Here is a 72,089-nt window from a genome sequence, read left to right as displayed (position 1 = left end):
AGGAGGATGCCGGGGACCTCGCCGCTTACAGTGAGCTGGAGAAAGCCCCAGGTAAGTGTAATCTTTTAATTTCAGCCACTGCTCAGGGTCCCTTTAAGGAATCAAGTGCTTACTGAATATGATGTTTACAAAATAATGTTTTCTATGTGAAATCACTAGTGTTGGGCGAACAGTGTTCGCCACTGTTCGGGGTTCTGCAGAACATCACCCTGTTCGGGTGATGTTCGCGTTCGGCCGAACACCTGATGGTGTTCGGCCTTTTAAGTTCGGGTTCGCCCCGAACTTCTAATGGCCGCCGAACAGGGCCGAACAGGGCCCCTGTTCGGCCGAACAGGGCCCTGTTCGGCCGAATACTGCCCCCCTATGGGGTCGCAGGCATAAGGGGGGAGCATGCCCCGATCGCGGGGGGGGTCGGAAATTCCCCCCACCCCCTCCGCTAGCGCTCCCCCCTCTGCCCGCTTCCCCATTCAAAAGTTTAAGCAAAGTACCTGTAGTGGATGGCCTGGCAGTGGGCGGCACTGTGGAGTGAGGAGGAGGAGTCCGGAGAGTGACAAGTTGAGGGAGGCCGGGCAGCGGGCGTGAGGTCAGAGAAAGGGCGGAAGTACCACAAGGGTACTTCCGCTGAACCGCCCGCTGCCCGGCCTCCCTCAACTCGTCACTCTCCGGACTCCTCCTCCTCACTCCACAGTGCCGCCCACTGCCAGGCCATCCACTACAGGTACTTTGCTTAAACTTTTGAATGGGGAAGCGGGCAGAGGGGGGAGCGCTAGCGGAGGGGGTGGGGGGAATTTCCGACCCCCCCCGCGATCGGGGCATGCTCCCCCCTTATGCCTGCGACCCCATATGGCCCCCAAAAGCTGGATGTTCGGAAAGTTCGGGGTTCGGCCCGAACATGCCGAACATCTCGGCCATGTTCGGCGAACTTTCCCGAACCCGAACATCCAGGTGTTCGCCCATCACTAGAAATCACCTTTATAAATATTTTCTGAGTTTTCAATTCAATGCAATTCAATTCACTTTATTGTCATTGTGTAACACAACGAAATTACTTTTCATGACAACCCCAAGGTGCATATAGGGAACATAGAGATAGTAACAAGGAAGAGTACAGTTTTACAATTTTTTAAGTTTATTCATAAATGTAATTAATTCAACTATTGTGTGTTCCAGTCTTCTATTTATATGCAGAATGGCTACCAGGGTTTTATTCTTATATATTTTGGTCAGTTATGACTTAAGAATCGGAGCCCTAAATTTTTTTTAAAGAAAATGTACCGCTTTTGACTCATAATTCCAGACAGAAATGGACCGCCTGGGAGGTTAACAGAGATAGGATACATATTGCACCTACTCTAATTGTTTAAGGGAACCTGAACCAAGAAGGACAGTATATGAAGGTCCCCATATGTATTTCCTTTTAAAAAAAATAGCAGTTGCTTGGCAGCCCTACTGACATTTTTGGCTGCAGTAGCGTCTGAATCACACCAGAAACAAGCATGCAGCTAATCTCGTCAGATCAGACAATTTCAGAAACACCTGATCTGCTGCATGCTTGTTCAGGGTCTATGGCTAAAAGTATTAGGCTACTTGCACACCAAGACGTTGCGTTAGGTGCTACGTTAAGGTCGCATAACGTGCACCTAACGCAAGGCCTAGTGCTCTTCGATGTGGACATCAGAGTGAGCCGCGTTGTGCAGCTCACTCTGGCGTCCGTGATGCCGTGATGCGTACTCTTAGACGCATGCGGCATCACGTGGTCCCGCCGGCCAATCGCCGCACAGAGCGGCTGCACCAGGAAGTAAACACTGCGCAGTGAATATTAATTAGCCATGTGCCTGCCCGCTCTCCGCTGCTCCCCAACAGGACTGAGCATCTGCAAACAGTCTAACGCGGCTTAAGCCGCTGTAACGCCGTAGCATGCTGCACTTTCCGGAGAACGTGCAGCGTTACATGTAACGCAACGTGGGCTGTATGAACAGCCCACTTGTGTTACATTGCTGTGCATTGGGGGAGCGTTACAGGCTGCACTAACGTGCGCCTGTAACGTCCCTGTGTGCAAGCAGCCTTAGAGGTAGAGGATCAGCAGGGCTGCCAGGCAACTGGTATTGCTCAAAAGGAAATTAATATGGCAGCCTCCATATCCCTCTCCCTTCAGGTCTACTACCTTCCACCACTCACATGAAGTCCATACTTAAATCATTTGTACACAGTAGTTATTGATAATTTTCTTTGGGGGGTACTTTTGTAGTAATATTGCGGCAGTGAGTTATTCTTTCAAATGTTGTTTTTCAAATTCACAGAATTTCCAGCAATCTTTGCTATGGTCTAATGATCATACATAGGTGAGTGATACAAATGCTTGTCACCAAGTAACAGACATCATCCAGGCTGGATAATGTACGCTCTCTAATGTCCTTTTATAATCTCTGGCCCTGTGTGCATCCCAGTATATTTTCAACATAAAGCCAAATAAAAAAATAAATAAATATTAATACTTAAACTTCATGTACGGTATAAGAATTATAAAATGAAATATATACAGTAGACATCCTCGTTATTCTTTTTATTTCCTATTTTCTTGAGCAACTATATAAATGCTTTACTGTGGCTGAAAAATGGGCCTTGGAGATCCATTAACACATGAAAAAAATAATTAATTTTGTAACATCAAGGACAGCATTAAAATCTGTTGTGAATGAATTCCCTATTGGCAAAGTGAAGGAAATAATGATGAATCCTAACCACAGAATAATGCGCACCTAGTAAGTAGCATCCGAAAAAAGTATGGATTGGATACCTAATTATAAGAAATAAAATGTTAAAAATGTAAACTGACCATTCAGATTTTAATGCTAAAACTGCCATTCATATTGATTCCATGCGCACATTGCCACTGCTAAAACCAATAATTAATAATTTACCAATAAGTAGCACCATTCACAGTAGCCATTCAAATACAACAACAGCAAGAAAACATTTGTAAAGCGCTTTTCTCCCAAAGGAGCCAAAGTGCATAAGCTTGTCTGTCTCAGATCAGTATACATGGAGGGCAAAGACACCAACTAAGAGCTGTAATTTGCTATAGAGTACATGCCCCAAATATTCATGCTCTCCAGGGCCATACTATGGCCGCTTTACAACAATCTGGGGCAGACCAAACCTGACCTCAGATTGAGGTGAAACAGCTGTCATACAGCCTGGTCAGTGGTCATGTTTTCCACCTCCACACCTGTATCTGAGAACCCAATCCTTGTAACCACCACGGCCATGGTGAATAAAGTCACGGCTGTGTCTAATGCACTTGGATTTATTTATTGCTTGAAGATTCCTGTTTGTTCTTGGATGGTGAACACTGGACTGGATTCCTAGGATACTACAGGACAAGTGCGGTACAGATTGCACATTGCTTTGTTTTCTTTCTTTAGTTACTAGTGAGTGTCTCAACACCACTTTAGCTGCATGGAATCAGAAGAACTTATCAGAAATTAGTAAAAGACACCTGGAAAGTAGTGCTACTTTTTGAATTTAGTCTGACTCTTGAATTCAACCTTTAAATTGCTACTATCACACACAAGAGCATATGTATAAAATGTGCCTTTTTTTCAAGAGTGAAGTTCACTAAAATTACTTTTTTTTCTATATTGCTGTCACTTACAGTAGGCAGTAAATATGTGACAGATCTGAAAGGTTTTGGACTAGTCCCCTCATGGGGGTTGTAAGGTTTTTTTTTTTGTTTTGTTTTGTTTTGTTTTCAAAAGCACTTACTGTATGGCAATTGCTCAGTCCAATTGCCAAAACAGTGTCCAAATTAGTGGTCAGGCAGGCTAGCTGGCATCTTTATACAGATTGTTTCCATAGAGTGCTTTTATAAAGAATAAAATAAATACTAAGAATCCCCCCTCGAGGAGATGGATTAGTCCAAAACTTGTCATATCTGTCAGATTTGTACTGTCATCCATAAGGGACAGCAACAAAGGAGAAAGTAATTGATAGTGATTTTTACTCTGGGACAAATGCACATTTTATACACACGCACACATGCATTTCAATTTTGTCTGTCTGCCCTTCACCTAATCACCTTCTTGAGGCTCACCGAGACATAGCTAATTCCATCTGATACTGTGTCACCAGCTGATTTCATGTAATGGACTCTGGCAGCAAACATGTGGGCAGGATGGGAATTCACCTTTTTGAATGCTCTTCCTTTATCCAGTTCAGCCTATCTGGATGAGTAAGTTTGTCCAGATAGGCTCTGCTGCTGCGTGGTGCGCGCGATCGGGTGTGCACTCCCGCCGCCTGCCACTAGCCCCCCGATCAGTGAATGGGAATATAATTGTCATTCACCAATCTAACTCCCCGCAGAAAATCAGACGGTTTCTAATTAGAGACCACCTTTCTTTCTGCCCAAAAAAGTTTCCCCAGCCTCCTTGTAGTTCCTGGATGCGGCATCATTCGCATCCAGGACTTTTTTGACTGTGGCCATCTTGTGGCCAAATAGTAAACTGCACCCACATACATTTTTTATTAACCTCCTTAGCGGTAGCGGATAGAGGCGCTCCTGCAACAGACTGACCGACAAATGTGTTCTCCTTGTTATACTGCCTGATGAAGCGGGATGTTTGCCCGTGAAACGCGTTGCATCACTATTGGAGAATTGTTTTAATAAATTGAATTATAAATTTTACGGCTATATTAGCCTGGTCATTTACATATCTGGGGGAGGTGAATCCACCCATTTCCCTCCTCTTAGACGGTTTTTAATCTATTTTATACTTGTTTGGCTCCTCTATTACTCCCGTTACTCCACTCCTTAGCGGTATGGATGCATTGTTACGTCCATTACCGCCGGAGGTCGCCGCTCAGGCCCCGCTGGGCCGATTTGAATAATTGTTTTTTTAAACAAGCAGCAAGCACTTTGCTTGCTGTGTGTCTCACCCGATCGCCGCCACCCGCCGCCGATCCGCCACTACCCGCCGCGATGCAGGGCCCCCCCAGGCAAGACCCCGTGCGCTGCCTGGCCAATCAGTGCCAGGCAGCGCTAAGGGGTGGATTGGGTCTCCCTGTGACGTCACGACGTCGATGACGTCACGACGTGCATCGCCATGGCGACGGGGGAAGCCCTAAAGGAAATCCCATTCAAGAACGGGATTTCCTTATGGCTTACAGCGCCGGCGGCGATCGGAGGGATGCGAAAGGGAGGGGGGCATTATGTAGCTAGCGCTAGGCTAGCTACATGATTGAAGAAAAAAAAATTTTTAAAATAGCGCTGCGCTGCCCCCTGGCGATCTTTAATAGAACGCCAGGGAGGTTAACCCATTCAGGTTCCGTGGTTTTCACGAGAGAAATGTTCACCTCCCATTCATTAGCCTATAACTTTATCACTACTTATCACAATGTACTGATCTATATCTTGTTTTTTCAGCCACCAATTAGGCTTTCTTTGGGGGGTACATTTTGCTAAGAGCCACTTTACTGTAAACGCATTTTAACAGGAAGAATAAGAAAAAAATGGAAAAATTCATTATTTCTCAGTTTTCAGCCATTATAGTTTTAAAATAATACATGCCTCCATAATTAAAACTCACGTATTGTATATGCCCATATGTCCCGGTTATTACACCATTAAAATTATGTCCCTATCACAATGTATGGCGACAATATTTTATTTGGAAATAAAGGTGCATTTTTTCCATTTTGCATCTATCACTATTAACAAGTTTAAAATAAAAAAAAATATAGAAATATTTCATCTTTACATTGATATTTAAAAAGTTTAGACCCTTAGGTAAATATTTACATTTTTTTTTTTTATTGTAATGTTTTTTTTTATTTATAGTAAACATTTTATTTGGGTAGTTTTGGGAGGGTGGGGGGTAAACAATAGATTTATAATGTAAATGTGTGTTGATTTTAATTTATTTTCATTTTCAGGTGTAGTATTACTTTTTGGCCACAAGATGGCGGCCATGAGTTTGTTTACATGACGTCACTCTAAGCGTAACACACGCTTAGAGTGGCGCATCAGGAAGGGAACGGCCGGAAAAGGCGCAGCTTCCGAGAGAAGCTGTCGCTTTTTCAGCGGGGGAGAGGAATCAGTGATCGGGCTTCATAGCCCGCTATATTGATTCCCTGACTACCGAATCCGCGGCCGGGAGTGCGCGTGCATGCGCGCGATCGGCCGCGGGGGCGCGCGGTAGCGCACATGGTTTCTGGACGTAGTTTCTACGTCCAGAAACCAAAATAGGTTAAACAATTACATTATTTTACATTTAAAATTAGCTGTTTCCCTTCAAAACCAAAATTTACCCAAATACACTTATTAATAAAAAAAATAACAAAAAGAATGACAATAAAAAAAAAAAAACAACATAAATAGTTACCTAAGGGTCTGAACATTTTAAATATGCATGTCAAGAGAGTATATTATTATATTATTTTAAATTATAAGCTTGTAAATAGTGATGGACACAAATTGAAAAAATGCACCTTTATTTCGAAATAAAACTTCGTCGCCATAAATTGTGATAGGGACATAATTTAAATGGTGTAATAACCTGGACAAATGGGCAAATAAAATACATGAGTTTTAATTATGGTAGCTTATATTAATTTCAAACTATAATGGCCAAAAACTGAGAAATAATGCATTTTTTTCATTTCTTTCTTAATCTTCCTGTTAAAATGGATCTAGAATAAAAATAATTCTTAGCAAAATGTACTACCCAAAGAAAGCCTAATTAGTGGCGGAAAAAACAAGATATTGATCAATTGATTGTGATAAGTAGCAATAAAGTTATTGGTGAATGAATGGGTGGTGACCGTTGCTCGGATGCATGAGATTTTCGACACTGTGGAGCTGAACCGGTTAAAGGGAACCTGTGGTGAGAGGGATATGGAGGCTGTCAAGTGTATTTCCTTTACAATAATGCAAATTCCCTAACTGCCCTGGTTATACCTCTACCTCTAATGCTTGAAGTCATAGACCCTGAACAAGCATGCAGACCAGATGTCTCTGACAATCTGACAAGATTACTGCATGCTTGCTTCCTCTAGCTAATTAACACTATCAAGCAAAAGATACATTTCTAAGTGCCTGATTGATGATTGCCTTCAAAATATATAGTTTAACATTATTAAACAGCATTGTATGCTTATGACAAGTGGTGTCAATCACCTTCCCTCCAGCAATGTTGTGTGTGAGGGTTGTGAGTGACCTGTGTGACCTGTTCTTCCACTAATCTTTGTCCTGCAGTGCCTGTAGGTGGTGTCTTGGTCCAAGCTGACATGTCTCACCCTTCTTCTTGAAGTTCCCTATATTAAAGTGTACATGAGACAAAAGGGTGGAAAAGCTTTATACATACTTGGTGCTTCCTCCAGCCCCCTCCACGCAGATCACTCCCTCGCCAACATCCTCTGCCTCCTGAATGCCCCGTTATCTTTGGCCAGTCGGGGCCAGATGGCGCTGGTGCAGTCCCTCCACAAGCACTCCTCCGTTGTACTGCCACAGCTGGGAGCATTCTGTGCAGGTGCAGAACACTCCCGGCGATGAGAGCGGGGCGGGGCACACATGAGATGCTGGGCCACACATGCGTAGTACGTCTGAATGGTCGAAGATAACGAGGCATGTACTGGTGCATCCAGGAGGTGGAGGATGGTGGCGAGGGAGCAGTTTGTGTAGAGGGAGCTGGAGGAAGCCCCAGTTATGTATAACATTTTTCAACCATTTCGTCTCAGGATTACTTTAAGATGTGAGGCCTGGATTCTCAATCATCTTCTCCTGGGCAGCCTTGGGGCCCTTCCTCTCCATTCTCCAACCCTGTACCACCAAGATATTGTGTACACCATAGCCAGGCCCCCCAAGTGTCCCAGATCCTATGGGACTTTCCCAATTTGGGGGGTCTCTCCCACTATTCCATGCCACCCCCCTTGTGTCCCGACTGGCAGGGCCGGGCAGAGGCATAGGCTGGAGAGGCTCCAGCCTCAGGGCGCAGTGTTCATTCATCTGTCATTCCTAATTGTGTTTGAAGCAGAAAGAAATAAGAAAAAGAGATACATGGAAGTGACTACAAGCCAGAAAACTAGAGATTAAGGTGTTGGGGGACCTGGGGTGCCTCTTAGTCTAACAGCAATCAGTGTGTGACGGCTGGAGTGGGAGGGATGGAGGGGCGCACTTTGGTGTCTCAGCCTTGGGTGCTGGAGGTCCTTGTCCCGGCTCTGCCGACTGGCTAGTCATAGAGAGGAGGCAAAAAAAAATGATTGAGGCGCCAGCCGCGCCAATGTGTGATGCGGGCCCACATCATTCCTCTCTGCCTTCCTCTGAATAGGCCCCCCCTACTGTGTGTGTGTGCCTGCTAGGAGAGTAAGTCTGTGCAGTGGAGCAGGCAGTCGTCTTACCGACCATCCACCCGTACCAGCAGCCGGTTCTTCTCTGCTTCCTGTGATGTCATAGGAAACAGTAGGCAGAGAAGAGCTAGCTGCCGGTATGCAAAGATGGACAGTAAAATGACCACGCGCTCCGCTGCGCAAACTTACTCTGCAAGCAGGGGCACACACACAGTAGGGAGCCTATTCAGAGGGAGGGGGGAAGAATGATGCGGCCCCACATCCCGCATTTGCGCGACTGGTGCCTCAGTCATTTTTTTTGCCTCCTGTCTGCTCAGGGCATATTTCTACCCACTCAAAGTGGCACCCTGCTCCCCACCCACTAGCAACCCCCTCCTACCCACTGGCACCCACTTACCCAAGCTAGGCAACCCCCTCCTACCCACTAGCACCTTCCTCCCCACCCACTGGCAACCCCCTTCTACCCACTGGCACCCACCTCCCCACCCAAAGGCACCTTCCTCCCCACCCACTGGCACCCACTTCCCCACCTAAAGGCACCCTCCTCCTACCCCGTGGCACGCTCCTCCCCACCCAGTGGCACCCTCCTTCCTACCCACTGACACCCCCCTCATAACCACTAGCACCTTCCTCCCCACCCACTGGCAACCCCCCTCCTACCCACTAGCAACCCCTTTTACCCACAGACACCCTCATCCCCACCCAGTGACACCCTCCCCTACCCAGTGACACCCTCCTCCCTGTCCACTAGCACTCTCCTCCTTCCCATTGACACCTTCCTTCTTCCCACTAATACCTTCCCAGTACCCGGTGACACCCTCCTTTCCACCCAGTGTCACCCTCTCCCACCCACTGGCACCCTCCTCCCTCCCATTGTCACCCTGCAGCAGAAGAAGGGGTGTGGCTTAAGGCCACACGGGGCGTGGCTCAAGTGTCCCTCTTTCACATCTTCAAATGTTGGGAGGTATGCCCGCTACTATCCTCTTTGCTGTTCCCCATATACATGCTGCCACAAGGAAAAATTGTACAAAAACATTACATGACCTGACATATCATTGCTACGCTGATGACACTCAGCTATATTTATCATTCAAACCTGGCTTCACAGACCCTACCACACAAATAAATGCACACTTAGCTGAGCTTCAGGAGTGGATGAATAGTAACTGGCTAAAACTTAGTGCTGACAAAACTAAGGTTCTTGTTATCGTAGGTCAGCGCTCAACAGCAAAGCAGCTCAACCAACACCGCTAAGGATAGTGAGCTCGCACTTGAACAACTCATACTTTGTGTGTAGCCTGGGTGTACTGATTGATGGGAAATTAAGCTTATGGCTGTTGTGAAACATTCCTTCTTTCACCTAAGGAGCACTACAAAAATATTACACATAATGCATTGTGTTGAGTTGCATTGCATTGTGTTGTGTTTGCCAAAGTGGGACCAACGTGAGGCAGCTCAACGCAACTTGACACAACCGATTAAAGCGGAACATAACCCAGCATTTCAACTTTGCTCTAAAACATTATTTACAGCATATTATATGCAACCAGCATTTTTTTTTACTAGATCAGCATTCGAAGGGTTACACACAGAGCTTTAAAGTTCTGTGGAGAGAAATGCTGCCGAAGTTTAGATAGATACATTTAAGTAAACACAATGTAACAAGTGAGGAATGTGACTCACTCTCTCTCTGTGTCCGGGAGCTCCTGCACAGTCAGAGTGTGTGTGTGTCACATTCCACACTTGTTACATTGTGTTTACTTAAATGTATCTTTCTAACCTTCGGATGCATCTGCATTTCTCTCCACGGAACTTTAAAGCTCTGTGTGTAACCCTTCCAATGCTGGTCTAGTAAAGAAAAATGCTGGTTGCATATAATATGCTGTAAATAATGTTTTAGAGCAAAGTTGAAATGCTGGGTTATATTCCGCTTTAAGTATAAAATGGCCCTGAAGTTAGCATCACCAGCCCTTACCACTGCTGATTGTTGTCATTTAATCAGAACATATGAGTTTAAAGAGGTTAAACTTGACAAACACATGGATTTTTTTCACTAAGAATCTGACTGTTTTGTTTTATGGTATTATATATTTTACAGTTCCTAGGAATTGTGAAGTTTCTGTATCAACAATTCCTGTTCGGCTATGATTAAAGTGGTATGAAACCCAGCATTTCTTCTTTGCTCTAGAAGATTATTTACAGCATATTATATATATTGTTTTTTACTAGAACAGCATTAAACTAGTTAAACACAGGTGGTTGCAGTTTGTATTGATTTAGTTGTTGGCGCCGCCCACTTTTTCTAACCTTGACATATAGTCACTCAATTACCAAGTTTATGAGCTTTTGGATCCTTGGTATCAAAAATTTGTATATTCCCATTGAAATTAAACATTCTGAATTTTAACCCCAGTCACCCAGTGACCAACTGTACCAGGTGTGAGGCATCTGCTATTACCAGTGTAAAAATGGCAGGAATTTAAGTATTCACCTCAACAGGTGGATTTTTATTGGCTGTTGTAGGCTCCACCTATTTTCCTCTTTATTAATCCCAGTCCTCCAGTGACCAACTGGGCAAAGTTTGAGAACCCTGCCATTAACAGTGTAAGAATGGCTGCAGTTTATATTTTCCCAGTGAAATGTGTTTTTGGCTCTGCCCATATTTTGTAACCTGGACACACAGACACTCAATAATCAAGATTGTGAGCTGTCAGGTTCCTGGCATCAAAAATGTGTGAATGGAAGCAGTTTATCCAGCACTTAAATCTGATGGGCTGTTTGTGGCCCGGCCCCTTTAGTGAATTTGGACCCCAGTCACCCAATGACCGACAGTGTAAGAATAGCAGCAGTTTAAATATTCCCCTTGAAAATCAATAGGTGAATTTTGATTGGCTGTTTTAGGCTCCACCCACTTTCCTGAATCTTAATTTCAGTCACCCAGTGACCAAGTGTGCCAAGTTTGAAAACCCTGCCCTTAACAGTCTAAGAATGGCTGCAGTTTTCATTTTCCCATTTCAAGTGAATGGCTGAAATTTGATTGGCTGTTTTATGCTCTGCCCACTTTTCCTGGATTTGTAACCTCGGTCACCGAGTGACCAACTGTGCCATGTGTGGGGACTGGCCTGATTTGTGTGAGGATGGCAGCCTTTTACATTTTTTACCATTGACATGAATGTGGGAAATCTGATTTTCTGTTTGTAGCTCCGCCCAGGTGTGCAGGGGGGACGCGAGACCTCCAGAACATATCATCCCAGGTAGTAAAGGGTCTTTACACCAAGTTTCGTTCAAATAAGGCGTTTTCAAGTGATTGTGGCATATGCATACGGCACGGAGGTGTAGTGGTTAGCGCTCTCGCCTTGCAGCGCTGGGTCACTGGTTTGAATCCCAGCTAGGGCACTATCTGCAAGGAGTTTGTATGTTATCCCTGTGTCTGCGTGGGGTTCCTCTGGGCACTCTGGTTTCCTCCCACATCCCAAAAACATACAGATAAGTTAATTGGAGCCCCCTCTGAAATTGGCCCTAGACTACAGTACTTACACTACATAACACGTACACAGACATATGACAATGGTAGGGATTAGATTGTGAGCTCCTTTGAGGGACATATAGTGACAAGACAATATATATATATATATATATATATACTGTACAACACTGCATAAGATGGCAGTGCTATATAAATAATAATAATACACATACATACATAGGATTTTATATATACAGTATAGAAGATGTTATATCTTAACCTTCGAGCTAGAATATACACTGAAAATAACATACGGTTTCTTTTTTTATGCTTGGGAGAGGTACAAGGCAAGAATGCCCCATGCGTCTTGGCCTCTTCTTTTAGCTATAGATAGAGTTGGGCCGAACGGTTCGCCTGCGAACGGTTCCATGCGAACTTCCGTGGTTCGCGTTCGCGTCCCGCAGGCGAACCTTTGCGGAAGTTCGGTTCGCCCCATAATGCACCATGAGGGTCAACTTTGACCCTCTACATCACAGTCAGCAGGCCCAGTGTAGCCAATTAGGCTACACTAGCCCCTGGAGCCCCACCCCCCTTATATAAGGCAGGCAGCGGCGGCCATTACGGTCACTCGTGTGCCTGCATTAGTGAGAGTAGGGCGAGCTGCTGCAGACGGTCTCTCATAGGGAAAGATTAGTTAGGCTTAGCTTGTTCGTGCGTTACACGGTGAGTTTGGTGTGTCAGTGTGAAGCAGTACCTTAATTACACTACCTGATTGATGTATACACATGCAAGATGTTTTAAAGCACTTTAGGCCTGTCATTTAGCATTCAATGTGATTTCTGCCCTTAAAACGCTGCTTTGCGTCAAATCCAGATTTTTCCCGGGGACTTTTGGCGTGTATCTCACTCCGCCATGCCCCCCTCCAGGTGTTAGACCCCTTGAAACATCTTTTCCATCACTTTTGTGGCCAGCATAATTTTTTTTTTTCAAAGTTCGCATCCCCATTGAAGTCTATTGCGGTTCGCGAACTTTAACGCGAACCGAACGTTCCGCAAAAGTTCGCGAACCCGGTTCGCGAACCTAAAATCGGAGGTTCGGCCCAACTCTAGCTATAGAGCCATTAATAGCCATGATTCTTTCTGATAATCTAGAAGGTTTTTAAAATGGTGATATGCAGAAAAAGATGTTACTATATGCTGAGGCTACCAAAGCAAACCTGAAACTTAAAACGATAATCAACTTATGAGATGATGAATTGTATGTGTAGTACAGCTAAGATATAGAACATTAGTAGCAAAGAAAAGAGTCTCATACGGTTTCCAGTATAGGAAAAGTAAAAAAACCCAAAAACTTCAGTTGTTATCTATGGAAAAGAGCTTCTTAAAGTGAACCTCCAGACTAAAAATCTACTCATCAGCACTGAAAAGGTTTGGCGTTTCTTTAAAAGTTTCACAGCATCAGAACTTTGTTTTTCTTATCTAAGCCTCATTTTTGGCTGCACAGAAGCTAAGCTCCGCCCCATCAAAAAACACTGCCTGATGATTCTTCCCCTGATACTGTGCAAAGCATGATGGGATTACTGATTTTGTTGTTCTCATTGCCTTGCAACTGGGAGGGGTGATCAGGACACAGGACAGTTGGAACTGTGTCTCATGCTCCATGTCACCTCCTTTCAATTAAAAAGATGGCTGCCCTCATGAAATCATAGATCCCAATACATGGTAAAAAGAGTGGCACTCTTGGCTGGAGGAATGGGTGCCCAAGCCTCAATGGATCCTCGCATCCAGGAATCCTATCCAGAAGTCAAGACGATGATGGAGGCTGGCACATCCAGATAAAAGCTCTTTATTATGAAAACATTAAAAGCAGTGGTAATACAGCGACAGCCCGCTGTTTCAGGTGTCAGCCCTTTCTCAAGCCGGATGGTGTGTCTGTTGGGCGTGATGCCGACACAGAGCCTCCGGTGAATGCCATAGCGGCTGCATTTGCATGTTAGAGACATGTTTCCACTCAGGTCCGCAGAACAATACAGGTAACTGATTGGCTGTTGGGGATTTGAATCCATTGGATGTTGCTGAGGGCGGGCAGTATATATACATGCATGTTTGACTCAGGACTTGTGGTTGAAACAGCTTGAGAAAGGGCTGACACCTGAAACAGCGGGCTGTCTCTGTATTACCACTGTTTTTAATGTTTTCATAATAAAGAGCTTTTATCTGGATGTGCCAGCCTCCATCATCGTCTTGACTCATGAAATCATAAACATTTGCCTGTTCTTTTAAAACAGTGGGGGGTAAGACATTATATTACCTATCTATTTTAATTAACATAACAAATGTAACTTAATGACAGTATGTTTGTTTAGGCTGAAGTTCCTTTTTAACCTCAACCTTCTGGGTCGAATACAGTCCTGTTTTCTAAGACACTTAAAGAACCACTATCGTGAAAAGAAGTAGGCACTTAAAATCTGACAGAACCGACAGGTTTTGGGCCAGTCCATCTCCTCGTGGGGGATTCTCAGGATTTTCTTTGTTTTCAAAAGCATTACCTGAGCAGCAATTTAACTGCCAAAATACTAAGATACCAGCCAGATACTCACTTGCACACTATTTTGTCAGTTAGACTTTGCAACTGCTGTTCAGGAAATGCTGTTGAAAACGAAGAAAACCCTAAGAATCCCCTAGGAGGAGATGGACTGCCCCAAAACCTGTCGGGTCTGTCAAATTTTAACTGCCTACTTTTTTCACGATAGTTGTCCTTTAAAGAGAACCTGAGATGGGTCAGGAAAGAAAAAATATACATACCTGGGGCTTCCTCCAGCCCCCTCCAGACTTTTGCTCAGTCGCCGTCCTCCTCCACCACCTCCTGGTTTTTCTGTAATCGGCCCTGGAAAGTCCTCCACTGTGGGAGTGCACACTCATGGCCCGGCTGCATGTGCACACCCACAGTGCCTCCATTGCCCAAATCATTCTGCGCCTGTGCAGTACTACTGCGCAGGCTAAGAACGCTCCCGGCAACAGGTGTGCGATGGGGGAATGCGTGCAGCCAGACTACACCTGTGCCGACTGGCCCGACTGGAGGATTTTCCAGGGCAAGTTGCGGACAAAACAGTCGGAGGAGGACAGCGAGAGAGCGATCAGCCTGGAGGGGGCTAGAGGAAGCCCCAAGTAGCTAGAGGAAGCCCCTCCCCCCCCCCCCGATCCCCCGATCCAGCCAGTTTAGACATTACCCAGCCTGGATCCAGCGATCGGCGCAGCCTCCCCGGACAGCTCCGGTGTTCACTATGGGCAGGATCGCACATGACATCAAGAAGTCGCTGACGGCATGATGTTACGCGCAAACCCGATCCTCCCCATAGAGAGACCGGAGCTGTGCAGGGAGGCTGCGGTGATCGCTGGATCCAGGCTAGGTAATGTATAAACAGGGGATTGGGGGGTGCCGGACAGTTGTTCTAGCTAGCCTAGTGCTAGCTAAAGGTTTTGCAGCCATTGCAGCAAATTAATTAATCCTGGGGCACTCCTAAGGACAGAGAGCGGTATGCCCGACACACTGTTAGGCATACCGCTAAGGAGGTTAAACAGCCAAGAAATAGTAAGAGTCAGCTTGAGATAAGGTTTTACTGTGGGAAAGTTCAAAGGGTCATTGTCTCTGCTTTGTCTTATAGCTTAAAAAACAAAGTGTGGTTTTAAAACTACAACTGTAATAGTATGAGACAATGTAAAAAAAAAAAAAGGTATAAAACTTAAAGTGAACCTCCGGACTAAAAATCTACTCAGCAGAACTGAAAAGGCTTGGTGTTTCTTTAAAGTGAACCTTAAGCCAGAAAAAAAAAGAGTTTTACTCACCTGGGGCTTCTACCAGCCCCCTGCAGCAGTCCTGTGCCCTCGCAGCCACTCACTAATCCTCTGGTCCCCCGCTGCCAGCTAGTTTCGTTTTTGCCGACAGGCCCGTCAGGACTGGCCACGCGTAGCTTTTTCTGCATTCCCGACTGCAATTAGCACTATTGCGGGCCGCAACGCGTACAAAAATACGCGTTGCCGCATATCTATGCGTCCGTAATGCGGCAACGCGTATTTTTGCATCTTCTGCTAATTGCAGTCGGGAATGCGGAAAAAGATACACGTGGCCAGTCCTGACAGGACTGTCGGCAAAAATGAAACTAGCTGGCAGCGGGGGACCAGAGGATTAGTGAGTGGCTGCGAGGGCATAGGACTGCTGCAGAGGGCTGGTAGAAGCCCCAGGTGAGTAAAACTCATTTTTTTTTCTGGCTTAAGTGTCCCTTTAACAGTTTCAGAGCATCAGAACTTTTTTTTCTTACCAAAGCATAATTTTTAGCTGCATTTTTAGCTAAGCTCTACCCATCAAAGAAAACTGCCGGGCTTTTTTCCCCTGATGCTGTGCAAAGCATGATGGGATGTCCTTTGTTATTCACGTTGCCTAGCAACTGGGAGGGGTGATCAGCACACAGGGCAGTTGGAACTGTGTCTCATGCTCCCTGTCACCTCCTTTTAACCAAAAAGATGGCTGCCCTCATGAAATCAAACATTTGTCTGTTCTTTTAAAACAGGGTGGGTAAGAGATTATATTACCTATCTATTTTAATTAACATAACTAATGTAACTTAATGACAGTATTCTTGTTTAGGAAGTTCCTCTTTAAGATAAAAATATGGGACTCTTTCAGTGGCGTAACAATAGGGGCTGAATGCCATGCATTAATCAGCAGTAGGTGCAGTGGCAGCAGGAACATAAGCATACCTCCATGCTTCCACCGCAGAGGTCCGTTGTCTAAGTGCCACACGCTGCTTCCTGTTTATCATCGGATTGGATGTTGGACCTCCGCGGTGGAAGCATGGAGGTATGTCTGTGTTCCTGCTCCCGCCGCTACTCCTACCGCTGGAGCGGGAGCGCTGAGGGGAGAGCCCGATGTGAGGAAGTGGGGGGGGGGGGAGTGGCCCCCCTCCCTGCCAATGTGGGGGCGAATGCTCTCCCCTCGTGCTGTGACCCCTCCTGCCCCCCAAAACAGCCCTGAGCATCCACATTTCTGCAGGGGGGCTCAGTGATGTCTAGTTATGTCCCTGAACTCTTTTCTTTAATACTAATGTTCTACTTATTAAGCGTACTATACTGTACATACAATTCATTACATCATAAGTTTTTTGTGTTTTTTGTGTGTGTGTGTTTTGTTTTTGTTTTTGCAAATAAATTGTTCTTGATTAACGTCATTATTACTTTTCAAGTCTTATTTAGTGACTTTAGTACTTTTCTTTGCTAGAGATTGATGCTTTAAAGCATTTAAATGAATAAGGTAAAAATAGTAAAATACATATTTTCTAAGAAAAGCTTTAACCTCTAATGTTTCATTCTCCATGAGTGCTATGATTAAGGAGCAATCAAGGTCTGAAACATGTTTGTATGTGGAACAGAGGCGCCAGCAGGATAAAAGTCGATAAAAGCCTTAAAAATGCTTGGAGGAAGTGGTGGGCTTGCCTCCTAAAAGCAGACACGAGATCCTGTCTTCATACAGATAAGATCAATGCATTTATTATACGGTACCCCAAATGAGGTCTGAAACATGTCAGCTTTGTGTTTGTCCTGCTGATTTGGGATAAGTCTCTAATAAACCTCTGAGACATTAAAGAGAAACTCCAACCTAGAATTGAACTTTAAACCAATCAGTAGCTGATACCTCCTTTTACATGAGAAATATAATGCTTTTCACAAACAGACCATCAGGGGGCGCTATATGACTGATTTTGTGCTGAAACCCCTCCCACAAGAAGCTCTGAGTACCGCGGTACTTTTGGCAGTTTGTTACAATGTAACAAGGTTCACAGACAGGAAATAGCTGTTTACAGCTGTCTCTAACAGCCAAAACAGCTAGGAGCAGCTACATAACCTGCCCACAGTAAAAATGTCACCATGTGATAAATGTCAGAATGTAAATCTGGGAGAGGAAAGATTTTACAATGAGCAAACACTGACTAAATCATTTATACATAATTATGGTAAAAAAATAAAGCACTTTTTTTACTACATTATTTTCACTGGAGTTCCTCTTTAAGCTGACCTTTTTCTTTTCATATGTTCTTTCTACTGGCCTGGGTTGCCTAAGTCCAGCTCTGTCTACAGTTTGGGGGCAACAGTATATCCATTCTTTCACTGACTTTGTTTCATTCTCCATGTAGCTTGTTATACGTGTAAGGTTAGAGTTTTTGGAAAGTTTGTATGCCAAATAACATTCTGTTGCCATAGCGGCTAAGAACTGAATTTTGAGCTTACTGTCGGTTCTTAGCAATAAAAAAAAAAAAAAAAAAAAAAAAAAAAAAATATATATATATATATGTATATATATATATATATATATATATATATATATATATATATATATATATATATATATATATATATATATATATATATATATATATATTTTAAAAACATTGCATTATAAAAATTTGGCACAGGACTGATCTGTTCTCGGCAATTTTATAATGAAAGCAGAATTTTCACTTTGTCATGTTAAAGTGATGGCAGAATATATGTGCAATAATCCTTGGAAAATATCCATGCACTTTAACTACTTGTTTTTTAATGATTTATTAGTATTACATTGTAACAAATAGGAGAGAGGCGATGGCTGCATGACATGAGGTTATTTCTTTATTTTAACATAGTTAATAACATATGCAGCATATTATATCCTAGGTTACTAGGTTACATGTTTCTCTTTCAATAGCTTCTGTCAAAGCAAACGTTGTCATTAACAGGAACTCCAAAGATCTGAATTTCACAGAAATAGAGTGCAGTATGTTTTTTACGCATGATAATGTTCACGTATCGCCCCTTCATCCCAGCACAGTGGAAGGTCTGTGTACTCCCTTGTGGTGAGGATGTAATTGTGGCACATCTAAAGAAAAGCAAAAACATGAAAAATAAGAGCATTGCATAGAACATAATTCACAGTACAGAGCAGTATCCAACATGGGGGACAGGAGGTGATAGCTCAATTTCTATAGGGTTCACTGAAATCTGAGCAGCTGTCCTGTCCAGCGCCGGTACTCCAGGATCCTCCATTCTCCTGCTCCAGTACACAACTGGGGCAGTTTTCAACCCAGACACCTCTTTTTTTTCTTCAACAACAACAAAAACGTAGCTATTTTTGAACGCAAAAGCTAGCAGCAGAAGTGGCACGGGGTAGCAGCACCTTAGACTGTGGACCCTGGTGGTGGGAGCACAGACATCAGGAGGGAAATGCAGCAGCAGGAGGAGTAATAGCATGTGGCAGCAGGCAGCAGAGTAGGCCATGGCACCTGGCGGTGGTACAACGGCTGTAAATAAACACAACAATAATACACCAGGAGGTTCCAGACAGCAGTTGTGAAGCCCACATTGTGTCACAACTGTTACAACACAGTTTTCAACCCAGACACCTCATTTTTTTTTCAATAACCTAGCAATTTTTTGATGCAATAGCTAACCTAAGCAGTGGCACGTGGCAGCAGCGCCTTAGACTATCGACCCTGGCGGTGGGAGCACAGACAGCAAGAGGGAAATGCAGCAGCCAGAGAAGTAGTAGTGTGTGACAGCAGGCAGCAAAGTAGGCCATGGCATCTGGCCTACTCTGGACAGGGACCGGGGGGGTGGAGGCTGGGGAAAGGCTTCCTTCAGTCTCTGAACTAGGTCCTCTTGCAAATCCCTTGTTTGACAATCAGTGTCTCTGCCCTGCATGAATTGCCCCAGCTTCCCTTCAGTCATGGGTCGAGGATCATAGGGAACCAGATGTCCTCCCTCACACGCTTCTGGATCACCCAAGGGTGATGTGGGCTGCCTTTGGGAAGAGGTCCACAATGTCAGCAACATCTGTGTCGTCCCCCTCCCCAAGATGACATGCCTGTCCTCATTTGCCTGCTGAGTCTGCATGTTGTCCCCCGGCCTTCTCCAACTGTGCAGTGGTGCTATGCGGTTCCACCTCTGTGGCAAGGTCAGGGACTGCCAACTTCTTCTCCACCTCCTGCAAGTCCTGTGAAGCTGCCTGCTGATCCAGCTGGTTCAGGGCTGCTTTTTCTTGTTCCAGCAGATCGAACACCATCCTGTCCAGCAAGCAAACCATGGACATCCACTCTCAGAGGGATGCCCGCTCCCAGCTTACCATGTGGGTTCCCTGCAGCAAGGGAGACAACATCAGGCACACATGCTGCATCTGCCCTCAATCCTCAGATGCAATGTGGAGAGTTGTGGTCATAGTCTGTTCATGATGTAGCGGGTGAAAGCCCTTCAACATTACCAGAGTGGAGTTTCAGTGAATTGGCACATTAATCACAAGCCAGTGTGGTGGCTGGCCCTCATTCTGCTGCAGTGACACCATGGTCACTTAGGCAGAGGCGGAGCGGCAAAAAGGGCAAACAATTTTCCTCACCAGATCGTACATCTCCTGGTAAGTGTGCAAGAACCTCTGCACCACCAAGTTCAGTACGTGGGCTAGACCGGGTATTTAGGGCAAGACTCCCCGGCGGAGGGCGACCTGCAAGTTGGCCCCATTCTCGGACACCACATTCCTGACTTTGAGGCCTCTGGGGGTCAGCCACTTCTGCTCCTGCTTCCTGAGGGCAGCTAAGGTGAACATTGCTGGGTGGGCCCGTGAAGAGAACGGGATCAGAAAAGCTTGCTGTATCTCCCCTGAGCCCACGGAGTGGCACCACCAACTGGGCTGCTGCTGTGCAAGTTTATGCTGCTACTGAGGTCTCACTCCCTTCCACCAAGGTGACCTAGTGGGCAGTAAAGGACAGGTAGGGATCTGTCTCAGAGCGGCTGCTCCAAGAATCCATGGTCACATTGACCCTCTCGCTCATGGAGTGATTGAGTGAACGGGTTACATTTGCCACCACAAACTGGTGCAGTGCTGGGATCGCTGTGCGTGAGAAGTAGTGGCGGCTGGGGATACGCCACTCTGGGATCCCATACTGCAGAAGTGCACGCATGTCACTCCCTTCCTGCACAAGGGAGTATGGCAGGATCTGCGAGCACATGGCCCGGGCAAGCAACCTGTTCAGCTTCCGAATGCGCCTGTGGCCACTGTCGATGAGCAGGGTCTTCTGCTGTCCTGCCTTAATTTCGGGGGGAGCTCTGGAGGGCGCACTGACCTAACCTGCCTTAATTTCGGGGGGAGCTCTGGAGGGCGCACTGGAGGGAGCAGTGTGTTTACGTGCTCCTGCTGCTGGATGAGCAGGAAGGTGGGATGCTGCTGTTAAAGTCTGCATGGTGGTTCTCCTGCATTGACCACCAGCTCCCTTCATCCTCTCCAAATCTTTGAACTCCCTATGGTCCTGGGATCTCAAATGGGTCCGGAGGCCTGAAGTACCCATCTTGGATGGATTGCAACCTCTGCTGAGAGGGTCTTTGCAGGAGTTCCAAACTGCAAAAGTCGCATCCAAGATCGACACATGGAAATAATTCCAGATTTGGGACGTGATCACACCCTTACGGCTTGAAGGGGGTGAGGCAGGTCTCCCTCTGGTTGGGGGGTTCCCTGGTGGTGGAGGTGGTGGTTGCTTAAGCAGTGTGCTGGTCACAGTGAAGGTCTGTGTGGGACTGGTGGTCTGGTGCTCCACCATCAGCTCCACAACTGCCTCTGCCTGCCTTTCCTGAGTTGCCAAAAATAGGTGCAAATTGTGGCTCCTGTGCTCCACACTTCTCAGCGCCCTTCCCACAGCTGAGTGCCCACTGGCTAGCGGCGGATTAGCCACAGACCCAGCAGCGGCAATGACACTGTCTCCCCTGCCTCTTCCCCTGGCAGACATTCTACACACATTTTAAATTACCTTTATTAACAATACATTTGTTGGAAAAGGGGAAATGTGTGGTGTTTTAACTGTAAATATGTGGTGACAGACGGTGTATTTAAATGGAATTTTTTTTTTTATAATAATCCAAACATTTGTTTAGCGCTTTTCTCCCATCGGACTCAAAGTGCTCAAGAGCTGCAGCCACTGGGGCATGCTCAAGAGGCCACCCTGCAGTGTTAGGGAATTATTGCCTTGAATTACTTACTGAACAGGTACTGACCCTAGCCAGGCTTTGAACCCTGGTCTTCCGCAGACAAACAACAAAAAACACAAAAAGCGCAGATGGTGCTAATGCAATGTAACTAACTAGTAGTCCCTACGAATACACTAAACTAATGCTCAGTTAGGACTAATGCTAGTACTAAACGTCTGCAACAAGTAGCACTAGCTAGCTTGCTCACTGTCTGATGTGAAAAAATATAGATTTCAACACTAGATACATAAAGGATGTACTCCTAGGTTCTTTTTTCTAAATTAGCCACACACAAAAAATTCTGGTACATTACTAAGTATAATACTGTATACTACTCACTTTAATTATTGCACAGAATAGAATGTACAGATAGATCACTTCATTTCACTACAAGTACATGGTCAGTGAGTGAACAAGAACAAGTCACTAAACAAACTAACTCTGGATAGAATAGAGAGAGACTAGAGAGCAGAGAGTGAGACTCAGACTGTCAAACTACAGACAGCAGATTCAGACCCTGAATAGGGACACAGTGCTGGCCTGCTGCTTCTGACTAGTAGTCTAACACTGAATGAAACTACACTGCAGTAGAGCTTACCTAATCCCTAACCCCTACCTACGGGCCTGGCCTGCACTACACACGCACAGTAACCTGACCTAACTGAAGTCCTATCCTAAGCTATGCAGAGTATACACAGTAGACTATACTACACTGACTGCATAACTAACACAATCAAATCACTAGCTAACACTACAATAAATGTATGGGAGATGGGGTGAAAAGTAAAAACGCTGTGTTTTACAACAGTAAAATGCACTTGCTAAAACAAATAGGACTGGAGTTGCTTTCAGTACCCACAGAGTCACAAGCAAGGACAGAGCTCCTAAAATGGCTGCTGCTTTATATAGAGGATGGGAGGGCAGAGGCTCCCCTCCTCCAATTGGTTGCTAAGTCCTTGGCTGGGGGGCCTCTGATTTGCCCAACAATGTAATTTCCCTGATTACGGATTTCAACTTGTAATTACGGCCATAATCTTGAATAACGGGCCAGATTAAAATGCAATGATGGGTGCATTTAAAGCCGCCATCCACAGATGCCGATTTGAGCCCGTGATTGCTCAAATCGCCCCGTAATTCCGTGTTAGCCGTGATCACGAGGTGGTTATGAGCACCCCTAGCTGTCACTTTTTTAACAAGTGTTTTATTTTTGTAGCTATATCAGAGGGGTAAATAAGGGGTTAAAATATAGGGAGTTTTGTTTTTTTGTTTTTTAATTTATGTAGGTGTATTTTTCATTTTTGGCCACTAGATATCGCCACACTATCCTGTGTACTGAAAAGTACACAGGAAGTAGTGTGAAATTGTGTTTTTACTTTCACATTGTAAATTACCACAGGAATCTCATTGATGCCGGTGGTCATTCACTGTGGCACTTTGATGGGCTTTGGGAACACAGGTTCCCATTGACTGATTAGTATTCTGCTGCAGGGAAGGAGAGGGAGGCTGAAGTGCAGTTTACAGGAGCGTAGATACACTGTGCAGAAGTGTTGTTAATAAATATTTATTAGCCTGATGAAACAGACAATGTTTTCTCTCAGAAATGTGTTGGTTTTACTAATAAATAAGCCCCTTTTTATACCTTATTACCTCACCACTTTCTATTTTATTTGCGGCAAGTCGCGGTGGTAATATCTGCTAGCCGTGCGATACCACTTAGTTCCACACCATCTTACGCATCTGATGTCGCATAGACGCCGCTTCCTCCTATGTGGTCTCGCGAGGTGAGCGTGCGCCCCTAAAGGGACAAACGCTATCAGAGGCTGTGTCGTACAAGCAGCCACTTCCGAACAGGTGAGACCTGACTTTGGCAGGGTGGACGTACCTATTTACTTGTCACTCAGAGCGCTCTCTCTTTTGCATGTTTTTACCTTCTGATAGGATGACCTCATCGCAGTGCAAGGGTCTATTATGAAATCCTTTGCATGCAAATTATTTTGGAAGTGTAACGATTGGTGTAGCAAACAGAAGTCTAGTTATTGTGTGATCTGCAGTATCACCAATAAATCAGACACTATACCTGATTATATGGTGATCTGCAGAATCACCAATAATGCAAGTATAGCTAACAAGGTAATGGCAAGTGTACAGTGCTTGGTGCAACAGTAGTACTGTTTAGTTTTTGGCAGAACCTCACCAGAGGAGCTGGTGGGTACTATCAGTAAGGAACCTCACCAGTGACAAGGGCTCACTGGTGAGTAGAGTGGTCAGTAGAGATGTCGCGAACCTCCGATTTTCGGTTCGCGAACTTCCGCGGAAGGTTCGGTTCGCGGAAAAGTTTGCGAACCGCAATAGACTTCAATGGGGAGGCGAACTTTGAAAAATAGAAAAAATTATGCTGGCCACAAAAGTGATGGAAAAGATGTTTCAAGGGGTCTAACACCTGGAGGGGGGCATGGCGGAGTGGGATACACGCCAAAAGTCCCGGGGAAAAATCTTGATTGAACGCAAAGCAGCGTTTTAAGGGCAGAAATCACATTGAATGCTAAATTGCAGGCCTAACGTGCTTTAAAACATCTTGCATGTGTATACATCAATCAGGGAGTGTAATTAGAGTACTGCTTCACACTGACACACCAAACTCACTGTGTAACGCACCGCAAACAGCTGTTTGTGTAGTGACAGCCATGCTGGACTACTGCGCAACATGGCGTGATTGCTCTTCCTCACTCAGTGATGTCAGGTAATGTGTGACTTCCTTCTCAACTTTCCATGGCATTGTTAAAAAGCTTACGTTTTGTTTTTAAATTACATTTTGTACTTGCTGTGTACTTGTTCAGTACCGCTACAATGAGAATCCTGTGGAGGCGGGCAAGTCTGCCATTGTGACCCCCGGTAATGGCCGGGGAATGAGGGGTTTGAATCCGGTGTGGAGCCTGAGCAACGGCTACCACTACACATCCAAGGAGGGCAGTGGGCAGGCATGCCCGCCCGCCCACCCCGAGGTAGTGACCAAAAATAACAATACAGGAGGCGGACTTTCGAGGCCCTGCTGTGTATTTGAAATGAATGTACTTTAAATCCTTGAACGAGAACCAGTTATGGCGGGCAAAGATGACACCACATTCCTTTCACGAGAATCATATGGAGGCGGGCAAGTCTGCCATTTGTGACCCCGGGTAATGGCCGGAGAATGAGGGATGGAATCCGGTGTGGAGCCTGAGAAACAGCTACCACTACACATCCAAGGAGGGCATGCACGCCCGCCCCGAGGTAGTGACCAAAAATAACAATACAGGAGGCGGACTTTCGAGGCCCTGCTGTGTATTTGAAATGAATTAACTTTAAATCCTTTAACGGGAATCCGTTATGGAGGGCAAGTCTGCCATTGTCACCGCGGGGAATGAAGGTTGGATTCCGGCCCGAAGTGGGAGCCTGCTGAGACCCATGCTGTAGCTGCCCTGACCGTGCTTTGCAGACCAGGCATCTGTGGTCAGATGGACCCTTGAGCCAGCAGAAGACAAACCAAGTCGAAAGCATTTGCCAAGAATGTTTTACGGAGGGCAAGTTTTTTTGCCCTTTTTTTACATTGTTTGAAAATGATAGATGGATGTATTTTTAAATTGTTTGAAAGTTTATATGGTTGTATTTTTAAATTGGTTGAAAGTTTAGATGGTTGTATTTTTAAATTGTTTAAGTGTAGCCATTCTTCCTCCCCCCAGCCACGAACAATACCATGGGAACGTGGAGCAGCAGAAGCCCCCTGCGACGGCTGCCGCGGTTGTTCTCCGCGGCTTGTCTTTTGAGGGGTGCTGCTTTTCCTCAGGTGTTCTTGCCATAGCTGTTTGTGCCTTCTCTCCAGGTGCCTTCGTAAAGCACTTGTCCCTACGTGACAGTTGGCCTTTCCACGGCTCAATTTTTCCTGGCAGAGACACTAGATGGCTTTGCTCCGATCTGAGACACACACGTTAAAAAATTTCCAAAACGCTGAGCCCCCCTGGGCTGATGGCGCTACGGTGGCATCAGCAGCTGACGTTGAAGGGCATGTTGGCTGTCTGGCCATAGCGGGCGATACATGGCGCCAGACACTGCCCCCAGCTGTTTCTGAGGACGAGCTCCCTCTTGTATTGCGTTCCGGAGTTGGAGCCTGATCAACGGCTACCACCACACATCCAGGAAAGGAGGGAGGCAGGCAGGCATGCACGCCCGCCCCGAGGTAGTGACCAAAAATAACAATACAGGACTCAGGAGGACCTTTTGCGGCCCTAATTGAAATGAATTAACTTTAAATCCTTTAACGGGAATCCGTTATGGAGGGCAAGTCTGCCATTGTCACCGCGGGGAATGACGGTTGGATTGCGGCCCGAAATGGGAGCCTGCTGAGACCCATGCTGTAGCTGCCCTGACCGTGCTTTGCAGACCAGGCATCTGTGGTCAGATGGACCCTTGAGCCAGCGGAAGACAAACCAAGTCGAAAGCATTTGCCAAGAATGTTTTACGGAGGGCAAGTTTTTTTGCCCTTTTTTTAAATTGTTTGAAAATGATAGATGGTTGTATTTTTAAATTGTTTGAAAGTTTAGATGGTTGTATTTTTAAATTGTTTGCAAGTTTAGATGGTTGTATTTTTAAATTGTTTAAAAGTGTATCCATGCAAGTGCAAGTTATGCACTGACTGCCAGGTATAATGTGCAGTCACAGATGCAGTGAAAGGTATGCAGTGACTGCAAACAGCCATTTGTGTAGTGACGGCCGTGCTGGACTGGTGCGCACCATGACAAGAGTGCAGGTGATGGTGGCTTTTCAGCCCATATGCTCGCCCGGCTGATGTAGCTGAATGACAGAACAGTGACAGTCCAGCTGATCAAATTTGGTCTGACCACAATGAAGCAACGACCTTATTATCTTTTGTGTGCCACCCCCACTCGAGACACTCAAATAGCCGGCGGTCATTGCTTCATTGTGATGCGCAAGCCCCTTCACCGCAGCAAGGTAATGATCACGAAGGGGGATGGGCACATGTACACGCACCAGAAAAATTAATGTAGCGGCCGCTGCTAGCAGCGGCCTTAAAAATTCAGGAATCCGCCCAGAGTCCTGGACCCTGTTGGTGGTGGCGGAGAAGGCAGTCAAGCGGCCTGCAGGCAGAGATGCTGTGTGTGGGGACTGACTTAGTCTTCGGTCGTGCAGTAGCCCTCCGTGATCCATTCCTCATTCATTTTGATAAAGGTCAGGTACTGAACACTGTCATGACTTAGGCGACTTCTCTTCTCAGTAACTATGCCTCCAGCTGCACTGAAGGTCCTTTCTGACAGGACGCTTGCGGCAGGGCAAGAGAGAAGTTGTATGGCAAATTGGGACAGCTCTGGCCACAGGTGAAGCCTGCGCAACCAATAGTCCAAGGGTTCATCGTCGCTTTTCGCAGAGTCTACATCCACACTCAAGGCCAGGTAGTCGGCTACCGGCCGCTCCAGGCGTTGTTTGATGGTGGATCCAGAAGGATTATGGCGAGGAGTTGGACAAAAGAACGTCCGCATGTCCGACATCACCCTGAGATCGCTGGAGCGTCCTGTCCTTGCCTGCGTGGACTTGGGAGGAGGAGGGTTACTGCCAGTGGTACCTTGATTGCGTTGTGCATCCACATCACCCTTAAATGAATTGTAAAGCATCATCGACAGCTTGTTCTGAAAGTGCTGCATCCTTTCCGCCTTTTGTTGAGTTGGTAACAGGTCGGCCACTTTGTGCCTGTACCGAGGGTCTAGTAGCGTGGCCACCCAGTACAGGTCATTCGTCTTGAGTTTTTTGATACGGGGATCCCTCAACAGGCTGGACAACATGAAAGAGGACATCTGCACAAAGCTGGATGCAGACGTACTCTCCATCTCCTCTTGCTCTTCCTCAGTGACGGAGCGCAACTCCTCTTCCTCCCCCCAGCCACGAACAATACCACGGGAACGTGGAGCAGCAGAAGCCCCCTGTGATGGCTGCCGCGGTTGTTCTCCTTCCGCCGCCTCTTCCTTCTCCACAGAAACACCTTCCTCATCATCACCATCATCAGAGTCTGACTCCTCTCCTTCCCCACACGACTCCTTTTCTTCCTCCTCCTCCCCCCTCTGTGCTGCCGCCGGTGTTGTGGAAACATCGGGTTCAGGTGTAAATGGATCCCACGACTCCTGCTGCCGTAACTCTTCTTGTTCACGCTCCTCCACAGCTGTATCCACCACTCTACGCATGGCACGCTCAAGGAAGTAGGCGTAGGGGATCAAGTCGCTGATGGTGCCCTCATCGCGACTCAGCAGTTTGGTCACGTCCTCAAAGGGCTCCATGACCCTGCATGCATTTCGCATCAGTGTCCAGTTGTTGGGCCAGAACATCCCCATCCTCCCAGATTGTGTCCTTGTACTGTAATTATACAGGTACTGGGTGACGGCTGTTTCCTGGTCTAGCAGGCGAGAGAACATCAGCAGGGTGGAATTCCAGCGAGTCGGGCTATCGCAAATCAGGCATCTCACCGGCAAGTTCATTCTACGCTGAATCTCCGCAAAGCGTGCCATGGCCTTGTAAGAGCACCTGAAATGCCCACACAACTTCCTGGCCTGCTTCAGGACGTCCTCTAAGCCTGGGTACTTGGACACAAATCTTTGCACGACCAGATTAAGCACATGTGCCATGCAGGGTATGTGTGTCAGCTTTCCCAAATTCAACACAGCAATGAGATTGCTGCCGTTGTCACACACCACGTTGCCGATCTCAAGCTTGTGCGGGGTCAGCCATTGCTCCACCTGTTTGTTAAGAGCAGCCAGCAGAGCTGCTCCAGTGTGACTCTCCGCTTTCAGGCAAGACATGTCTAACACTGCATGACACCGTCGCACCTGGCATGCAGCATAGGCCCTGAAGTGCTGGGGCTGTGTAGCTGGAGAGGAGATGGCGGCACCAGCCAAGGAGGAGGAGGAGGAGGATGACGACAGCGAAGCGGTGATAGCAGGTGGAGAGGAGGTGGCTGGAGGCCTGCCTGCAAGCCGTGGAGGTGTGACAAGTCGGTCCTCTGTGCAGCCACGTACTCCCTGCTTGCTGCCATCGGTCACCAGGTTGACCCAATGGGCTGTGTATGTAATGTAGTTGCCCTGCCCGTGCTTGGCAGACCAGGCATCCGTGGTCAGGTGGACCCTTGACCCAACGCTGTGTGCCAGAGATGACACCACTTGCCTCTCAACTGCACGGAAGAGTTTGGGTATGGCCTTTTGTGAAAAATAATTGCGGCCTGGTACCTTCCACTGCGGTGTACCAATGGCCACAAACTTACGGAAAGCCTCCGAATCCACCAGGTTGTATGGTAATAGCTGGCGAGCTAATAGTTCCGCCACGCCAGCTGTCAGGCGCCGGGCTAGAGGGTGACTGGCAGACATTTGCTTCTTTCGCTCAAATACTTCCTTCACGGACAGCTGGGTACTGCTGTGGGCAGAGGAGAAGGAACCGCTGAAGGGAAGAGGCGGTGTGGAGGAGGGTGGCTGTGAAGGTGCAAGGGAGAAAGTGGATGAAGACGATGCACCTGAAGGAGGAAGAGGAGAAGAAGGGTGGCTTGTCTTTTGAGGGGTGCTGCTTTTCCTCAGGTGTTCTTGCCATAGCTGTTTGTGCCTTTTCTCCAGGTGCCTTCGTAAGGCACTTGTCCCTACGTGAGAGTTGGCCTTTCCACGGCTCAATTTTTGCTGGCAGAGACAACAGATGGCTTTGCTCCAATCTGAGACACACACGTTAAAAAATTTCCAAACCGATGAGCCCCCCTGGGGTGATGGCGCTACGGTGGCATCAGCAGCTGACGTTGAAGGGCATGTTGGCTGTCTGGCCATAGCTGGCGATACATGGCGCCGGACACTGCCCCCAGCTGTTTCTGAGGACGAGCTCCCTCTACTTCTATCATGGAGTCGTCTCCTCCTAGTCCTCTCTGACTCCTCCTCTGAACTGTCCCCCTGGTCATCTCCTCTACCGGGAACATATGTGGTATCCGTATAATCGTCATCATAATCCTCCTGGCCAGCTGCACTTTCCTCAGACACCTCCTCAACTGCACCAACTTCAGGTGTTTCATCAGCCCCCTCCACACATGTTACGTCCATACTATCGCCACCTAACTCAGACGTAGGAGGTGGTGTACCTGCGCCTTCTTCTTGTTGTTGCAGTAGTGGCTGTGAATTGGTGATTTCACCACCACCACCACCAAATAACTCCTGCGAAGTGTCAAATGCAGCGGATGTGGTGCTTGTTGTAGCGCTGGTGGCTGCGGGAGATGAGGTGTTCTGTGTTAAATACTCAATCACCTCCTAACGATTTTGGGAAGTGATGGCACGTGCCTTCTTCTGAGCACTGTATTTTGGGGCAGGTCCGCACGAAATCACACCAACACCACCTCGCACAGACCTGCCGGTGCCTGGTGGCCTTCCTCTGGGTCTGCCTCTACCTCTTCCTCTACCTGGTTTGTCCATTTTATCCATCTCGGGGGGGTGCTAGGTATATGCAGTGAGCTGGGTTCACTGAACAGTAAAGGTACTAGGATGCAGTGAGGTGGGTTCACTCAACACAACAGGTAGTAGGTATATGCAGTGAGCTGGGTTCACTCAACACAAAGCTAGGTATATGCAGTGATGAGGTGGGTTAAGTAAACACAACAGGTAGTAGGTGTATTTAGTGAGCTGGGTTCACTCAACACAACAGGTAGTAGGTATATGCAGTGAGCTGGGTTCACTCAACACTACAGGTAGTTATGTGCAGTGATGAGGTGGGTTAAGTAAACACAACAGGTAGTAGTAGGATGCAGTGAGCTGGGTTCACTCAACACTACAGATAGTTATGTGCAGTGATGAGGTGGGTTAAGTAAACACAACAGGTAGTAGTAGGATGCAGTGAGCTGGGTTCACTCAACACTACAGGTAGTTATGTGCAGTGATGAGGTGGGTTAAGTAAACACAACAGGTAGTAGTAGGATGCAGTGAGCTGGGTTCACTCAACACTACAGGTAGTTATGTGCAGTGATGAGGTGGGTTAAGTAAACACAACAGGTAGTAGGTATATGCAGTGAGCTGGGTTCACTCAACACTACAGGTAGTTATGTGCAGTGATGAGGAGGGTTAAGTAAACACAACAGGTAGTAGTAGGATGCAGTGAGCTGGATTCACTCAACACAACAGGTAGTAGGTATATGCAGTGAGCTGGGTTCACTCAACACTACAGGTAGTTATGTGCAGTGATGAGGTGGGTTAAGTAAACACAACAGGTAGTAGGTGTATGCAGTGAGCTGGGTTCACTCAACACTACAGGTAGTTATGTGCAGTGAGGAGGTGGGTTAAGTAAACACAACAGGTAGTAGTAGGATGCAGTGAGCTGGGTTCACTCAACACTACAGGTAGTTATGTGCAGTGATGAGGTGGGTTAAGTAAACACAACAGGTAGTAGTAGGATGCAGTGAGCTGGGTTCACTCAACACAACAGGTAGTAGGTGTATGCAGTGAGCTGGGTTCACTCAACACTACAGGTAGTTATGTGCAGTGATGAGGTGGGTTAAGTAAACACAACAGGTAGTAGGTGTATGCAGTGAGCTGGGTTCACTCAACAGTACAGGTAGTTATGTGCAGTGATGAGGTGGGTTAAGTAAACACAACAGGTAGTAGTAGGATGCAGTGAGCTGGGTTCACTCAACACAAAGCTAGGTATATGCAGTGATGAGGTGGGTTAAGTAAACACAACAGGTACTGGGTATATGCAGTACTGGGTAGTACAATGTGCAGCTCCCTGTCACACACACAGGCAGTCAGTCACTGAATGTGCTGGGCTGCTGGCAGTGGCACACACACACTATCAATTAGCAAGGCTGTGCATGCAACAAAAGTGTCAGTTTGACACACAGTAGTAGTGGCTGTGAATTGGTGATTTCACCACCACCACCACCAAATAACTCCTGCGAAGTGTCAAATGCAGCGGATGTGGTGCTTGTTGTAGCGCTGGTGGCTGCGGGAGATGAGGTGTTCTGTGTTAAATACTCAATCACCTCCTAACGATTTTGGGAAGTGATGGCACGTGCCTTCTTCTGAGCACTGTATTTTGGGGCAGGTCCGCACGAAATCACACCAACACCACCTCGCACAGACCTGCCGGTGCCTGGTGGCCTTCCTCTGGGTCTGCCTCTACCTCTTCCTCTACCTGGTTTGTCCATTTTATCCATCTCGGGGGGGTGCTAGGTATATGCAGTGAGCTGGGTTCACTGAACAGTAAAGGTACTAGGATGCAGTGAGGTGGGTTCACTCAACACAACAGGTAGTAGGTATATGCAGTGAGCTGGGTTCACTCAACACAAAGCTAGGTATATGCAGTGATGAGGTGGGTTAAGTAAACACAACAGGTAGTAGGTGTATTTAGTGAGCTGGGTTCACTCAACACAACAGGTAGTAGGTATATGCAGTGAGCTGGGTTCACTCAACACTACAGGTAGTTATGTGCAGTGATGAGGTGGGTTAAGTAAACACAACAGGTAGTAGTAGGATGCAGTGAGCTGGGTTCACTCAACACTACAGATAGTTATGTGCAGTGATGAGGTGGGTTAAGTAAACACAACAGGTAGTAGGTATATGCAGTGAGCTGGGTTCACTCAACACTACAGGTAGTTATGTGCAGTGATGAGGTGGGTTAAGTAAACACAACAGGTAGTAGTAGGATGCAGTGAGCTGGGTTCACTCAACACAACAGGTAGTCGGTATATGCAGTGAGCTGGGTTCACTCAACACTACAGGTAGTTATGTGCAGTGATGAGGTGGGTTAAGTAAACACAACAGGTAGTAGTAGGATGCAGTGAGCTGGGTTCACTCAACACTACAGGTAGTTATGTGCAGTGATGAGGTGGGTTAAGTAAACACAACAGGTAGTAGGTATATGCAGTGAGCTGGGTTCACTCAACACTACAGGTAGTTATGTGCAGTGATGAGGAGGGTTAAGTAAACACAACAGGTAGTAGTAGGATGCAGTGAGCTGGATTCACTCAACACAACAGGTAGTAGGTATATGCAGTGAGCTGGGTTCACTCAACACTACAGGTAGTTATGTGCAGTGATGAGGTGGGTTAAGTAAACACAACAGGTAGTAGGTGTATGCAGTGAGCTGGGTTCACTCAACACTACAGGTAGTTATGTGCAGTGATGAGGTGGGTTAAGTAAACACAACAGGTAGTAGTAGGATGCAGTGAGCTGGGTTCACTCAACACAACAGGTAGTAGGTGTATGCAGTGAGCTGGGTTCACTCAACACTACAGGTAGTTATGTGCAGTGATGAGGTGGGTTAAGTAAACACAACAGGTAGTAGGTGTATGCAGTGAGCTGGGTTCACTCAACAGTACAGGTAGTTATGTGCAGTGATGAGGTGGGTTAAGTAAACACAACAGGTAGTAGTAGGATGCAGTGAGCTGGGTTCACTCAACACAAAGCTAGGTATATGCAGTGATGAGGTGGGTTAAGTAAACACAACAGGTACTGGGTATATGCAGTACTGGGTAGTACAATGTGCAGCTCCCTGTCACACACACAGGCAGTCAGTCACTGAATGTGCTGGGCTGCTGGCAGTGGCACACACACACTATCAATTAGCAAGGCTGTGCATGCAACAAAAGTGTCAGTTTGACACACAGTAAAAAAAAAAAAAAGTACAGGATGAGCTCTGACAAAAGCTAGGGTGCTATAAAGCAATAACAATCAGCCAAGAGCAAACTAAGCAGCCAAGAACCTAACTAATCTGTCCCTAAAAGAACAAGTCTGCAGCAGCTGTCCCTTTCCTCTCACTAGCTAGCAGGCACACGAGTGAGTGTAATGGCCGCCGGAGCCTGCCTTATATAAGGGGGGGGGGGGGGCTCCAGGGCTTACTGTAGCCTGAATGGCTACAATGTGCCTGCTGACTGTGATGCAGAGGGTCAAAGTTAACCCTCATAGTGCATTATGGGGCGAATCGAACTTCCGTAAAAGTTCGCCTGGCGCAGGCGAACGCGAACCACCAATGTTCGCCTGGAACCGTTCGCCGGCGAACCGTTCGCTACACCTCTAGTGGTCAGACAGATCGGTTCGGCAACAGACAGGAGGATACAGTACAGAATCGGCAGGCAGAAGGATAGAGGTATTTCAGGCAGAGTCAGCAACAGGATCAGATCGGCAAAAGTACAGAATCTTTTAGCGTAAGAGTAGTCAGAAGAGAGCCAGAGTCATACACAGGTAATCAAGCAGTAATAACAATAGTAATAATAATTCCTAGTCTTGTGTGAAATCCCGGGTTTCCTCCCAGATCAAAGCACACCGGAACTATCTAAGGTCTGAGTGCTCACACGAAGCATTCGCAACAGCAGACAGTTTGCAAGTGATTCTTGGAGGCTTAAGAAGCGGAGGAGACCCCTCGGCCACGCCCACGCCCATCAGCCAATCCGAGCTGCCGAGAGTCTCCTCTGACGTCAGCCGACCGGCAGGTCAGCTGACGCGCCTCCTCCCCGCATAAAGGCCCCGTCTGTGCGCGTGCGCGCGCGACAAAGCCACCCTATGAGCCACTGATAATCCCCTCGGCGTGCTAGACACCGGAGAGACAGGAGAAACGCCCGACAGGGAAACCGAAGCAGCTGCGGGGGCATCCTGACTGCCCGCAGCTGCATCTCCACAGAATGTTACAGGAAGTGAACATCCTCAATTAGTGTAGATGTATAGCACCTGTCTTAGCTGTAACAAGTGCAGTTGCATCTTTAAGAGGCCTTGCATCTCTATGCAGCTAGTGTCAGTCAGGTACAGCTTGGTTTAGGTGTGCAACCACTCCTCGCTACTGTGTACAAAACTGTTACTGTAAAGTTCTAGCTTTTATTGCGGTCTCTGGCTATTCCAACAAAATGTACCCAAACCCACCTTGCATTATCATTCCTGTTGTTGGCCAGGGAGTCACCGATAAGAATCTCAGCTCCGTTCATGTGGTCATCACCACAACAGTCCCCTCTGGCAGTGAAGACTACGTGGGATATTTTGTAGCTCTCCAGTAAATCTACTCTCCACCAAGGAGAAAATTCGCCGAGAGTCTCCTCTGACATCAGCCGACCGGCAGGTCAGCTGACGTGCCTCCTCCCCGTATAAAGGTCCCGTCTGTGCGCGCGACAAAGCCACCCTATGAGCCACTGACAATCCCCTCGGCGTGCTAGACGCCGGAGAGACAGGAGAAACACCCGACAGGGAAACCGAAGCAGCTGCGGGGGCATCCTGACTGCCCGCAGCTGCATCTCCGCAGAATGTTACAGTACCCCCCCCCCCCCCCCCTTGAGGCGTGGACTCCGAACACGGTCTACCTGGCTTCTCAGGATGCGATTCATGAAACTTTTCCTTAAGTTCCTCTGCATGCATACGATGCCCTGGTACCCAAGATCTCTCCTCAGGCCCATACCCCTTTCAGTGAACAAGGTACTGTATGGAGTTCTGCACCCACCGAGAGTCCAACATTTGCTCTATCTCAAACTCAGGTTCACCATCAATCACCACGGGGGGGAGGGGGGGAATCCACATGCACAGCAGGCTTCAACAGAGACACATGGAATGACTTCACACCTCTCATACTGGAAGGTAGTGAAATAACATATGTGACACTAATGATCTTTTTGGACACGGGGTATGGACCTATAAATCTGGGACCCAACTTCACAGAAGGCTGTTTCAAAGCCAATTGCCTGGTAGAAACCCACACCATATCACCTGGTGCAAAATCCCACTCCACAGAGCGTCTATTATCTGCCTGATTTTTCTGAATCTGAAAGGCCTTTCCTAGGTTTCTTTTGACCAAACTCCAAATCTCCTTCAAAGTTCCCTGCCACTCTTCCAGGGCAGGAAAAGGAGATGACACTAATGGCAGTGGAGAGAACTTCGGCGATCTCCCCGTTACTACCTGGAACAGGGAGAAACCTGAAGAGGTGCTCTTTAAGTTATTATGGGCAAACTCTGCGAATGGCAAAAATGTCACCCAGTCCAACTGAGCATCTGCCACATAGCACCTGAGGAACTGCTCAAGGGACTGGTTAACCCTTTCCGTTTGCCCATTAGTCTCTGGGTGGTAGCTGGAGGAAAATGAAAGGTTCATACCTAAGTGATGACAGAACGCCCTCCAGAACTTGGAGACGAACTGGACTCCCCTGTCTGACACCACATTCTCCGGGATACCATGCAGCCGGAAAATGTGGTGAATGAAGAGTTCTGCCAGTTCTTGAGCAGAGGGGAGTCCGTTCAGTGGGATAGAATGGGCCATCTTACTAAACCCATCGAATACCACCCAGATGACCTCAGATCTGGGCAGCTCACCCACAAAATCCATGGACAGATGGGTCCATGGTTGTTCAGGCACTGGTAGTGACTGTAGAGTCCCCACAGGAGCACGCCTGAACGGCTTACTCCTGGCACACACAGAGCAATCTCCGACAAACTCTTTACAATCAGACACAATGGATGGCCACCAAACACATCTGTCTAGCAGCTCCTGCGTTCTGGCAACCCCTGGATGCCCTGCATTCTTATGAGAATGGAAAACATGAAGAATTTTTATTCGGAAATGTAGTGGTACAGAGAGAACTCCATCTGGTTTCCCTTCGGGAACCTCCTGCTGATAAGATTTCAGAGTAGATGCCCAATCCTCCCAAGTCTCAGTAGCAGCAAGAACCACTTTCTCGGGGAGGATGTTTTCGGGAGTTGAGGGCTGTATTGTCTCGGGCTCGAAACATCTGGATAATGCATCAGCCTTGACGTTCTTACTACCAGGTTTGTAGGTAACAATGAATCTGAATCTCGTGAAAAACAGGGACCAACGGGCTTGTCTGGGACTGAGGCGTTTAGCCCCTTCAATATACTCTAAGTTCTTGTGATCGGTATTGACTGTGATAGTATGTTCAGCCCCCTCGAGCCAATGTCGCCATTCCTCAAACGCAAGTTTGATGGCCAACAGTTCTCGATTCCCAATATCATAATTTCTCTCAGCGGGGAAAACTTCCTAGAGAAAAAAGCACAAGAGTGCAACCTGCCCTGCAGACCGGAGTGCTGAGACAATACAGCCCCAACCCCAATCTCTGAAGCATCCACCTCAACAATGAATGGGAGAGTAATGTCCACATGTCTTAAAATGGGGGTGGAGCAGAACAATTTTTTTAAGTGATGAAAATGCAGACTGAGCTTCTGCTGACCAATTGTATGTATCTGCCCCCTTTTTGGTAAGCTCAGTGAGAGGTGAGACCACAGAGGAAAATCCTTTGATAAACTTCCTGTAATAGTTAGCGAAGCCAAGAAATCGCTGGAGTGCCTTCAACCCTACAGGTTGGGGCCACTCCAGGACAGCAGAAACCTTCTTGGGGTCCATAGAGAGTCCTGCGGTGGAGATTATGTACCCCAGGAAGGGAACTTCAGAAACTTCGAATAGACTCTTCTTGAGTTTAGCATACAAGGAATTTTGTCGTAGTTTCCTTAAAACATACTTCACATGTTCCCTGTGTTCAGCAATATTAGATGAGAAAATGAGTATGTCATCTAAGTAGACTAGGACGAACCGCCCCAGAACCTCCCTAAAGACTTCGTTAATCAACTCCTGGAAGACGGCGGGTGCGTTACACAACCCGAAGGGCATCACAAGGTACTCGTAGTGCCCATCGGGTGTGTTGAACGCCGTCTTCCACTCGTCAGCCTCTCTTATGCGAATCAGGTTGTATGCCCCTCTGAGATCGAGTTTAGTGAAGACACCTGCATCAGTAATCTGAGCGAACAAGTCATCAATCAGAGGAAGAGAGTAACGATTTTTTACAGTAATTTTGTTCAATTATCTGTAATCGATACATGGCCGAAGGCCACCATCTTTCTTTTGTACAAAAAAGAAACCTGCCCTAGATGGACGGATGAAACCTTTGGCTAAATTTTCTTTAATATACTCCTGCATGACAAGTTTTTCAGGCCCCGAAAGGTTATATAAATGGCCTCTAGGGGGCATACAACCTGATCTCAAGTCAATGGGGCAGTCAAAACTTCAATGAGGAGGAAGTTTGTCTGCCGCCTTGGGACAAAAAATGTCAGAATACTGAATAGGCAACCCTTCCACTTGAATCTTGGTAGCACACACCGTGGCTTTTTCTATACAATGATCATGGCAGTAGGAGGACCAGCTCAAAAATTGCCTAGAACTCCAGTCGATCTGAGGGGAATGTTTTTGAAGCCACGGCATACCAAGGATCACAGTAGAGTTAGCCATCTTAAGTACAAAGAACTGTATCTGTTCCTTATGCAAAGCCCCTGTTCGACACAACAGTACAGGAGTATGAGAAAGAGGTTGTTTGCCCTGCAGTGGTGAATCATCCACTGCAGTAACAACCATCTGACGTCCAAAGAGAGAAGAGGAAAACCAAACTTAATAGCAAAATCATAATCCATAAAATTTGCTGCGGAACCCGAGTCTATAAAGGCCTGGGTAGACTGGACTTGACCTTCCCAGGTGATAGAACACGGGAGAAGTAAGCGACTATTCTTTAGAGGAAACACAGAATCGCCTAGGGTAGTACCTCCAGCTACACCTAGGCGATAGAGTTTTCCACTTTCCTGGGACATGTTTGTACCACATGACCCTTCTCTGCACAGTACAGGCAGAGTCTCCCAGTACGTCTCCTATTTTTCTCAACCTCAGAGAGCTTGGATTGTCCGATTTGCATCGGTTTGTCCTGAGGAGGAGAAGAAGGGGTAGGAGCAGAGAAAGGAACAGGGGAAGGCCTTTCTGACGCTCTACCTTGAGTTTGCCTTTGGTAACGAACTCGATGGTCAATCTTGAAAGCTAAAGAGATTGCCTCATCTACTGTTTTAGGTTCTGGCTGGCTTAACATCAGATCAGCAACAGCATCAGATAACCCCGATGAAAAACAGTCTAGTAAAGCATATTGCCCCCATCTGGCTGACACCGCCCACTTTCTAAACTCAGCAGCATAAGTTTCAACAGTGTTATGACCTTGTCGGAGAGTTTTGAGTTTCCTCTCTGACGTCATAGCTAAATCTGGATCATCATATATAATAGCCATTGCTTTAAAAAACTTTTGAACTGATGTTAATGCCTCATGACCAGTGGGGAGACTGTAAGCCCAAGTCTGCGAGTCACCAGATAATAAAGTCTTTATAAAGGTAACTCGCTGACTCTCAGAACCCAAAGATACCGGGCGTAACTCAGAATATGATAGGCAACGATGCTTAGAATTCCAAAAATCAGACCGGTGCCCTGAAAATCTTTCAGGATGAGGCATCCTGGGCTCACTAACTACAGGGGATGACACTGATGCATTGGTCTTTTGAAGTCGGGTCACTACCTCAGACAATAAATTAATTTGTGTCTGTTGTGTGCTGACCGTATTGGTAAGATCGTTAACGGCTGTGGTCAACAGTAACCCCTGTTAGTAACCCCTCAAACTATTTGAGGGGTTACTAAGAGATACTATACATGACTTCATACTAGAAAATAATCTTATTTCTCAGCATCAACATGGGTTTACTAAAGACAGGTCCTGTTTGACTAACATGCTCAGCTTTTATGAAGTAGTGAATGCTAATGTGGATATTGGGAATGCTGTAGATGTGATATACTTGGACTTTGCAAAGGCCTTTGGCACTGTTCCCCACAAAAGTCTGGTGCAAAAGTTGAGGATGCAAGGACTGGGGAAGAGTCTGTGTGCATGGATAGGGAACTGGCTAATGGACAGAAAACAAAGAGTTGTGGTCAATGGATCGTACTCAAAATGGGAGACTGTTAGCAGTGGGGTACCACAGGGGTCTGTTCTGGGTCTAGTGCTCTTCAATTTATTTATTAATGACCTAGTAGATGCAGTAGTGAGCAATGTTGCTATTTTTGCAGATGATACAAAATTGTGCAGAATCATCAACTCTCAGGAAGATAGTGTCATATTGCAACAGGATCTGGATAGGATGGCTATATGGGCACATACATGGCAGATGAAATTCAATGTTGAAAAATGTAAAGTCATGCATTTTGGACGTACTAATGGTCTAGCACCATACAAAATAAATGGGATACAGTTGGGGACATCAAACTTGGAGAAGGACTTAGGAGTACTCATCGACAACAAGTTAAATAATCGTACTCAATGCCAAGCAGCTGCAGCTAAAGCTAACAAAATTTTGGGATGCATTAAAAGGGAAATAAAAACTCGAGATGCTAGCATAATATTGCCCCGTTTAACTCTCTAGTAAGGCCACATCTGGAATATGGAATTCAGTTCTGGGCACCACATTACAAAAAAGATATTGCAGTTTTAGAGCAGGTGCAGAGACGAGCAACAAAATTGATACGTGGGATGGAAGGTCTCACTTACCAAAAAAGGTTAGATAAACTGGGTTTATTTAGTCTAGAGAAAAGACGCCTTAGAGGGGATCTAATTGACATGTATAAATACATCAGAGGGCAATATAATAGCTTGGCGGATGAGCTTTTTGTCCCTAGGCCTTCTCAAAGGACTAGAGGACATGATCTGCGCATGGAGGAAAAACGTTTTAGCCATTTATTTAGGAAAGGGTTCTTTACAGTAAGAGTGATTAAGATGTGGAATGCATTGCCACAGGAAGTCGTTATGGCAAACTCTATACCTGCATTTAAAGGGGGCTTAGATGCTTTCCTTGCGTTCAAAGACATCCATGGCTACAATTACTAGGTAATGCTTAATGATGTTGATCCAGGGATTTTATCTGATTGCCATCTGGAGTCGGCAAGGAATTTTTCCCTTTAGGGGCTAATTGGACCATGCCTTGTAAGGGTTTTTTCGCCTTCCTCTGGATCAACAGGGATATGTGAGGGAGCAGGCTGGTGTTGTATTTTATACTGGTTGAACTCGATGGACGTATGTCTTTTTTCAACCAAAATAACTATGTAACTATGTAACAGTTTGACATGAGTGCATAGTATCTCCATAGACATTTTTGGGTCTGCTGTTCTGTAACGATTGGTGTAGCAAACAAAAGTCTGGTTATTGTGTGATCTGCAGTATCACCAATAAATCAGACACTATACCTAAATATATGGTGATCTGCAGAATCACCAATAATGCAAGTATAGCTAACAAGGTAATGGCAAGTGTACAGTGCTTGGTGCAACAGTAATACTGTTTAGTTTTTGGCAGAACCTCACCAGAGGAGCTGGTGGGTACTATCAATAAGAAACCTCACCAGTGACAAGGGCTCACTGGTGAGTAGAGTGGTCAGACAGATCGGTTCGGCAACAGACAGGAGGATACAGCACAGAATCGGCAGGCAGAAGGATATAGGTATTTCAGGCAGAGTCAGCAACAGGATCAAATCGGCAAAAGTACAGAATCTTTTAGCGTAAGAGTAGTCAGAAGAGAGCCAGAGCCATACACAGATAATCAAGCAATAATAACAGTAGTAATAACAATTCCTAGTCTTGTGTGAAATCCCTGGTTTCCTCCCAGATCAAAGCACACCAGAATTATCTAAGGTCTGAGTGCTCACACGAAGCATTCGCAACAGCAGACAGTTTGCAAGTGATTCTCGGAGGCTTAAGAAGCGGAGGAGATCCCTCGGCCACGCCCACGCCCATCAGCCAATCCGAGCTGCTGAGAGCCTCCTCTGACATCAGCCGACCGGCAGGTCAGCTGACGCGCCTCCTCCCCGCATAAAGGCCCCATCTGTGCGCGTGCGCGCACGACAAAGCCACCCTATGAGCCACTGACAATCCCCTCGGCGTGCTAGACGCCGGAGAGACAGGAGAAACGCCCGACAGGGAAACCGAAGCAGCTGCGGGGGCATCCTGACTGCCCGCAGCTGCATCTCCACAGAATGTTACAGGAAGTGAACATCCTCAATTAGTGTAGATGTATAGCACCTGTCTTAGCTGTAACAAGTGCAGTTGCATCTTTAAGAGGCCTTGCATCTCTATGCAGCTAGTGTCAGTCAGGTACAGCTTGGTTTAGGTGTGCAACCACTCCTCACTACTGTGTACAAAACTGTTACTGTAAAGTTCTAGCTTTTATTGCGGTCTCTGGCTATTCCAACAAAATGTACAAAAACCCACCTTGCATTATCGTTCCCGTTGTTGGCCAGGGAGTCACCGATAAGAATCTCAGCTCCGTTCATGTGGTCATCACCACAACAGTCCCCTCTGGCAGTGAAGACTACGTGGGATATTTTGTAGCTCTCCAGTAAATCTACTCTCCACCAAGGAGAAAATTCGCCATTTGTGGAGACACAAGAGCCATGATAGTAGTTGGTGTCCGTATTTCCATCTATTGCATTCATGGCGTCAGTTAAAGATGAGTCAGGCCCATAGTATTTAGACGACATGGTTGCACGACCTCTAAGGGCAACATTCTCCTCTGTAAGTAAATATGAAAAGACAGAATCAGTCAAGTGCATTAATTATTTATTTGTGTTCTATTGAACCATTGAAAGGTGGCGGCAGCCCCAGGACCGCCTAACGTCAATCGGTGTACAGTCCTGGGGGCGTGTTTTGCAGGAGATTGCGCACACATCTTTGCTTGAATGATGGAGCTCCGCTCCGCCATCAGTCTCCCAAAGACTGTTAGACGGTGAAACGGCGGCATCTATTACCACTGTACAGCGCTGCAATCTAAGGCAGGGCTGTACTGGGGACAGCCGTGTGACACGGCTGTCCCTCTTGGAGACAGGAAAGCGATTGGCTCTCATAGGCTGAAGCCTATGACAGCTGATCGCATGGATTGGCTGGCGGGGAAAGGGAGGGAGTAGAAAAATTATGAAAAAAATATAGTTATTTATTTAAAAAATATTAAAATAAATATTTATAAAAAATAAATAAATAAACATCCTAGGAGCAATCATTGCCCACCAACAGAGAGCTCTGTTGGTGGGCAGAAAATGGGGGGGGGGATCACTTGTGTGCTGAGTTGTACGGCCCTGCAGCGAGGCCTTAAAGCTGCAGTGGCATAATTAGCAAAAAATGGCCTGGTCTTTTGGGAGGTTTAAACCCATGTTCCTTAACCTCTTGACGACCAGCTAACGCCGATCGGCGTAAACTGGTCGTCTGCGGGTTACCCCCATTTGGAATTTTTGCGCAGTACCTGAACATTTTCACCCTAAGTATTAGGGTAGCCAGGTATAGTTACCCAGCATAGGTAGCCAGTATAGTTGCCCCAGTATAGGTAGCTAATCTATATAGTCAGTGTGTATAATTAGATCCCCCATCTATAGACAGTGTATATAGTTGAATTACTATGTATAATGTCAGATCCCCCTGTCTATAGCCAGTGTATATAGCCAGTACATATAGCCAGATCCCTGTATATAACTAGTGTATATAGCCAGATCCCCCTATATATAACCAGTGTATATAGCCAGATCCCCCCATATATAACCAGTGTATATAGCAAGATCTCCCTCGTATATAGCCAGTGTATATAGTTATATCCCCCCTGTATATAACCAGTGTATATAGCCAGATCCCCCCTGTATATAACCAGTGTATATAGTCACATCATCCCGTATATAACCAGTGTATATAGCCAGGTCTCCCTCTTATATAGCCAGTGTATATAGTTACAGTAGAAAACGCTTTCAATTCTCTGAATTGGGAATTTGTATACTCTGCCTTGGGTAAATTTGGCTTTGAAGGGCCCTTCGTAACATTTCTTCAAAACCTATATAGTAACCCATCAGCCAACACTCCCACTTCAGGCTATGAATCTGACTCCTTTAAAATAGCAAGGGTAACCAAACAGGGCTGCACCCTTTCCCCAGCCCTCTTTAAACAACATTAAAGCAGTACTCTGCAATGCCAGGTCCATAAACAACAAAACAGCAGTTATTCATGATCTAATAGAGGCTTCAGATCTAGCTTTAATTACAGAGACATGGTTGGATCAGAACTCAGGACCCACTCTCGCAGCTGCGGTACCAGACAATTACTCAGTTTTACACTGTGAAAGGCAAAACCGCAAGGGCGGAGGATTAGCTCTGTGCTTCAAATCCAGTTTGAATATTAAACCCCTTGCTGTAGCCCCCACCCACTCTTTTGAATGTCTAGCAGCCCAGCTCTCAGCTGGAAAAAACATAAACATACTGCTTGTCTACCGACCCCCTGACGCTGGCTCAGCTTTTCTCAAGGAAATAGCAGAACTTGTATCTTGCATAACACTGAAACACCCTAGGTGGATAATTCTTGGAGACTTTAACGCACGGGTCGATACACACTCTTCCCAATTTGGAACTAAGCTACTTCTCTCCATGAATGAACTGGGCTTCTCTCAAGCCGTCAACCTCCCTACCCACAAAAAAGGACACACTTTGGACCTCATTTTCCATTCAGAACTCCTAATATCCAATGTGGAAATTGATCCAGTAGTTTGGTCAGACCACCACACTGTCCACTTCTCCTTTACAGCACCGGCTACAAAACACCAAGTGAAAGAACTAATAAAATATCGTTCCTTGAAAGGTTTGACACCCCAACACCTTCAGAACAGCCTCAATCTAGGTGGACTGACAGATCACAACTTCGGCCTTGAATCCATTGTCCTTAAATATAACCACGATGTCTCAGCCACTTTTGACGCCATAGCTCCCTTAAAGATTAAACGTTCCGCACCATTACATCATGCTCGCTGGTTTGACAACTCTATAAAGAAACTAAAGAAACAAGGACGCAGACTGGAACGAAGGTGGCGCAAACATCAGTCTCCTGATGACAAACTTTCCCTAATTGCTCACCTGAAAAAATATCAAACGATGATTAACAAAAAGAAGTCCTTATTCCTGTCTCACGAAATTGCAAATGCAGCCAACAGACCTGCCCAACTCTTCCGCACGGTTGACAGTCTCTGCAATCCATCTTGCAGGAAATCCAGCATCAGACCTTCACAGGAACTGTGCGAGGAATTTGCCCACTTCTTCTCAGACAAAGTCTCCTCCATACGATCTGCCATTCAATTCACAGCCCCAGAAACCCATGCAGAGCCATATAACAGGTGCAAAAATAGCCTACCACCATGGTCTGATTTTAAGGTAATCACTGAAAAAGACATCTTGGATATCCTCTCAAACCTTCGCCAGACTACCTGCGATCTGGACCCTGGCCCCACTAAGTTCATGTTGAAATGCCCTGAACTATTTACACCGGCATTCCACAAAATAGTCAACGGCTCCTTACAAGAAGGGTGGTTTCCCTCTACTCTGAAAGAAGCAATCGTCAGGCCTCTACTCAAGAAACCATCCTTAGACCCAGATGCTCTAAACAGCTACAGACCTGTCTCAAACCTCCCCTTTCTGGGAAAAGTTATTGAAAAGGCTGTCTACCTCCAACTTGAAGCCAGGCTCTCCAGAAACAACATCCTTGACCCTCTTCAATCTGGCTTCAGGAAATATCACAGCTGTGAAACAGCCCTCACCCAGATTTGCAATGATCTGCTCATTGCAAGAGACAAGGGTCAATGTTCCATCCTGATTTTGCTCGACCTCTCAGCGGCTTTTGACACAGTCGATCATGAAATCTTACTCAACAGGCTACAAGAGTACTGTGGCATAGATGGCATTGTTCTCCTGTGGTTCAACTCCTTCCTGGCTGGCAGAACACAAAGGGTAGCCTTAGGGCCCTTCCTCTCCAACCCTGTACCACTAAAATACGGTGTACCTCAGGGCGCAATATTATCCCCTTTACTGTTCACCATATACATGCTGCCACTTGGAGAAATCATACAAAAACATGGCCTGACATATCATTGCTATGCTGATGACACCCAGCTATATTTGTCATTCAAACCTGACGTCACAGACCCTACTCCACAAATAAACGCATGCTTAGCTGAGCTTCAGGAGTGGATGAATAATAATTGGCTAAAACTTAATGCTGACAAAACAGAGGTTCTTGTTATCGAGGGCCAGGGCTCAACAGCAAAGCAGCTCCAGTCTCGACCAACACCGCTAAGGATAGGGAGCTCAGACCTGAACAACTCAGACTGTGTGCGCAGCCTGGGAGTACTGATTGATGGGAAATTAAGCTTCAGGAATCAAATCTCAGCTGTTGTGAAACATTCCTTCTTTCACCTAAGGAATATTGCAAGGATTAAACACCTAATTCCTTCAGAGGATCTTCCAACCCTAGTTCATGCCTTCGTCACATCAAGGTTAGACTACTGCAACGTCCTCTACACAGGCCTGCATAAGAAAGACTTACGCCGCCTGCAATTAGTACAGAATGCCGCCGCAAGGCTGTTAACGAGCCAACCCCGCCATTGCCACATAACACCAACCCTGAGCTCACTCCACTGGCTACCGATAAAATGGAGAATTCTGTTTAAGATTGGCTTACTGACATTCAAATCCTTGCACAATCTGGGCCCTGGATACCTGAAGGACTTGTTGCAACTACATCACACCCCCCACAATCTTAGATCAAAAGGACGTAACACCTTGGTCACCCCCAGAGTTCACCTCAAAACCTTTGGAGACAGAGCCTTTTGTCATGCTGCCCCTACACTTTGGAACTCCCTGCCACACCCAATCAGGACAGCCCCATCCCTGGAAACATTTAAGTCTAAACTGAAAACCTACCTTTTCAGTCTGGCATTCATGAACATCTGACTATCTCCTCTGTAACACAACCCAGCCTGAAACCCTGTATTAATCTGAGACACAGCTATGCGCTTTGAGTCCTATGGGAGAAAAGCGCTTTACAAATGTTATTGTATTGTATTGTATTGTATTTATATTGGCATTTGAGACCCTATTAGCTAAAATTTGAGAGGATGTGTCAATCAAAGGACCATGTATGGGTACCAAGATATTTAAATGTAGCACTTTTTGTAGATGACCTGCTCCTGTCCACATACAAACCTCACACTTCATTAATTAGCATTCTAAATTTGGAATTGCCTCAGGCCTGAAAGGCAACAAGGAAAAAACTGAAGCAATGCTGATTAGAGATGGCTCGGACATCAAATTTCCCTGGCTACCTATACTGGGGGGACCTATACATAGCTAACCAATGCTGTGGGCACCATACCTGGCTCCATGGAGGGGGGGATTTTTATACCCTCGCCCTGGGTGCAGTTTAGCCTCGAAACGTGATCAGCTAATTACGATTACATAAAATTATGCGTAAATGTTCACATTTACGCCTATATGTAATTAAGAATTGTTCATTCATTGACGTTGTATAAGCATTCGAAATTACGCATGATTAACCTGATAATTAACCTTAGATCCCCCTTTCTTTCCTAACCGCCCCCGCACGCCTAGCTTTAACTCCCCCCCCCCCCCTCTGCCAGTCACCGAAAGAAAAAAAAAACTTCTCTGGTGCTACCATAGCCACCTGTTGAAATATCAGCATTGAGGGGTAATATGAGCACCCTGTATGAATATTGGGTGCCACAGGCGCCCAAATTACCCCTCAAAGCTATTGCTATTATACAGGCCCCTATAGTGGAGACCAAACTTCCAGCTCAAGTGAGCACCCAAATCGCCTGCTTCTGGACCCCGCCTCCCCCCCCAAATTGACAAACTGACTCAAACCAAAACAAAACAGGAATAAAGCAGGCACCCAGACCCAGCCTCCCTTCCTCCACGACAAAACAGAAATCAGGCAGGCATCTTACCCAGGCCCCCCACAGAACAGAAATCAGGTACACAGGCACCAACCGCTCCCTCCCTCGAAAAATAACTCAGGCAGGATATAGATTAAAAAAACCTAGCGATGATCAATGATATGCAAATACTTCTAAATTTATGCAAGATGGGGCCCAATGAAGAAGTATCCAAGCAGGAGATTCAGGAGGTAGAGAAGAAGTATGCCTCCCAGGTCCTAGTGCCCGCCCCCACACGATACAGCACACAGCTTGCTCACCAAATAAATACATTATTGTCTTATGCATCTGCCCGCTCGTTAAGGCCTAGGGGCGGGCGGTGGTCCCCAGAGCCACGGGTCCCCTCTGAGTCTTCTCCCCCTCTGGGCCCCCCATGTGCCTTCATCCCTTGCAGGTGTGATAGTTACACCACTGCCTTCAACCCTTTTTTCTATAAATTCGTATGATGTTTTTGGTTGTGGTGAAATCTCACACCAACTCCCCATCATGCTTGGCCCCATCACTCCATTTTAGATGTAACAGGATGACTAGTGGCCTTTGTCAACAGCGGGAACTCCAAGTTATACTTCTTCACACAATAAAATAGTGTATTGTTACAAAAATTGTATGGAACTCACCTGTAAGTTTTGCATCCACCAACATCCCTAAGAGGGTGAAAATGGCAACTGCGGACATGGTTATTTTCATCATGTAGACCATGGTCTCCTCAGCACTCTTAAAAATCAACCTAGAAAATCAAAGTGTCTATCGTGATTTCCCCACATGTGGTTTGTGCTAAATACAATAACAGTAATCAAACCTGCCGACTTTATGGGAATCTCAAGAGTTTTAAAATGTTATAAGAAAAACACTTTTTTTTTTTTGCCCCAAGCAATCCAGTAAAATATGTATCATACATTTGGAGTACAAGTATCACTAACTTCTATCCAAAGTCATAACAAAAGTTGTTTAGGGGACACCTTTAAATAAAAACTTAAGTCAAATTTAAAAAAATGAAGTCAAATAATAATAGATCTTATAGTTTTGGAGAAAAAAAGATTTTAAGGTTAAGTTACAAATAGAAAAAAAGTCTATATTCAAATGCAGTAAATGATAGATCATGTATCAACCTAATGGTCATGTAAATTTACATATCTCAAAAGAAATAGCAGTGAACCTCATGACAGAGTTTCCAGGGAGTCAGGGTACACAGTGCATAATGACAACCTGGAAACTCTGTGAGAATTTGTGGCAACACCTTGGCCAGGGATCGCTATACAGCTGCAATATGGCTGCATAAGGACCCTTGGCAACTTTGCCTATTTTTGGAGCACTTTTTATGTAGAGTGGGGGAAATTTAAAAAATGATGTGGGGTCCCCCTCCAAAGCATCTTTAACCGCTTGTCCCCCATGCAGGCTGGGATAGCCAGAGTGCGGAGTCCCGGCCATGTGTGGCTTCACACCCTCAGCTATACCAGCCCACAAGGTCCATGGTATGGGGGGGCTCTGGAGCAAAGGAGCGGCCAAGACTCCTCCTTTCCCCAAAAGCACTTGTCCAATCCAAGGACAAGGTGCTGTTTCTCACCTCTTGTGCCCCAGGAGGAGGTGGAGGTAACGACGCCCTGGGCGGGCTCATAGTGGCATCTGGGAGTCCGCTTTCTTGCTGGAGGATTCCCATTGGTCTGTTAATAGACCAATGTGGAGCCTTGGAGTCAAATTTTAAGATGCTTTAGCTTTAGTTATACTTAGTATAGCTAGAGCTGCACGGAGGAGTAGCGGCGTGTGACAGAAGGTGTGCGGAGATCTTCAATCAAGCTCGCAACATTAGAGGATTTTGGTGTGGGGACATTTTCGAAGACATTGACATGGGAACATTTTTTAAAGGTAAATATTCATCATGGTTAATTAAGAATATTAAAGAACTTTTCTTGTGGCTACATTTTAATTTCTTTAACCCTTTGTGGAAATGGGTAAGGTGTTCTATATAACCCTTTGCTCATTTCTGCTTGGGATGGTGCTGGCATCTGGGAGTTCCCTTCTTAAAGGGGACTCCCAGATGCCACCTTGAGCCCCTTCCAGGGTGTTGTCACCCCACCTCCCACTGGGTCACCGAGGTGGGGAAGAACCCATTGTCCATGAACTGTACAAGAGCTCTGGGGGAGAGGGGGAGGCTTGGCTGCCCATCTCCTCCAGAGCCCCCCACACCATGGACCATGTGGGCTGGTAAAGCTCGGAGTACGAAGCCCCACGCTCCACATGACTCTGCATTCTGGTTAATACAGCCTGCATGGGGGACAAGGGGTTCAAGTGTAACTATCGGGCATAAAATAAAAAAATCAATTTTTTAATTTTTATCTGGTAAACAAGTAATAAGTGTGCTAACTAGACAATCCAAAAGTTGAAAATCACTCTTACTTTTCTAATCCATAAAACATAATTCCCTAGTTTCCCTGGTTCTTATTTAGTACATCTGCTGCACAAAGGAAGTTGCACTGCATGCTGGGTTTTTTTTTCTTTTTTTTCTTGCTTACTTTCCTCCCCTTTTCCCCTCAGACATAACTAATGCAGCCTTATTTGCTGAGGCCTCTTTCCCTCCCATTTTATCCTCCCACGTCTCTGTTCCTCTCTGATTGACCAGTATTTCTCATGCTGAGAAGCTGAGAAAATTACTCAGAGCTGGATGGGAGTGTCTGGAGACTGGGAGGAGGGCGGGCAATACATACACAATCAGGCAGAGGAGAGTAAAGGAGGAAATTACATCAGGACTGGCTTCAAAATTTCAAAATTGACACAGTTAAAATGGAGAATCCTACAAAGGATTTTTTTTCCTTTTTTTTTTTTCACTAAAGAAAAATCACTAAAATCAAAATGTTGACAGTACTATACATATGTTATGTAAGCAGAGCAAGTATTTATCTACTTATACAGTATATGTGGGTTTTTTTTTCTGAGATACAATAATGTTGTTTACAAGACATATACACTAGAAGCTGCCTAAAGGATATATTTTTTACAATTATATTTTTATTTATTGTTTTTTACATATTTTTAACGTTGTTTGGAAACTTTTTTTTACCTACTGCAGTGGCTTGGTGGGTGTGGTATGTGCGAGAGAGAGTTTATGAGATTTATGCATTCTTAAGACTAATTTGTTAGGATTATTAATAAACAGTTATATTGAAATATTCTATATGTGCTGTATAGAAATTTATATTACATACAAATGTAATTTTAGAAAAAAAAATATTTTTGCAGCCGCAGTAGCAGAGGCCAGACAGTGTCATGGTATATACATTTTACAAACAATTTTTTTTAAAGAAAATAGATGTTTGTTGCATCCTTGGTGAGTGACACTGACAAGAGATGAGATGAGTTGACTTGGCTCTACACAGAAAAAAAACAATATTTTTGCAGCCACTGTAGCAGAGACCAGACAATGTCATAGTAGGCCATGGCATATACAGTTTACAAAGTAAAATTAAAGATTTTTTTTTTTTTTAAGAAAATAAAGGTTTGTTGCAGCTGCGGTGACAAGAGATGCATTGACTTGGCTCTGCTCATGATAGTACAGGTTCATACATATTGTTTCTCTGAAAAGTAAAAAGAAAAAAAAAACCTGTCTGGAAACATTTTTTTTTTATATAGCCACTTAAAGGACACCCGAGGTGAAAATTAACTGATGTGACACACAATTGCATCTACCCTCTTTCTTCTAGAAATGGCTTTTTTGATATTCCACAGATTTATTTTAAATTTAAATCTACTTTTTAAGTTTTTACTATTTAATTGTTTCTGCTCAATGACACATTCTTTGAAGTATGCCAGAGCTCAATTCTATGAACTATTGACACCCTCTATCTCTTTTCCGCTCTCAGAAGCCATTTTTTGCTAGGGAAGTGTTTTATGGCTGTATTTCCTTATCAATGAAGGTCACACTGTAGTCTGACCCAGTCCTGACTCCGACAGGAACTGCCACTTGCATACCGGATTTTTAAACCTTTCAGGCAGAGAAAGAAAAAAACACGCCCTGAGGAAGCGTCTGATGACGCGAAATGCATCGGCAGGTGGGGCCATCTAGTCTAGTGCACAGCAGCACGTGACCCGCCAGGCCGTCCGAGACCTCCATGACAGACAGAGGAAAGCCAAGCGGCACACGCCAGTAAAGAAATCTGGGAGCCCGCAGTCCAGCAAAGGATAACCTTGAACACCCACCCCTACCTCTTGAAAAGGAAAGTCGAGGTCTGGACACCAGGGGAATGGAGTAAAGTGCCCATCCGAACGCGGAGGACTGCAAGTATAACATTGACACAGTTGTGGTCTGCTTGTGGCTTAATCTGCTGGCTTGCTTCATGCTCCATGCTTCATGTTACACGCTTTGCTGCCAATCCATTTAAGCTTGCTAAATATAGATAAAGGCAAATTGAAGGGACTGACCCTTGATACGCCGATCAACAATAGCATGTCTATGCAAAAAATGAATGGACTTAATCCCTGTTAGCAGGGAGGCAGCTGCTGTATGCATGCGTACATCGACATGTGTGTATGGTGTGTGACAATAGGAGGCGGACGCCTGACTACAGAGACGTTTTGAATCTGGATGATCGCCGTCTCTGTAGGCAAGTGTAGCCCATTTAACAACTGGAGACTGATGGCCCCATGTGGTTTTTATTGCTTTTCTGCGCAGAAAATATTTTAATTCATGTACTGTGGTTGGCTCTACAAAAAGAGTAGCCTAGAGAAATATATATGTGCAATAAAACTTTTTCACTCTTTATTACAAAACGAGAAGTGCTTAGACCAATTTGTTGTTGTATATTATGAAAGAGAAAGAAAAAAACAACAACAGAGCATAGATATTAGTGTGCTTGGCACTGTACATACACATGTCTATCTCATGTCATCGTGGGTATCCTTTAACTAATTAAGCCTTTTGGACGCAGCAGCTGTGCCCAAAAGGCTGCTGCCATGCTGCTGCACACTCCCGCTGCTGATCGTGCACATGCCCGCGCGCTCCCATGCAGCTGCCCGTTAGCCCAGAGATCAATGAATGGGAATGCAGTTCCCATTCATTTATCTAAGTCCAAATTAGAAAGACCGATGGCTTCTGTGATGATTTGCTCAGCTGCCTGTGCAGGCAGGCAGCTTTTTGACCATTGTTTTGATTTGCATGCTGCAGGACTCTGGAAAGAAGAGCTTCTGTCAGTTTTGCAGCTTGTGCTTGCAGAGGAATTTGCATACGTTGTCATGCAAATCTCCTGGCCACATTCATTGGAGGCGTGTACTATAAGTACTATGTCTTTCCCACAATGCTTCGCTGTTCATAAGGATTTTGTCCTATGTAACACTCCTGGTGGGGTGTCAGCCTCACTCTCTGTTTGAAGATCAGCTTAGAGTAATTCCTGGAAACTGTGCTAGGCAAATTTCCCTAGTGCAGTTAGGATTGCATTATCTGTTTTGCCTGTTCCGTCTGTCTTGTGTTTGGATCGCACAAGCCCTAGCGTTAGCGCCTTTGGATCCTTCTGTTGTTTCTGCCTACCTCATCTGTTCTGTCTCCTGGGATCGCGCTAGCCACTTTTCGCTAGCGCTGTGGATCCTTCTGTTCTGTCTCCTGGGATCGCGCTAGCCACTTTTCGCTAGCGCTGTGGATCCTTCTGTTCTGTCTCCTGGGATCGCGCTAGCCACTTTTCGCTAGTGCTGTGGATCCTTCTGTTCTGCTACTCTGTACCTGGATCGCGCTAGCCACTTTCGCTAGTGTTGTGGATCCTATCTCTCGCTTGTCCCTGTTTTCGTGTGTCTGTCTTGTCTGCTACGCTTGCTGGAGGCTCGGTGAGGTAACCGTTAAGCAAGCGCTCGCGTCCTCTGTTTCATGTTTGTCTGTTAATGGTTAGTTAGGCGTGCTTGTCTCTATTGTGCTTATCACGTGGGGACCGCGCATAACCGCGTGCACTGTTGCGAATGAGTGCGGTGTTCGCGGTTAGCTAGCGTTTGTTATTTTCCGTATCTCCTCATTGTATTATTTGCTGTGCCTTTGCTAACCTCATATTCTGACCTGATCTGCCTTGTGTCACGTCTGGCGATCGCACCTCTCGCGATCGCGTTCCTATTTCATATCTGCTGTTGTGTGTGCGCGGTCGTGAGGTGGCGACTGGATTGGCGCACACACATACAACCTGTCCCTTTGCTCGTTCCCATTCGCAATCGCCTCTCTTGCGATTGCGTTCTGCGCTTCGTACAATTCCTGTCTGGCATTTGTGGAGGTACAGAGGATTGGTTCCTCTGCACTCCTCAGCTCCATCTGCCGACAGGAATTTCCCTCTACAGGTGCGTAGCACCTTTTGCTGGGTGCCTGCAATTATACGCTTGTGGAGGATTTCCGCCGTGTCAGCGCACGCGTTGTGCGCTGCACACGGAGAAAGTTCCACAATCGTTACAGCTTCTAAGAGAAGCCGCAATCTTTCTAAAGAAAAAAAAGTTTCACGTCCTCCCTTCAATTCCTGTAAGCGCGATCGCTCGCTTACAGGAAGGAAAAAAAATGACTGGGGCTATCTTGTGGCCAAATAGTAAAACTACATCTACATACTTTTTTTTTTAATAAACACACACACAATTACATTTAAAATTAACTGTTTACCTGCCACACTCCAAAAAATACCCAAATAAAATGTTTAATAAAAAATACCATTTAAAAAAAAAACATAAATAGTTACCTAAGGGTCTGAACTTTTTTAATATGCATGTCAAGAGGGTAATTAATATTATGTTTTTAAAATTATAAGCTTGTAAATAGTGATGGAGGAAAAACTGATAAAAATGCACCTTTATTTCCAAATAAAATATTGGCGCCATACATTGTAATAAGGACATAATTTAAATGGTGTAACACCTGGGACAAATGGGCTTTTAATTATGGTAGCATGTATTATTTTAAAGCTATAATGGCCAAAAAGTGAGAAATAATGCATTTTTTCCATTTTTTTTCTTTTTATTCCCGTTTAAAATGCATTTAGAAAAAATAACTCTTAGCAAAATGTACCACCCAAAGAAAGCCTGATTGGTGGCGGAAAAAACAAGATATAGATCAATTAATTGTGATAAGTAGTGATAAAGTTATTGGTTAATGAATGGCAGGTGAAAATTTCTTGGATGCATAAGGTGAAAAAATACTAAGGGCTGATGTGGTTAAAGGAAACCAGAGCTGATAACATATACACGTTTTATACATACCTGAGGCTTCCTCCAGCCCCATAAGCTTGGATTGCTCCCACGCCGCTGCCCTCAGTCTTTTCCCTCTTCGGTACAAGGTCCCGTCACTTCAGCCAGTCGCAGCCAGTCTGACGCAAGAGAAGTGCACTCTTTGCGTATCTCTCCAGCAGCAGCTGGAGAGATATGTAGAGGACGCACTTCTTTTGCACAGATTGGCCGTGACTGGAGATTGGAGAAAGTTACGTGACCCGGTACCGAAGAGGGAGAAGACTGAGGACGGCGGCGTGGCGGGAGCGTTCCGAGCTTATGGGGTTTGTGGAAGCCCCAGGTATGTATAAAAAAGCGTGGCAGCAGTGACGTGAAATCTACGCCCTTGCAGGTATTAAAGTATCAAAACGGCATAGATTTCAATCACCACCATCTGTAAGTGGTTAAAGGCAAAAAAGCATAATTAAAAACAAGAACTTAAGGAAAATCAATACATCTAGTTTTCAATATCTATGAATTTGTCATCTGATAATTATAAAAGGAAAAAAAATCTACTATAGGATATAAAGTAATGGGATGTTTGGTTGAAAAAAGACCTTGGTCCATAAAGTTCTACCAGAGAATATCATACAACACATCGGCCAGTGGATCCAGAGCACAGCTATAAAACAGCTATGAAAATAAAAGTATACCTGAACCTGAATGCTGCTGCGTTCTTCTTCTGTGGTAGCACACTCTTGTGTGGGATTTATATAGCAGTGAGCACCACAGAGGATGATGACATAATGAGGGGCATGGCCTGTCCTGGTCTTGTTGCAATTTCAGGGAAGCAGCGGAATCAATTTTTCCAAGGGAGAAAAAAAAGCTGACCTTATGCAAAGCAAACCTGACGGGAAACTTGATGATGAGATACACGTGGCTGGAAAGTGTACGGGTTAAGGGCACCACCTCTGATAAAGGAGACCTAGGTTCAAATCTCTGCTCTGTGGGTAGGAACACACTAGGCAGAAACGCTAGCGTTAACACGCATAATGTAAGTCAATGGACCGCATGAAAACTTGCATTTGTTTGCGCTCTGCAATGTGCACTTTTGAAATCACTGAACTTTTTGCATATTTTTCCAAAATGCATCTAAAACGCACATAATGTATGTCAGTGGTGATGCGGAGGTATAGCGTTTTATTGCATTCTTATTGTGTTTTTTTATGCGTTTTTGTATAAAAACCAAGTTTGATGATGTATTTCTGCTTCTTGTTGATTTCCTAGTGATGAGCCAGAGAGGACATCGGAAATGTATTTTACATTGGCCACATCCCAAAACATTTGCTTAAAACGCATATCAGAAATGCATACAAAACATAGAAGATGCACAAAACTGCACTTATATGTGATTCATATGTGTGAAACGCAAACGCAGTAAAATGCAAGCAAAATGCATGTGTGAAACTCAAACGCCCTCAAAACGCACTTCATTATGACAAAAAACGCACAGATGCATATGCAGCAAAACGCAACCTTTCACGCACCTCCTAGCAGGGGCGTAGCAATAGGGGTTGCAGAGGTAGCGACTGCATCGGGGCCCTTGAGCCAGAGGGGCCCCAAAGGGCCCTCCCTCAACTACAGTATTAGCTCTCTATTGGTCCTGTGCTCATAATAATCACTTCTATAGATACTTTCAGTGCCGCCATTAGGGGGGGACAAAGGACCCTTCATCGACGGGCCCGGGGTTTCCCGGGGGCCCGCCCGCCATCCTCGTCCTCCCAGCCCTTACTCCTATGTGTGTGGCAGCCTTGCTCTCCTGCCTCGATGTTTGTTTCTTGCTGTCCACCCACCTGACTGCTGCATGTACACCGGGTATCACACTCTGTACTGCAGCCTCCTCCTGAGTTTGCTGCACTGCCCGTACACGGCATAACTAAACTTTACATCAGCGGTGGCTGGTCTGGAAGCTCACAGTGCTCAGTGAGTGAGAGCTGCTGCCATGCACAGGGCTACGTTGTAAATAGGAAGTGACATGTGACTTCCTGTTTTTGAAATATTTGTCGCGTAGCCCCGTGCATGACAGCAGCTCTCACTCACTGAGCACTGTGAGCTCCCAGACCGGCCACCGCTGATGTAAAGTTTAGTTATGCCGGTCACGGGAAGTGCAGTGAACTCAGGAGGAGGCTGCAGTACAGAGTGTGATGCCTGGTGTATACTGTATGCAGCAGTCAGGTGGGCGGACAGCGGCGGCAGCAGACTAACACCTCAGCAGGAGAGCCAGGCGGCCACGCATAGTGTTGGGCGAACATCTAGATGTTCGGGTTCGGGCCGAACAGGCCGAACATGGCCGCGATGTTCGGGTGTTCGACCCGAACTCCGAACATAATGGAAGTCAATGGGGACCCGAACTTTTGTGCTTTGTAAAGCCTCCTTACATCCTACATACCCCAAATTTACAGGGTATGTGCACCTTGGGAGTGGGTACAAGAGGTCAATGGGAAGTCAATGGGGACCCGAACTTTTGTGCTTTGTAAAGCCTCCTTATATGCTACATACCCTAAATTTACAGGGTATGTGCACCTTGGGAGTGGGTACAAGAGGAAAAAAAATTTAGCAAAAAGAGCTTATAGTTTTTGAGAAAATCGATTTTAAAGTTTCAAAGGGAAAACTGTCTTTTAAATGCGGGAAATGTCTGTTTTCTTTGCACAGGTAACATGCTTTTTGTCGGCATGCAGTCATAAATGTAATACATATAAGAGGTTCCAGGAAAAGGGACCGGTAACGCTAACCCAGCAGCAGCACACATGATGGAACAGGAGGAGGGTGGCGCAGGAGGAGAAGGCCACGCTTTGAGACACAACAACCCAGGCCTTGCATGAGGACAAGAAGCGTGCGGATAGCAATTTGCATTTTGTCGCCATGCAGTCATAAATGTAATACAGATGAGAGGTTCAATAAACAGGGACCGGAAACGCTAACCCATCACAGATGTTCATTGTTCATGTTACTTGGTTGGGGTCCGGGAGTGTTGCGTAGTCGTTTCCAATCCAGGATTGATTCATTTTAATTTGAGTCAGACGGTCTGCATTTTCTGTGGAGAGGCGGATACGCCGCCGATCTGTGACGATGCCTCCGGCAGCACTGAAACAGCGTTCCGACATAACGCTGGCTGCCGGGCAAGCCAGCACCTCTATTGCGTACATTGCCAGTTTGTGCCAGGTGTCTAGCTTCGATACCCAATAGTTGAAGGGTGCAGATGGATTGTTCAACACAGCTACGCCATCTGACATGTAGTCCTTGACCATCTTCTCCAGGCGATCGGTGTTGGAGGTGGATCTGCACGCTTGCTGTTCTGTGTGCTGCTGCATGGGTGTCAGAAAATGTTCCCACTCCAAGGACACTGCCGATACCATTCCCTTTGGGCACTAGCTGCGGCTTGTGTTGTTTGCTGCCCTCCTGGTCGTCCTGGGTTTGCGGAAGTCAGTCTGTCGGCGTACAACTGGCTAGAGGAGGGGGAGGATGTCAATCTCCTCTCTAAAGTCTCCACAAGGGCCTGCTGGTATTCTTCCATTTTGACCTGTCTGGCTCTTTCTTCAAGCAGTTTTGGAACATTGTGTTTGTACCGTGGATCCAGAAGGGTATAAACCCAGTAATTGGTGTTGTCCAGAATGCGCACAATGTGTGGGTCGCGTTCAATGCAGTCCTAGGCCGAAGAGGTCATAACCTAGGGTCACAAAACCTGTTTATTTGGGCAATTTAAATGGTGGCGAGTCTGACGTACATAAATCGCAGCAATGGCCGTTAGCAACGTCTGAATCTCACGAAATGTCTCATGCAGGTAGAGGACATATTGTTAGACTTGGGCTCCAAAGATGGGTTCCCTACATCTCTGCAAACCAGAGTTACAGGGCTCCAAATTTGGTAAAATCCCCCATAGGCTTTCATTGGGCCTCCTATTTACAGCTCCAAAATCTCACATCTTTTCAAAGGGCAATTACTCAGCAGTGGCAAATTTTCTAGCATTGTAGGGACCCTTAGGGGGAACATGACTGGTGAGTTTCGGGCCCCTAGGCCAAAGAGGTCATAGCCTAGGGTCACAAAAACCTGTTTATTTGGGCTATTTCAATGGTAGTGATGGTGACGTACATAAATCGCAGCAATGGCCGTTAGCAAAGTCTGAATCTCACGAAATGTCTCATGCAGGTAGAAGACATATTGTTAGACTTGGATTCCAAAGATGGGGTCCCTACATCTCTGCAAACCAGAGTTACAGGGGTCCAAAATTGGTAAAATCCCCCATAGGATTTCATTGCCTCCCTATTTCACTTTCCAAAATCTCACATCTTTTCAAAGGGCAATGGCTCAGCAGTACCAAATTTTCTAGCATTGTAGGGACCCTTAGGGGGAACATGACTGGTGAGTTTTGGCCCCTAGGCCGAAGAGGTCATAGCCTAGGGTCACAAAAACCTGTTTATTTGGGCTATTTCAATGGTAGTGATGGTGACGTACATAAATCGCAGCAATGGCCGTTAGCAAAGTCTGAATCTCACGAAATGTCTCATGCAGGTAGAAGACATATTGTTAGACTTGGATTCCAAAGATGGGGTCCCTACATCTCTGCAAACCAGAGTTACAGGGGTCCAAAATTGGTAAAATCCCCCATAGGATTTCATTGCCTCCCTATTTCACTTTCCAAAATCTCACATCTTTTCAAAGGGCAATGGCTCAGCAGTACCAAATTTTCTAGCATTGTAGGGACCCTTAGGGGGAACATGACTGGTGAGTTTCGGGCCCCTAGGCCGAAGAGGTCATAGCCTAGGGTCACAAAAACCTGTTTATTTGGGCTATTTCAATGGTAGTGATGGTGGCGTACATAAATCGCAGCAATGGCCGTTAGCAAAGTCTGAATCTCAGACGGCCGTGTTCGGCCGAACCCGAACATCACCCGAACAGGGTGATGTTCTGCAGAACCCGAACAGTGGCGAACACTGTTCGCCCAACACTAGCCACGCACAGAGGTAAGATGAGGTGAAAGCTGCTGGCTCTGACATTTACACTCCTGGACTCTGACTTTTGGTTATGCCGGAACGAGAGGTCAGGAGGAGTCAGGAGGTCAGGAGGAGAGGAGTAGGACAGTCAGTGTTCAGTACTCCTGGGGGGAAGGTGAGATATATATATACTGTACTGGCATCTGGCTTGTTTAACTCTACTAGTGGGCATGTGGGTAGCTACAGGGTGGGGGATGGAGAGGGAAGCTGACTGGGGGGCATCTGTGCTTGGCATCTGTCTTGGTACACTATCCTGGTAGGGGTGGCGGTTTGTATGGGGAGGGCATCAGTCTAGCTATACTGCACTGGGGGGAGGGGTGCGCATATTGTTAGCTATACTGGGGAGATGGAAGGGTAAAGCATCTGGCATGCTATACTATATGGGGGGGTGCTTTTCGGTCTGGAGTGGCTGACACAGTGAATAACAGCACCTGGACCAGGGGGGGGCACATATACTAGCTCCCTAATTGTGCTGTAATATGTACGAACAGAGGCGCCAAGCAGAGTAAAACAATGTTCTAAAAATGATAAAAAAAGGGAAGTCGAGGTGGACTTACCTCCCTCTGGTAGTGGAGATATACTCAAATGCAGAGTAAAAACATATATACAATTTATTCACAACTCCATAAAATCGCAATGCGTTTCGCGGTCAACAGTCCCGCTTCATCAGGCAGTATAGGAGCAAAAAACTGTAACAGATACAAGCATGCATATCAATATACCACAGATATGGACCATTAGCTCAAAAATATAAAATATAAAAAATGTGAGTACAAATTTATGCGAAACAACTAGGTATTTTTAAGATTAAAAAAAACTCTGTGTTGTGGATATTGCATGCATCTGCAAGCATGCATATCAATATACCACAGATATGGACCATTATCTCAAAAATATAAAATATAAAAAATGCGAGTACAAATTTATGCGAATTAGAATTAAAACTCTGTCAACATTCCCCAAAGATCCGTTATATACGGAAGAGTGGTATGATTATTTAGAGTCCTGTACGGGAGGAATGATGGAACGTATCATCAGAAAAAGGACCCTCCTTATTGAAGCCTTTCAGCCCATCATTTCCGAAACCAAAAATACACTAGCCTTATACACAAAAAGCAAGCAATACCAGCCCCTTATGTCCAATCTCGTCTCCCGTATCAAGAAATTTGAATTGGACACAATTGATGTCAAACTCAGGAAACTCAATAGGGATAGGTTGGCTTATGCAGAGCATAGGGAAAGGGAACGTAAGACCAGGTTCCCCCCAACCTATCCCCCTACATCAAACCCAACACCTACTGCCCCCCCCCCCCCCCCACCACTAATGAGCTTGAAGGTCCCACCACCTAAACCACCACCTGCACACATCTTTCCACCTTACCCACCTCCATTTCCAGTACCACCACCCACTTTCCCACCCCCCACGCAAGCACCCACCACCCCCATTCCTCCACCCCCAGCCTATAACCCACCAAAATTTAGCTTCGCACACACCACCCTGTTATAAAAAACCCTATTTCCTAAGATCCCCCTCCCCCCAGTTTCGGCCCTAGAGAAAGATACAGAATCTTCCCTACAACCGAATTTGATTTTACCTGTGAAAATACCCGACAACACTCTATTCAATCATCACACTGAGGTTAGGAAAGAACTCCAACTAACTAAGCCAACCGGAAACCCTCCCCCCAAAAAAACCCTCAACACGATCACCCTGACCAAACCTAAACTGCAGAGAACTACCCAAACCAAAAATAAAAACAAAAGAAGTACCCCTATTTCCAAATCCGGAAGAATCCACTTTAAACCTCAAAAAACACCAATTTACCAATTCCTGTCAGGTCCCCCTCCCATAACCATTTGCAATACCCTAACACAAAACAGATCAGATGAAGATTCTCCTGATGACCTTCGGGCATCGCAGATCACCATACATGACTCACCCACCCCCTCTCAGATTCCACCCACTTATCCGGCACCCTCTCCGAATGCAACAACCACCTGCAGCCTCATCCAAAATGGCCCTGTTGAAAACACACACAAATCCTTGGGATCTACGAGTCCTTTTTTAGAACTTCCTTCAACCTTGACCAAGAACACTCTCATCCTCCCTATTTCCAGCCCCACATGCCCCGTTCAAATTCAAACAATCAATCAGGAGACCGCTACTAGATTTAGAAAAAGCGGGTGTAGAGGTAAAAGAAAAAAGAGACAAAAAGGAACCATTAATCACCTAGACCAATACATTCCCAATACTTCCGTTACAAAATGCATTTTCAATCTCTCAGACCACACTCTCTCCTTTCATGAAACCAAACTGCTTGAAAAAGGCCTCTCATACTGCCCTACAAATTCTTCCAATCTTTCCGAACTGTTTGCAGACCTTAATGCATTCACCCGTAAACTGACATTAAAAAGACATTTTGCCATCAAGAATTTTAAAACACAAACCCAAAACCCTAATAATGCCATTATTGTCACCAATAATGACACTCTTCCCATAGTCACCATTGATCCCGGTGAAGTGCAAATAGAAAAATGTATCTCTACACAACTCAAGGGTAGGACCCGATTTTATCCAACAGCATCAAAAGGTAACCATATCCAAACTTTCTATACTATGGTATTAGAAGATCTACAGAAACTTAATTTCCAAATACCAAAAAAATCCAACCTGACAACCAGAGAAAAACAGGCCCTCGCCCAACTAAAACAAAATCATGACCTGGTAATAAAGCCAGCTGATAAACGTGGTGGAGTGGTGATCCTGAACAAACGAGACTACTTAGAAGAGGCCTTTAGACTCTTAAACAATACTGATCATTATGACAAACTAGACACTGACCCAACACCCGACTACAATAAAATACTCAAAACATTCATTAATGAGGCCTTCTTATCTGGCATGTTAACTAAAAATGAACGTAATTTTATTATAAACCAACAGCCCAAGACTAGTGTTGGGCGAACAGTGTTCGCCACTGTTCGGGTTCTGCAGAACATCACCCTGTTCGGGTGATGTTCGAGTTCGGCCGAACACCCGATGGTGTTCGGCCAAACCATTCGGGTTCGCCCGAACTACTAAATGCCCGGCCGAACAGGGCCGTACAGGGCCCCTGTTCGGCTGAACAGGGCCCTGTTCGGCCGAATACCGCCCCCCTATGGGGTCGCAGGCATAAGGGGGGAGCATGCCCCGATTGCGGGGGGGGGGGGGTCGGAAATTCCCCCCACCCCCTCCGCTAGCGCCCCCCCCCCCCCCCTCTGCCTGCTCCCCCATAAAAAAGTTGGCGTAAAGTTAAATATTGCCAGTAGTGGCTGCTGCAGTGGCTGGCTGGCAGTGGTGTGAATGAGGAGGAGGAGTCTGAGTATGACGCGTTGAGGCCGGGCAGCGTTAACTTTACGCCAACTTTTTTATGGGGAAGCGGGCAGAGGGGGGAGCGCTAGCGGAGGGGGTGGGGGGAATTTCCGAACCCCCCCCCCCCCCGCGATCGGGGCATGCTCCCCCCTTATGCCTGCGACCCCATAGGGGGGCCATATTGCGGCATGTTCGGGTCCCCATTGACTTGCATTGAGTTCGGGGTTCGGGCCGAACATGCCGAACATTTGGCCCATGTTTGGCCTGTTCGGCCCGAACCCGAACATACAGGTGTTCGCCCATCACTACCCAAGACGCCATTCTTTTATTACCTGCCCAAAATTCTTAAGACCCTGATAAAACCCCCTGGACGACCCATTATCTCTGGCATCAACTCCACCACCAGTAATCTCTCCCGCTTCATAGATAAACACTTGCAAATACATGTACAGACCCTCCCCTCATATCTCAAAGACTCCCAACACCTCATTCAACTTCTCAAACATCAAAACTGGGACACAGACTTTTATTGGCTATCATGAGATGTATCATCCCTCTATACTAATATTCCCCACACATTTGGTTTAGCAGCTCTCAGTCATTTTCTAAGTGAAGACTCCAACTTGCCCACCTCCCAAAAACATTTCATTGTACATTGCGCAGATTTCATTCTTAACCACAACACATTTTCCTTTTTGGACAATTTCTATCACCAACGTACCGGAACAGCCATGGGCAGCTCATTTGCACCTTCCTACGCCAATTTATCCATGGGCTACCTTGAACATATCCTCTTCACCCCCGACCATCCGTTTAGACATAACACAGTATTATATAAGAGATATATTGACGACCTTATTCTCATTTGGCGAGGGGATCCAAACTCCATACCGTCCTTTTTAGAATTCCTAAATAAAAATCCAGCTGGACTTGAATTCACATCACAACACCATCCCACAACCATTGATTTCCTAGATTTAACCTTTTTCATAGAATCCAATTGCATAAAAACTAAGAATTTTTTTAAAAAAGTGGACGCCAATAATTTTATACATTTTGACAGTTTTCATCATCGCCCCTGGACCACAAACACACCTTACAGCCAATATCGCCGCATCCATCGCAATTGTACTGAAGCCAGAGACTATCATGAACAATCCATTACCCTTACCAATAAATTCCTTGACAGACAATATCCCAAAAAATTAATAAAAGTTGCCAAATATAAAGCCACTATTCCGTCCAAGTTTCCGAACAACACTTCCACCAATACAGATACTGCCGCCCTACACCCACATTTCATTACTAGATACAGTGCACAACATAAAAACATCAGGTCTATCCTAGAATCGCGTTGGGATATTCTGACAACAGACCCATATCTGAGATCTTCCATTTCCAACACTCACGTTTAGACGTGCACCTAATCTTCGTAGCCTATTGGCACCTAGCAGACTCAAAACGCAACCGATCGCGAATGTAGACGACCCTACAATATCTTCATCCCCCCCAGGTTCTTCTCCTTGTAACAACCCTCGATGCCTGGCATGCCCATTTGTGAATATCACAACCACATTCTCATCAACCACCACCTCTAATCAATATCCCATTAAGCAACCCATCTCATGTGAAACAAAGAATGTAATCTATTTGATCTCATGCCCCTGCAACTTGCAATACGTAGGCCGCACAATACAAACCATCCGTACTAGAATAGGACAACATAAACGCAACATAATCAATAATTTTCCCCTTCACAGCGTATCACGGCACTCGGCACTCACCACGACAAAGACCCACACTTGCTAAACATCACGTTTATCGAAGCACTCTCACCATCTCTTTCACACCCCTTCGAGATCTTGAAACGACGGGAGATGTATTGGATACAAATTATCAGAAGTTTGGTGCCCGATGGGCTCAATGAGGTCTTGGTAAAGACCTTTTAATTTAATTTTATTGTCGCTCTCTTTTAGTGAATTTCGCTTCCTTCTTTTATTTTATTGAATTATTGCTCGCTTTTGGTGTTATTGCTTTTAGGCTTTTACTTTTTATTTATATTGTTGTTAATGTTGTCCCTTCATTATTTATATTATTTTATTATAGCTTTATACTTCCCAGATATATCACACCTTTCCTCAAGCAGTGACTACCGTGGGTCGTCAAAACGTGACCACGGCTGCAACCGATTTGTGCCCAAAACAACCCCTTCATATACCCAAATCTCCCTATCCCCCTAAAAGCACTCCCCTCCTCCTATTTGCCCCTTTCCCATATATGTGCGTATGTAGTTTTATGTATGTGTATGTATGTATGTGTGTGTGTATGTATGTATGTATGTATATGTGTATGTGTGTGTGTTTATGTATGTATGCATGTATGTATGTATGTATGTATGTATGTATGTATGTATGTATGTATGTGTATGTGTGTATGTGTGTATGTATGGGTGTATATATATGTATGTGTGTATGTGTATATCTATATATGTATAGATAGATAGATATATATATATATATATATATATATATATATATATATATATATATATATATTTGTGTGCATATTGATATGTGTATATTTTTTCATATTGTTCATATTTTTTATATTTTATATTTTAATTTTTTAATTTTTATTTTCATTATTTTTTTATTATTATCATCAATATTCCCTTATTTTAATAATTAATAATTCCATTTTTTCCCTTTTCTTTTCTACTTCACCTCTATTTCATAAATCTTTAATTTTGAATGTGACACTTTAAAACCCAAAAGATGGCCGCCAAGGGTAATGCGACCTCATCACTGCAGTGTTTCTAACCTAAAACATGGCCGCCACCAATGATGTGACTTTTTCTCCACACCTTACATTGTTTCCAACCAAAAATATGGCCGCCACCTATGATGCGACCTTTTCACTGCACTTTCCATACACTCATATTAGGTTCCCACCAAAGAAATGGCCGCCACCACTAATGTGACGTTAACGTCACACCCGCCCCCCTCTTGCATTGGCTGTTGATCATGGGGGCGTGTACGCTGCATGCGTGTCACGCTCCCATTGGCCACTTGCTAAACACAGCATTTATATATAGAAGTTAACATGGAGCCCGTCCTCACAGAGGTGCTCACACGCTTTATGGACCTGAACCAGGTAAGAGGTTACTCTTGGCAGAGAGCCCGCTGATTGCTTTTTTTGTGTCTGCAAAGGAAATATGACGTAGCACTTTAGACCCCTTCCATTGAATGTGATAAGCACTGCACTTTTGCCTATGGACAGTTTTGTAAGCATTGCACTTTTATCCTATGGTCTAGTTATTTGCACAGTCCAATTACTCCAAAAGGCAATATGATTCATGTGATACTTTTTTGTTGTTTAACATAAATTTGTATTCGCAATTTTATATTTTTCAGCTAATGGTCCAGATCTGTGGTATATTGATATGCATGCTTGTAGATGCATGCAATACCCACAAGACAGAGTTTATCTTAAAAATACCTAGTTGTTTCGCATAAATTTGTACTCGCATTTTTTATATTTTATATTTTTGAGATAATGGTCCATATCTGTGGTATATTGATATGCATGCTTGCAGATGCATGCAATATCCACAACACAGAGTTTTTTTTATCTTAAAAATACCTAGTTGTTTCGCATAAATTTGTACTCGCATTTTTTATATTTTATATGTTTGAGCTAATGGTCCCTATCTGTGGTATATTGATATGCATGCTTGTATCTGTTACAGTTTTTTATGCTCCTATACTGCCTGATGAAGCGGGACTGTTGACCGCGAAACGCGTTCCGATTTTATGGAGTTGTGAATAAATTGTATATATGTTTTTACTCTGCATTTGAGTATATCTCCACTACCAGAGGGAGGTAAGTCCACCTCGACTTCCCTCTTTTTATCATTTTTAGAACATTGTTTTACTCTGCTTGGCGCCTCTGTTCGTACATATTACAGCACTATTAAGTCCACCCCTGGTGGAGGGGTTCTTTCCCCATTTTCCTATCTACAGAGAGCGACTTTTATACCTGAGTGGGGTCAGGTACTAATACTCCCCACCTGCCTGTCAAGTGGTTGCCTGATGGTAACCCACCTTTGTGAGTATAAGATATTATTGCACTATTGGGCTCTCGGTGTCCTCTGTTTTGTTTTTACTAGCTCCCTAATTGCAAGCTAACTTTACTAAAGCCCCTACACATAATTAACTCATGGGGGGGAGGGGGCATTGGTACCTTGATAACCTGTACTGGGCGACACCTGTACCTTACTAGCCTATATAGGGGGGGGGGGGCCTAATGACGTATGAGGGGCCCCAAAATTTCTGATGGCGGCCCTGGATACTTTAAATAGTGGTGATCATTAACAAACTACTCCCCATCCCCTTCTTGCACCTCTGACACTGTAGTTGCCATTGACAGGTTTTGGTGCACCGTATAAATTGTTATGTATAGAGTGCTTAGGGGGCCCCATTGTAAAACTTGCATTTTCATCTCCTTACCTACACCACTGCCTCCTAGTGTGTTCTCAGGCTTCCTGTTCACCAAATGCCCAGCATGCTCACGGTGAAGTAGAACTCTTTAGAGTGTATAGGGGGCTAAAAAAAAGGACCAAAATGCCCTCTTACTAAAATTCTATGTAAAACAGAATTGTGTCTTCTTAAAACAGAAGGTATTTGCAAAAAGGGACAATTTACATATTCAGCAGTGATGCATTGTGGGGACACCTCAGAGCTCACTCAAACCTAAACAATCACAAATACCTTCTGTTCTTGGAAGGCAAAATTCTGTTTTACTCTTCCAGTTCAGTGAGCCAGTACCTCTTCAGTAAGGTGTCCTTGGGCAAGACACCTTAAGACTGCAGGGTGGCCTACTGAGTGTGCCCTAGTGGCTGCAGCTCTTAAGCCCTCTGTGTCCAACAGGAGAAAAAACACTATTGGTATAAAACACAGATATTGGTATTATTATTATTATTAATAATTAATTATACATTCAGTTTTAGTCCATAATAGTACTTTCCTATAATAATAATAATAAAAATTGTGCATGCAACACTGCGTTATATTTTCTATTGCCACATATCACGTAGAGCTAATAAAAGGTATGTGGAAAAGAAACACTTCACTAGCAAAAAAAAAATGTGTAGCGAAGAAACAGTAGTAGGACTGGCACTCAAATGGTTCCTGGAACACAGCAGCTGGACCCTGGTTGCAAGCAATACGTGCTCTAGGTCTCATACACATTAGTATTATCCACAGAACAGACAGCAGACCTGGCACCGATTTGCACTTATCCAAGAGTTTCCTTTAATCCAGCGGATACAAGCAATACATAAAGAGTAAAGAGGCGGTCGGCCTAACAGCCGTTTCGCAGGTTGCCCTGCTTCTTCAGAGGCACAAAGACTTTGTGCCTCTGAAGAAGCAGGGCAACCTGCGAAACGGCTGTTAGGCCGACCGCCTCTTTACTCTTTATGTATTGCTTGTATCCGCTGGATTAAAGGAAACTCTTGGATAAGTGCAAATCGGTGCCAGGTCTGCTGTCTGTTCTGTGGACAAAAAAAAAATGTGTCTGTGTGGGAGGAGCTGAAAACATTTCACTTTCTGTCATCAATCATACACCTGAAACTTTAAAGGTAGATTTTTTTTTCACGCTGGAAGGAGGAAGTGCTCCATAGTGAGGCTTGCAACGCGTCCAATAGACGCTTGCAAACTTGTTGAAACGCTTATATGTGTAAATTGTAATGTAAAAAATATGCAGATGTAGTTTTACTATTTGGACACAAGATGGCCACCTTGAGTTTAGTTTTTTCTCCTTGTGCTTCTCGATCACCGGAAGCACAAGGTAGATAAGGAAACTTTTTTTGCAGAAAGACTGAAGCCTCTAGTAAGAGTGCTTCGGTTTTTCTGCTGGGGACACGGATCGGTTATCGGGAACCATGTTCCCGTTCACTGATCCCAGGGCTACCGGGGACAGCACGGGGGCACGGGGGCGCGCCCGCAATCGCGCGGGAGTGCGCTGAAGCACGGCACCGCAGCAGAGCAGCTGTCTGGACGTGAGGATCACATCCAGGCGGCAGAAATGGTTAACTACAGGCACCACATTTAAAGCACCGAGCGGCCTCTCTTCAGTACAGAGGCGCTTCTCGTGTTATCTGCGTTTCACTGGTAAGATTTTTTTACTTTTATCTGTGTAGTTATGCTCTCCCTGTTCCCTCCATGCTTTCTCATCCTATTGACACCTAATTTTACCCCATAGACTATGTGCCTTATAACACGCTGCTGCATTACCTACATATGTTGACCATACTATATCTCTATGTGTGTATGTATATAAATGTTTTTCCCTACTAAATAGGTCACTATACTTTGGTGAACACCTATAATGGCCATATTGAACTATACCACTGTTGCACCTTTTCCTTTTTCTACACCAATTATACTGTTGTACTTTTTTGCATCACACCAACTATAAGTTATAGCAGTATACACTTTCTATTGCACAGTATTGTGTTTACCACAGCTACAAGGTCAATTGATGATTTATTACTGTGATTTGCTAAGCTTGGTTTAGGTTGTACTACCATATATCTGATATCTAACATGCTAGTCCATTGAGTGATTTTAGATAATTGTTGTATGCGATTTAGAAATGACTATTTATTGCATGTGGCTCGCTATAGCAAAAAAAATATTATTTTTGTCTCTGTCTACAGTTTGTCCCCTTTCTTATTGCCTGATGAAGCAGGCTACGCCTGCGAAACGCTTTGCATCTATTGGGGTACTGATAATAAATGTATTTGTTAGAATTGGACAGTTTATTGAGCCTGCCTTCTGGAGGTAAGTCCACTACTGCCTCCCTAGCAATTTTTAAGACTTTTAAATTATTTTTATCCTGCTGGCGCCTCTATTCTCTTACGATTATACTGTGTCCACCCCTGGTGGAGGGGTGACCTACCCCTATCTTTACGACCTACAGAGAGCGACATATTAACCCTGAGTGAGGACAGGTCTTATCTCCTCATCTGACTATACAGTGGTTGCCTGTGCGTTAACCCATTTTTGTGAGTATCTTGACCTCACATGTATATCATTCCACGTTTCCAATTCATACTACACCATAGTGGGCTCTCAGTGTTTCTCGTTTACATACCTTCCTGCGTTCCCCCACGGCTGTTCCTCTCTCTAGTGTCTGACGCTACTTTGCTACTTCCTGTATAAACCGGAAGTAGCGTCAGACACTAGAGAGAGGAACATCCGCTTTAAAAAAAAAAAGCATTTACAAAAAAATACATAAAATTTTTACGTTAGGGACTCCGCTTTTCTACTATGTATGGCATGAGGGTATGTAACATGTTATATATGAGGTTGTCATTATTAGCAACAGATAAAAAAAAACTGAAAAAAATGCACTTTTATTTCCAAATAAAATATTGGCACCATACATTGTACTAGGGACATAATCTAAACTGTGTAATAACCGGGACAAATGGGTAAATGAAATGTGTGAGTTTTGTTCACAGTAGTTATTTTAAAACTATAATCGCTGAAAACTGAGAAATAATTAAAAAAAATCATTTTCCCAGTACGTCTCAGGACAGCAACCCTGAGACTTGTCTCCATCCACTACACACTGGACAGGAACTAGATAAAAAGATTTGCATAATTGGTTAGGTAGCAGAACATATATAAACCCTCTCATGTCCTTACCCCCTCAGTTGTCTTCCTGTCCAGCAGGATGCTAGATGTGAGGGGAGTGCTGGCCACCCATGCTAGTTGCAGGAGCCGCGGCTTGGATGATCCCCTGGGTCTGCGCAGGCTAGTTGTCCGGGCGCGGGATCATGCAGCACGCTCTGCCTCCCCTGAGTGAACTGAGCGTATTGCGGAAGAGGATCGAGCGCTCAGGAAGTCCCGCCCACCTGTCATGTGACCGGCGCCGCACGTGACCCGACGCCGGAAGCAGGAAGTTCCTGGCCGGCGTGCGCTCCACGGAGAACGATGCTGCATGGAGTCAGCAGGCTGCTGACTAGACGGCAGAAGCGATGGAGGAAGCGCTTCTGGGAGCAGTAGTTCGTTTAAGGTATGGAGCCATTTCCTGTGGGAAAGGGGGCGGGCAAAATTGTTAAGAGCTATTTAAGCTGGGCTATGGTCACCATTTGGCTGTTGGTGACCATGGAGGCTGCCGCTGGATCTTCCTCCCAGGGCTCTGTGGAGTCAAGCTCCGTTCCCTCTCTGGTATGTGCATTAGTTATTGCTACATATCTTGTAAAAGAGGTTTATTAGGCTTCTTTGTGCTAATGGCTGGTATTTGTTTGTTGTTTCAGCCAAAAATGGATAAATCAGACTCTAAAGCTGAATCCAAGTCTGGATCAAGACAAGAAAGAGCTGATAAGCCTGAGAAGCCTGATAAGCCTGACAAATCTGTACCTCATTCAGGTTCAAAATCTGCGCATAAAACCCCTAAGAAATGTGCTATATGTGGGAATAAAATGTCCTCATCATCTAAGATACTATGTCAGGACTGTACACAGAAGGTGGTCAGAGATGAAACACCTACTATGATGGAAGAGTTAAAGGGTTGGATTAGGTCTGAGATTTCCTCTGCAGTGCAGACGATTAAGACACCCGAGACTACAGTTAATGTTGTTCCTACCCCTTCTCCTGCTATACACCCTGCACCTCCTTCAGACTTGCCAGGTCCATCAGGTTCAGTTTTAGTAGATGACCCTAATCTAAAGAGGAAAAGGAAAATAGATGATTCAGAAGAATCAGATATGTCAGAAGGGGAGTTGGAAATTTCCTCTCTTGAAGAAATTCCATCAGAAACTGAAAAGTCTACTGATAAATCTGTTAAAAATAAGAAGTTTGCTTTTTCCACTGACTTTATGAAGGAGTTGTTAGAAGCTATGCACCAGGCTATGGGGATTACCACGGAACAAAGAACTTTGTCTCCGCTTGACCAGATGTATGAAACTCTGTCTGACCCTCAAACTGCTTTTATACCAGTACATAGTAGTCTTAAGGGAATTATCAAAAAAGAATGGGATAATCCTGATAAGAGA

At 45.4% G+C, this 72,089-nt stretch overlaps 1 protein-coding gene across 1 annotated transcript; it reads right to left on the bottom strand.

Moving 5' to 3' along the window:
• Nucleotides 1-18,449: 18,449 nt before the first annotated feature.
• Nucleotides 18,450-55,352, bottom strand: LOC137571156 (fucolectin-like). The gene is made up of 4 exons (XM_068279934.1): nt 55,336-55,352; nt 48,091-48,200; nt 41,935-42,235; nt 18,450-18,718 (listed from the first exon to the last, which is right to left on the bottom strand). The coding sequence occupies exons 2-4, from the start codon at nt 48,170-48,172 to the stop codon at nt 18,541-18,543; spliced, it is 561 nt and encodes a 186-aa protein (XP_068136035.1). The 5' UTR covers nt 48,173-48,200; nt 55,336-55,352; the 3' UTR covers nt 18,450-18,540.
• Between the last annotated feature and the right edge of the window lie 16,737 nt (nt 55,353-72,089).

Source organism: Hyperolius riggenbachi, chromosome 4 (genome assembly GCF_040937935.1).
Source record: "Hyperolius riggenbachi isolate aHypRig1 chromosome 4, aHypRig1.pri, whole genome shotgun sequence".
In the NCBI taxonomy this organism is placed as follows: Eukaryota; Metazoa; Chordata; class Amphibia; order Anura; family Hyperoliidae; genus Hyperolius; species Hyperolius riggenbachi.
This window is presented reverse-complemented; position numbering and strand designations above follow the sequence as displayed.

Excerpts from the sequence above, each read along its gene's own strand:
- LOC137571156 (XM_068279934.1), bottom strand. The coding sequence starts at position 48,172 with ATGGTCTACATGATGAAAATAACCATGTCCGCAGTTGCCATTTTCACC. Across the intron at positions 42,236-48,090 it reads GGTGGATGCAAAACTTACAG|AGGAGAATGTTGCCCTTAGA; the intron begins GTGAGTTCCATA and ends ATTTACTTACAG. Across the intron at positions 18,719-41,934 it reads AACGGGAACGATAATGCAAG|ATGTGCCACAATTACATCCT; the intron begins GTGGGTTTTTGT and ends GCTTTTCTTTAG.